The following is a 68,144-nucleotide window of genomic DNA, read 5'->3' on the forward strand; positions in this document are numbered from 1 at the left end:
TTGCTGGGGGATGGGTGTGTGGGACTGGTAGATGCTGGAGGATGGGGTGGTGGGAATGGATTTGCTGGGGGAGGGTGTGTGGGACTGGTAGATGCTGGAGGATGGGGTGTGTGGGGCTCGGTGTGGGGGATGCTAGGGTTGGGACTGGATTTGCTGGGGGATGGGTGTGTGGGACTGGTAGATGCTGGAGGATGGGGTGGTGGGAATGGATTTGCTGGGGGAGGGTGTGTGGGACTGGTAGATGCTGGAGGATGGGGTGTGTGGGACTGGGGTGGTGGAAATGGATTTGCTGGGGGATGGGTGTGTGGGACTGGTAGATGCTAGAGGATGGGGTGTGTGGGTGTAGCAGTGGGGTGTGCTGGGGGATGGGGTGTGTGGGGCTGGCAGAAAGGACATACTAGGGGAAAGGGTGTGGGGGTGGGCTGGAAGTGGGGGAAGGGGCGTGTGGGAAAGGGCATGGGGGAGATATTGGGACTTGGGCTGGGAGATGCTTGAAGAAGGGGCTGCCCGCGGTGCATGCCGGGAGAGGCGGCAGGGCGCGGTGCATGCCGGGACGCGAGCCTCCGCTTTAGCTTCCCAAGATGGTCTCTAGGCTCCTGTCCCCGCCCTCCCTCCTGCACATGCGCAGTGAGTGCGGCGGGCCGAGCTGCTCCCTCCCTCCCTCCCTCCCTCCTGGCGGCCGGGGCGCTACTGACAGACCGAGGAGCCGGAGCGGCGGCGGCGAGAGCGGGTCGGAGCCTGCCGAGACCCCCCCCTCTCCTCCCCCGCACCCCCACCGGCCCCTGTAGCGCCACCCCCACCCACTCCACAGGGTTCGGCGCCGGTGAATGGGAGCGACGGGCGGCACCGGCCTCAGGGACCGAGGAGAAGCGGCGGCGGCGGCGCGGGTAAGGCCGTGTCCGGGGGAGAGCCCCTCTCCGCCCCCAGCAGTACCCCCCCCCCATCCCGGAGCGCCGGTGCGAGCCAGGCCCTGCGGTCCGTGCGCCTCTCTCCTCCCCTGCCCCCTCCCTCCTTCTCTCCAGCTCGGCTCTCAAAATGGCTGCCGCGCCCGTTGGTGGTGAGGAGGGAGGGGGGGCAGGGCGAAGTGGGAGGACAAGGGGGGAGCTCCCATCCCCTTCTCCGCAGCACTGGGGGTGTGGGGGGGGGCAGACCCCCCCTTCACTGGGTCTCAGCTTCCCCCTCCCGCGGGGATTTAACAGGAAAATAGGCCAAGGCGGGGGTGGGCCAGGCAAGGGGATGGGAGAGAGATGTGCCCCTTCTCGGTGGGCTCCAGCCCCCTCTCTCTGGGTCTTTTGCCCCCCACCCCGCCCTTTCAGGCCTCTAGTTCTCCCCTTCCCCTAATGACCTAGCAAGAAACCAGCGAGGAGAAGACGGAGCTGATGGGCCGGACAGGAGACTGATAATAATAATAATAATAAAAAAATTGAGGTTGAAGAGGGTGGTGTGTGTTGTGTAAACTCCCCCCCTCCCAAATCCCTTAGAGGATCTAGTTTTGTTTTTTCCTTCTCTTGTCCCCTTTGAGATTTGTTAGGAGGTGGCCCAGATCTTCGGAACCAGCTGCAGCACTAACAACAAAACCAGGATTGCTACTAGAGAGGAGAGGTCTAGTCTTTATTTTGAGTCAGTTTCCCACCTGCCTCTACCTCCTTATAGTGATTTAGTAAGAAAAAAAAAAAAAACATTGCTAGGAGGTGGGTCAGACCTTCAGAACCAGCTGCAGCAGAAATGGGGGAGGAAGGTCTAATCTCTCCAAATTTTTTTGGGGGGGAGGGGGGGTCAAGCCCCTGCCTGGTACTTGGCATTAGAAATGGCTTTTAGGACAAAAATAGGTGAATGGGAGAGAGGATGGAAATCTAAGTAGGAATCTTTCCTGCTGCTATTGGCTTTGTGCAGGATGAAGTCTATATGCAGGCAGTTTTTTTTGGGTGTGGGGGGGTGAGAGTGGTGTCTTCTCTCTTACCTTAAAAAGTTGGGGTGGCTCAGTTTTCTGGCTGTAAAATTTATGCACGTAGGGTGAAGGAGATGGTGTACTTGGCCTTTGATACAACAATAATGTGGCACCCCCACCTCCTTTGCCATAGTAGCTGTGGTAAAATTTCTCTGCTGATAATGCTGCAGCAGGGCTTGGTTGTTGCAGGTCAAATCAATTCATAATGAATTACCTAGCCAGGGTGGTGGTAGGTTACTGAAGCTATATTAAAAGCCTTCATTGAACTGTTTGACTGCAAAATAATCATAAGTGATATGTTTAGATTTATTAACCAGATTGAATCCTCTCTCTGTGTGTGTGTGTGTGTGGGGGGGGTGTGTGGGGTGGGTCAGGGAGTATATTATGGCAAAATGTTACTTATACATTTTAGTTTTGAGGTGGGGAGAAGAATCTGTTCACAATGATTTGTTGTTTGCTGCACAATCGTTTCATATTCAACTGGCTTTCAGAAGAGGGAGGGTCTCCTACCAAAATGTAGCATTTGCCTTTAAAGTGTCTCTGAAAAACAGGAAAATATACTAAGGAGCTAAACAAAGAAAATATGTATTTATCAAAAGGTTTTGTTGCTGATATCTGGTTTGTTTTCAGGGCTATTGTTTTTGTGTTTTCTTTTGATTTGACCATGTTTATGGATGCTGGGTGCAGCCATTGAGCAGAGAAGAGACTGGGTGGAGTAAGGAGGCAGAAGCTGCGAAATGGCTAGATTACCCTTTCATAGCATTTTTTTTTCTTTGCTTGCATTTTGCTGGGGTGCGGGAATGCTAAATGCTGTAACAATGAAGTCTCTTCTTTAGGGAAGAGTCTAGTGGTGCAGGAACCTTCTGAAATGAAAGGAATCTAGTATTCTGTTTTGTGGTTTATTTTTCTGCAGGGTGGGTATCGATTAGTCTGGCAGTAAAAAGTGACCAGTCACTGTTGCAAAGCAAGGATTATGTTGTATGATTATCCTTTTCATATGTTGACTTTGATTTTTCAGTTGTTGACTTAATTTCATTTAAATAAATATATACTAAGGATTATCATCATATTTAAGGGAGATTGTTTACACTGATGAATTGAAAAAATGCATTCTGAATTCTTATATTGTGGTTTGGTGCTGTTTGTTCATTCATATAACTTAATGTTTTCCCTACACCTCCAGTGCCCTAGCAGGGTAATTTTATAAGCTGTAGGGAATGCAGGACTTGAAGGTGGGTGATGCAGTTATGTGAAGTGATGTGTAAAGATTTTTAAAGCTCTTGTACAAAGGTGTTGCTTTGTGTAGCATTCTCATACAACTAAAACCTTCAGTACCATGGGTAATATTGGTGCTTAGGTTTAAAGATGAATAGAAAAAGCTTTAGAACAAAGAGGTTTGAGGAACATCATAGGGATTAACTGGTAGACATCTAGGAAGGGCTTCTTATTCTCTCTAGAAGTACTCTCCTCTAATGAGGGGAAGCAGTGTTCCCACTCACATCCAGTCTTGACCATAGAAAGTATAACATTGAACTTAAGATGAATCTCTGATAATTTGTCTGAATCATTTTTTGTATGGTGCTTGTATCTTTTTCATTTTGGGGTTTAGTCTCTGGTATTAGGTGAGTATAGACTAAACTTATTTGCAAAATTAACATACAATTAAATATCTATTACAGGGCAGTTGTTTTTAAAAGATAATTTTTGATTTATTAGAGAAACTGGTGTTACGGATCAGGAAAGGTTTATGATTACTAACAAAACATCTGTCCTGTAAGATGTCTCCAGAATAGGAAGAAAGCTAAATCTAGCAGAATACTTTCCTCCTTGTAACTTTGGAAAGATGAAATACATCTTCTTAAGTGCCTTTAGTACAGGAATAACCTGTTCATTTTCTATTCTCTGAAGGAAGTAGCAGCTAATAGTCACTTGTATAGCTCTATGCAAGGTTCTCCTGCCTACAAATCTGACATCATTTCTTCCTACACTGCTTCCTATACTCCACCCAATCTTCTTTTGAAAAATTTCAGTCTTTATCACCTACTCTCAACTTTGTGCCTTCTTCCATGTTACCTTTTACACCTAAAACAGCCATTCAATCAATATTTGCTGAGTGTCGTGCCTCACTTTCAAAACTATCTTTTCCTCAAGGCCTATGCACTCTAACTTGCATCCAGCTGTACTATACATTTGTATTTTTTGAACTCAGGGCCTTGTCTTGTTTGTCAAAACAAAAATGGTTATTTTTACTATTGTTAAATGTTATGCATGTGAATGGTCCTTGAATACATTTATGTAAGTTAATAGCAAAAAGTTGAATATTTAAATTCTTATTTGAGAAGTTATTATTAGACATGAACTGCAGTTGTCTGAATTATTGTTGGGAGAAGTAATAGCCTTTGCATAGTAGAAGCTGGTTGCAAATTTAATACAATGCACTTAACTTCTGTTTGGAAAACTGGTTGGGCCCAAAGACAAAGGAAAATTTTAGAAAACTCATCCACCTTCCAGGAAACAAATTGTTTGGATCAGGGGAGACACAAACGTATCCTGATTTGAAAGTTTGGTTCCCTTAAATTAAAAACAGCTTGTTATTGCCTGTTCGAACTTTCCATGTAGTTAAATCTCCTTAATCTATTAATGATTTTTGTTGTAGATATTTTGAAGTCCAATCCTGCTTCTAACAAGTGCGCTTTATTGGCTCATTGCATAGCATCTTAGAATATATTGGTATTTCCATAGGTTCCAGTTAAGAGATACTCCTTTTTCAAATGTTAGAGGCCTGTGTGTTGGAAGAACAGTATCTGGTTCTGGCATTAAGTGTTAGGATGAAGCATTGGCCTCTATATAGTTAAGTTTGCAACCACAGTTTTAATAAAAGGCTAATTTTCAGCTCCATTGTAACTCCCCTCCCTATCTTGTTTTAGAATGAAGTATGATAATAGAAAGCTTTCTAATTTTCAGAAGACAAATACTTCTTGTGATTAAAATACTTTAAAGTAGCTCTTGGAATAGTAATTAAAAGTATTTTCCAGCACAGTGGGGATCCTAGTCCCAATTGGGGCCTTTGGGTGTTATGATGATATATACTGGTAAATATTTATAATGTTGCTTTAAGTTCTTCTGTCTGCCCAACAGTCATATTGCATCTCAAATATTAAATAGGTAAACTTTGACACTGACTCTTGGAAGGCACAGGAGTAGTAAAATGTTCAAGAATCTGCCGTTACCTGTAAATTAGACATGATCTGAAGGAGCCAAGTCATTGAAATTGACAGAGGAAAAACATGGTGTCGGAACACTTTGAGTCTGAGCTGACCAAGGCTATTCTTCAAAGAAAAATACTCCTCCTCCTGCATTCTCCACCAAAATATTCCCTTGATTTAGGGGGAATATGTACAGGGTCATCTTCCAGATGGAAGTATGTGTTTATAGTTCAGAACAGAACCTTGATTTTTTTTTTAAAGTGGTAGACACATAACACATCCACTAGACCACACAGCCTCTCTGACCAGGATGAGTCCAATTTCTGTGCTAAAGTCAAGTGTAATGAGGATAATGCCTTTGATAAAGTGTGTTTGGGCCTGCTGATGACTACTGTATAATAATAAAGTACTTTTAGCAGCCACATCTTTCACCTAGGGCGAGTAGGAGGCACTGATTCAATGATTTGTCTAAGATGACATAGTGTAGTAAGTTATACGTTGGATGTGGAACAGTTTTGGGATCTAAACTTCAGTCTGGCATACAACTTGTTGTAATCTGTACTGCATATGCCATGAGTGTCTAATTTAGCTGTGTAGTAGGAAAGGGATTTTTCAACACTATCAACACTTATCAGATGCAGGAAGGATTCTATTGGAACCATTGCTGTATTGATCACTGGTACCTCTCTAACTTAACCTAGTGAATTATCCATCCTGTGTCACTTGTAAAATATATATATTTTTTTTTAAGGAAAAAAATGGAATGATGCTGTGGGTTTTTTGGTGTCTTGTCCTTTAAACTGTTAAAGTTACTAGTTAACAATGATATGTAGTTCACCTATCCCATCACTTACAAAACCCAAGTGTATAAAAGCAAAGAAGGACTAGTAAGGGATATATAATAAATCTTGTGCTAATGGAGTCGTAAACACTTAATTTTAAAATATAAAGAGCATATTTCATGGCAAGAAACCTTAGTTCTGACCCAAGCAAAAATGCTATTTCAGCAGCACTCAAAATATAAACACAACACAATCTTGAAAAATAATTACATATGTACATTGTCACACTAAGCAGTGTCAAGGGCAATACCTCACATGTAATTTTACTAAAAATCCATATTATGCATTCATTTAAAGAATTCCAAGTACTTCACTGCAAATTGTCAGTTGACAAATATTTTAAGTTTCCCACTTAATAGAATTGCTTCTAAAAAATAGTTTATTTACAAAGATCAAGATAACCAAAAAACAATTATTGGCTCAGTTAAGGGTTATTGTGATTAAGTATGTATTTATTTGATTCTTGTATGGCTATTGTCCTTGCTTTTAAGTTCTTGGACTTGGTGAATGACTATAATTACTAGTCTGTTACCACCTTAAAAAAAAAAAAAAAATCAATTAAGTCTTTTGTTTCTGGAATGGAGTTAGACCCAATTGTTTTACATGTCCAGATCTTTGTGGCTTCCTATCGATGTGTCTGCAGTCACATCAATCTTCAGCTGCAGTTTCATCAGATTTTCTATGCGAAATAGCGCTGTGCCTGATCAGTTCTTGGATAGACCTTCAGGAATAAAAAGATGTCATAGGAAGGGTTGTTGGTGATTGAGATGGCATGTCTCCTTTTCAGTCATTGATTAAAGGTTTTTTATAGTAGCATGGGATAGAGTGTTTTCTCTGGGACATAAAACAAAGACCTTTACAACATTCAGTTTTTAATACTGATGACTAGGGCCCTATCAAATTCACAGCCATGAAAAACGTGTCACGGACCGTGAAATCTGGTCTTTTGTGTGCTTTTACTCTAGACTATGCAGATTTCACATGGGAGATGAGCGTTTCTCAAATTGGGGGTCCTGACCCAAAAGGGAGTTACAGGGGAGTCGCAAGTTATTTTAAGGGGATCATAGTATTGCCACCCTTCTCCAGTGCTTTCACAGTTGGGTGGCTGGAGAGTGGCGGCTACTCCGCAGGCAGCAGTGCAGAAGTAAGGGTGACAATACTATACCATGCCATCCTTACTTCTGCACTGCTGCTGGCGGCGCTCTCCCTTCAGAGCTGGGCTCCCTGCCAGCAGCCACTCAGTCGCCCAGCACTGCCAGCAGCAGCAGAGCAGAAGTATGGGTAGCAGTACCGCAACCCCCCCTACAATAACCTTGCGATCTCCCCACAACTCCTTTTTGGTCAGGACCCCTACAATTACAACACCCTGAAATTTCAGATTTAAATAACTGCAATCATGAAATTTACAATCTTAAAAAATCCTAGTACCATGAAATTGACCAAAATGGACCATGAATTTGGTAGGACCCTACTGATGACGGTTGTGAGAGAAAGGATATTAGCTCCTATTATGCTGGGCAAAACTAAATTGACTAATTTTAACTGGATAAGTCATTTTTTACTCCCCAAGGCTGCTGCCTTTTCTCCTCAAAGGTAGCTCGATTTTAGGTATTAAATGTAAGATAGGATGGTAAAGAAGTTTAACACAGTAAACAAAATCAGTTAATTTACACATCTTACCATGGATTCAAGCTTTCATCTGGCGATATACCACTCTTTTTAAAGTAACTAGGTAGTGTTTGAACTTGCCCTACTTATGTGTTACACTTGGTCCACCTGCCTTTTAAGTGGAAGAGAAATCAATTCTTCTTAATTGACTTGTTTTTTTAGATGCCTGAATGCTTGCATACAGTTAGGAATAGTATGGTTTCATTAATTTAGGCATGACTTTCTAAAAGCAGAAGGTGCATTTATTAACAGTAGAATATTTTTTCCTAATTGATCTAGATTAGAGGCATAACGCTGTATAGAGCGGGGGGGTGGGTGGGGAGGATGACTATCAGAAATGAACTGGATATTTTGATCCAGTGTGCTATCTCCTTGGAAAATGAAGATGCTAGAATAAAAATTTGAGAGAGCAGTTATACACTGACCTTTGTAATGAATAAAATAACAATTAGAGTACTATAGTGTTGGCTGGCACTATTCCTTACAAAATTTGACATCTGTCATTATGCATAATGTTTCTCACATTAATAGTAATTAGAGATACTTGTCTCTTGCCCAATGACTGGGAAATAGCTTTGATTGTTTTCTTTTTATTCTCTCCTTTATCTTTCCCACCCATTTCAATGATATTAAATATGGTTCATATGTTTGAAGCCAGGGCATGGTTGGGGAGCACTACTGTACTATGTTCTAATCAGAGCGGGGGGGGGGGGGGGAACAAGCTCGTCCCCCTTCTTAAAAAAAAAAAAAAAAAAAAAAAAAGTCTGGCCCTGTGAAGTGTTGCCCAGGGTTTTTCATGTTTTGATTTCTATTATTTCTGATGCATTAAGATAAACACATTTCAATATGTGAGTGTCTGTGCTGGAAATAGGCAATGACTTCACTCTGAACTGCAAAGAACATTTAAAAGATCTAGAAGATGACAAATTGAACTTTATCAAGTTCAAACTTAATTTTACGCTAACGTAGATTCATAGACTTAAAGCCAGAAGGGACCATCCATGATCATCTCTCACCTCTTGTACATCGCAAGCCATAGAACTTCACCCACCCACTCCTGTAGTAGATCCATGACTTCAGTAACTCAGCCTGAAGTTCTCAAATCTTAATTTAAAGGCATTAAGTTATAGAGAATCCACCATTTATTCTAGTTCAATCCAGCAAGTGACCTGTACCTGATACAGCAGAGGAGGGCAAAAAAAACCCCAAGGTCTCTGCCAGTGAGACCTGGGGAAAAATTCCTTTCTGATACAAATATGGCAATCAGACCCTGAACATGTGGGCAAGATTCACCAGCTGGACACCTCGGAAAGAATTCTCTGTAGTAACTCAGAGTCCTCCCCGCCTAGTGTCCCATCTCCAGCTGTTGGATATTTTTGCTAATAACAGTTGCAGATGATCTATATGCCACTGTAGGCAATCTCATCATACCATCCCATCGTAAACATATCAAGCTCAGTCTTAAAACAAGTTGGGCTTCTTGCTCCTTCTACTCCCCTTGGAAGGCTGTTCCAGAACTTCACTTCTTTGGTGATTAGAACGCTTTGTCTAATTTCAAGCCTAAGCTTGTTGATGGCTAGTTTATATCCATATGGTCTTGTGCCAGCATTGGCCTTTAACTTAAATAATTCCTCTGCTGCCTCTGATGTATTTTATAGGGAGCAATCTCCTCTCCTCTCCTTCTTTATTTTGTTAGTCTAAACAAATCAGGCTCCTTAAGTTTCCTTTCATAAAGTAGGTTCTCCATTCCTCTGATCATCTGTGTAGACCATTCCTGAACCAGTTTCAGTTTGAATTAATTTTTCTTAAACATAGAAGATCAGAATTGCACACAGTATTCCAGATGAGGTCTCATGAGTGCCTTGTATAATGGTAATAACACTTCTCTGTCTCTACTAGAAATACTTCACCTGATGCAAGCTAGGGGATTGTATTAGTGTTTTTCATGGCCACATCACCGTCAGAGTAATACACAACAGTCAGTTTAAGGAAACAATTTCAGTACTTCACTCTGGATATAGTCCTACAGACAAATTTAAAGTTACAGATCCACTACTGGATGCTGCAAGAGAAATAGAGAAAAACTTACAGTAAAAAAAATCAACATAAAAATCCAATGCAAGATGCCTGGCCAAACATAAGGTATGGCCCAATAATTGCTCCACAGAGGAAAAGGTTGTTTGTCGATGCTGTTAACTCTTTAAAAAGAAAACTGTGAAATGTGTTCAAGGTCCTGAAGATGCGGTATGATAAGGAAGCCTTTGCCATTTGGTTGGACAACAAAAACTAAGTATAAAAAGACAAGAAATTCTTGAGTGGAGTCGTCTTAAATGTCTGAGTAGTTGAGGGACACTACTTTAAACAATCTCAGAGCTGATTGTGGAAGATGAAAACTTCCCAATACGTAGTGGAATTCATAAAGATTGATAAAGATATAAAGACAATCAAAAATGTTAGTTTTAATTTGTAACTATTGTCAGGAGGAGTTTGATGAAAACATAGCACATGCTTTATACAAAGGACTCTACAGGGGGGCATTGAGCTTAAAATTGTTGTAGATATTGGAGGGGCTTGACAGGTTGCAGGCTGATGCTATAGTTGCAGTTGGAGAAATCTCTCTTGGTCTAATAAACAGAGAACCACATGGGCAAAACTGGAAAACTCTACAGAAAAGCTGTCTCCTTTCCATCGATGTTCAACAAAACGAATCATAAATTGCAAGGTTATTCACTGAGTCTAGAGCAGGAAGAAGCCAAAATATATTTAATGGAATATAATCAGGAGATTGTTCCTTTTCAAGTATTTAAAACTAAAGATCCAGGTTTCTGATTTCAAATCTGTTTCTGAAGGAAGCTGTCAAACTTTGTTCCATCAAAATTGGTGGAAAGCTGAGGAGCAAAAACAATGGAATATAGAAGTGAATTCAGAGTCTTGTCAAAATTTGATACCTACTTTTGCGCCAGCAAGTCCTTTTTTGTAGCATGTTTGGTTTGGTCAAAACTTCATAATAGGCTCGGTGCTGAAAAGGCAAATATATTTGCAATATTGCATTGGTGTCGAGGCCTTGATCATATGTGAGAGGCACCTGAATGTTGGTTATAAATCTGAATTTCCCAGTCAGCTTTTTCTAAAGTAGACTGTTATGGAATTTGTTTTGTAATTTTTGACATTGTGCACTTCTTTATTGTTCAAAGAGCATACCTTACAAAATGAATGGTACAACATGTTTTTTTTTTTTTCATTTTTTAAAACCTTAGTAGGCGCTTGCTTTCTAAAAACTGTTTATCTCCAACCTGGGGGGGGTGGGTGGGTGGGGGGGAGTTTTAATTCCTTGTATGAATAGTGGCACTGGTCTAACATCATCCAATTTCTCTTCTTTTTGGGCCAATAAAACATGCATGAGTGCAATGTGAAATTGTATTTTTTACTAAATAAACTGGGTTGTAAATATGGTCTGAAAATAAAATTTGGTATCTTTGTCCCTTTGTTTGATCAATTAAGTATTTCTTACTATTAAACCCTATGTGTAATAGGTTACATTGATATTTTGCTTTAAATTGTTCATTTGGGTCATATTTTAAAGGTGAGTCTGACTTATGTTTCAGCCTAATCATCTGAGGTTAGTATGGACACCTCTTTAATTTTTTTTTTAAATAATGTGGGAGGATTTGTAAATGTTTTTTCTCTAACTTCTTAACCAATTGTGTATCAACATAGGTTGAATAGAAAAAAGGTTAGTCCGCCTCATAAGTGAGTTCCCACTTTGCACTGTTAGTTTCATCCCTGCATGCTTAGCAGGTAGTAAGCCTAAAATATCTTCCAGGGTAGGACCTATGTACTGGGCCACGTCTAATTTGTAGATAATGCTATGATCAAAATACTGATGTAGCAAAGTAGAGGGGAGGGAACTAAAAATGTTCTTAATCATGTTCTTGAACTATACTACAACTATGGACTTACAGGGCTGTAATATGATTTAGAAATACTATTAAAATATAGCTCAGTTTCTGTCTCTACTTGAAGATTCAATGGTATTTTAACCAAATTTCCTGGCATGGTCACTTTTTTGCAGGATGGATAAAACCTTAGTATGATGACTGCTTTGTTCACTAGCTTATTTTATGACATAAATTATAACAAAAGGATAAGGAGGTTTATATTTTATCCCCCTTATAATTTACCTTGCAGTTTCTTCCCAGCAGATGGAGACAAATGTCTTTAAACTTCTTTTTGAGATATGGATGTTAATTCACTGTTTTTTTTGGACCAGTTCCATGGCTAGCTGGTCGTCTTCCTTCCTTGAATGGTGTGCTCTCTTCATAGTCTTCTCCTTCTCTCTCTTCCCCCCCCGCCCCCCAATTCATTCTAGAGAGATTGGATCTATTTTGTGGTTATACCCTTAGAGTTCACTGGTTCAGAGCAGCTTTTTGTTCATATATGTTAGAACAAAATTAAGCCATTGAAATGAGGCTAGATCCACTGAAATGCCTTTGACACACTTTTCCCATAATACATTTGAGAATTATATCTCTGAAGCTGGCAGGGAATGACCATTTTCTTAATGTATTTTGAAAGAGTCATTAAGCCCCAAGTACCCTGTATGTATATGTAATTCACCAGCAGTGCAGCTCTACATATAACAGTAGTTTAGCCTTTGGTAGTGCTTAAAGGGATGCTATTGGCTCATATCTACTGAATAGATTTCAAGTTTCGTCTACTCAATCCCTTTGCCAGTGCTTGTGGCTTAACAGTTTTTTTAAGTCACTTTCCTCTCGGTGAGTTTGAAAACTTGTGTGAAGAGAGAAGGTTGACTAGACATATAGCTCTGTCAAATGTAGAAACAGAAAAAAAATAAAAATATTAGGGAATTCTTCTAGCCTTAGGTGTGCTTGTAAATAAGTCTTCAAACAGAAATGACTTAAATTATGTCCCTTTGATATATTCATCTATTTTTTTAATTTTGAAAGACAACTCCGTCTTACACATAATTACACTGGTCATTGGATCCTAAATTAGTTGCTAGTTGCAATTTAAACTCAAAACTACATTTAAGCAATTCCCATGTCTATAATTTTCTTTTGATTCTTCAGTGTAACTCTCTCCTACCCATACTATGTTCTTCATAATGTTACACAGATTTGTATAACCCTGTTTCTGAAAAAAATCCTTCTAATTGAAGAGTTGGGACTAAAAGTTCCTATCTACTGCTAATTGCTGGTCCCTCAGTTTCCAGGGCACATATGGAATGTCTGGTACATGAGTGTTTGTTTTTTTGTACCTGACAATGGACAACTCTTTGCCCTTTAAAGTAACGCTGGGTTTTGACTACTGAAATCCCCTGTCGATTTTAGTTTTACCTCTTCACCCCCATCTGATTTTTGTTAAAATACTGCAAGAAGATAAGGTGGCATAATAGATCTAGTAACAAATTAATCCCCTAGGCCAGGTTTACATATGGTCTATGAATATTAAATAGGGATTAACCCTTCAGCTTGTATGCCACTATATTGAGAACTGCAGTTGAATGTTTTGGAAGCGATTGTATTCTTCAAATGTATAATTTGTGTTAGACTAATCATTAAGATGAAACAGAACTTTTGAGAACTGTATTTTTTTTCCTTAAATATTTTAGGACAAATTAACTTTAAAATCTGGATTTGAATACTTTCTTTTTTTTAAGGCTATAACTATGTTCCTTCACAGCTAAACCTGTACCTTCATGGAATATTCCTGAGCTTAATTTAGGACCTGTTTTTAAAAGTGAAACGTTACTGATGCCATTTACAATTGTTGTCTTCAGACTTTCTTAAGTTGTACAGCAATACAGTAAAAAGTATTGGATAACTTCTTTCCACTGTATTGAAAACTGAGAAACTTTTTATTTAAAAACACGTAAGTACAAAATCATTTCAGAACTTCATTTACCTTAGCTTTAAAGTAGTAGTATGTTAAAAGCTTTTAAAAAAAAAAAAAAAGTGATAGAGCAAAGATGTTACTGCATGTAAAACTTGTTACCGTCTCCTTTAAATTACCAAAGTTATGAATGACTGGGGTCTAATAGACTCTAGATCAGTGGTTCCCAAACTGGGGTTCACGAAATGTTACAGGGGGTTCTTGAGGAAAAAATTCCCTAATGGTGGACAGAGCTGTCCATAGGGACCCCATAGGGCCAGCAGCCCAGAGCCCCTGGACTTCCAAGAGCTAAGCAGATCAAAGCAAGCATATCTATCACACTGAGATTTAAACTTCAAGACTCCTTATAAGAAATGGAAAGGGAAGTAGATATTTTTTGCTGTTTTTAAAATTAAATAGGCAGCTAGTGTTCTTCATAATAATTTTAAAAACAATAAGTTTAAGCTTTGTTGTAACATGCGTTGTTTGCCTGGACAGCTCAAGACCTGAATGCTTGTGTAGGAGGAACTCTTCAAGTTGTCTTCTTAAATACTTTCATGCTGTTTCACATCTGATACTCCTTGATGAAACATAGGAGCCTTGTCTTATAACAGGCTTATTCAAAATGATACAAGCTATGAAAGGAAAGTGAGATCTTGGAAGAGTGTTGCCGTTTTTATAATGTAATAAAATACTGTAATGATTAATAATAAATAGTGTGTAATAAGCATGTCATAAAAACAAATTTTATATTTCCAAGATCACTACTTTTATAATTTATACTCCGGTAAAGGAGAAAATCCCTGGATATATTCATTTTTAGGAGGGGGTTCGTGAGACTTGACATTTTAGTGAAAGGGGTTCACAGTTTGTTAAAGTTTGGGAACCACTGCTCTAGATCATACATACTTGTAAATGTACAGAAAAACTTACTTAACAGATTCTCTTTTTGGTCTTCATGTAAGTTATCACGGCAGGGAACTCATAAAACCACCTGCCAATTTTGAGTGGGGGAAACTTGCGTGGGGAGCCTAAGCCATCAGTTTCTGTAGAACTCAACTTTAAAAGAAACAAAGAAAAAAACCTCCCCCAAAACCATAGCCCTGTGATTGCAAAGAGTATGCTGAATATAAACAGATGTTAATAGTGTTTTCCAGAGTCTGTGGATAGATCCATCAATTAGCAGCTGCTTTTAGATTTCTCAAGCATCTGTAGGGTAAAATTAAGAGCCTCTGAAACAGACCTGAATCGTCATAATTTTCAGTTTAACTTCTTCATTCATAACACTGTGGGCTGCAGTGAAGTTGATCAGACTTGTTAGTTTAACTATGCCAGGAAATCTAGGATACCTAGGATTATTGGGAGGCTCACAAGAGAGGATGATCAAAAATGCTGTTTTGGGGTTTACAAAGAGTTAGTGATAAAGGAATGGGCATTGGTTTCTCATAGCAGACAGTAAGCTGCTGCTTCCAGAAAGTGGAATGAATAAGGGGACTTCTTGTTTGTCAGGGTGACAAAGATGTCACCCATTAGCTGGATCTTGGAATAGAATTCTAGCAGATGTCACTGGCTTCTACCATGATGCTGTTGGGGACTTCCTCGATGTTGATGGGGACTCCTCCTCTTATAACAACTTTGAACCACTGAGCTTTTTCTTTTGACTAGTACCCTGTTTCCCCGAAAATAAGACATCCTCCGAAAATAAGGCCTACTTACAGTTTTGCCTCTCGTTGTAATATAAGGCATCCCCCCGATAATAAGACCTCCCCGATAATAAGGCATCCACCGATAATAAGGCATTTTTCATTTCTGAAAAATAAGACATCCCCTGAAAATAAGACCTAGCGCATCTTTGGGAGCAAAAATTAATATAAGACACTGTCTTATTTTCGGGGAAACAGGGTAGGTGTTTGCCACTGCAGGAGAAGCTGGTAAGACTTAGTTTTTAATAATTGTAAAAGAATGCTAATGTACTTTATATATAATTAAATTCTTTTTTGCATTGGGATGCTTCCCCATGACACTCCAAAAATGTCTGCTTAATACACTACATATATGCACTTTGGCCTTCATTACAGCTTTTTACTGTCATTTTTATATCCAGTTAGGTCACCTTAATTGGTTATAAGTAATATAGGTTGTCCACACAGCAGCTTTTGTTATCTCAACTGTGCATGTGTCAGTACTTGCTGTTTGTAGCAATGCATTTTAGGAAAATCTAGGCAGCCTTAGCCAGGAAAAGAGTTACAAGCAGGACGTATACACAGAATTGTATTGCTGATATGTATGGTAATGTGCTCTGGGGTGTCACAGTACATAGGGTGTTGTAAAGAAGGAAGGCCAGTTAAATTGGTTATGCATATATGATTATAGGATCCTGTCCATGCTGTAGGAAAGTGTTGAACTTGTTATAGGAAGGCAACCAGCTAGCAGGAATGAAATGCTGTTAACTGTCACAGGTAGTAACAGCCTCTAACTGTGTGGTATGTGTACATGACCTATGCTTGGATCCAATTGTGCTAGGAGCTAATTACAAATTTAAGTTGTAGCATACTTAGGGGCTTAGGCTAGAGTGGAAGATGCTGGGCATACTCAGTTAATTTAAGTTGGGCTCTTTGTCTTAACATCAATAAATTATGGGCTCCTGCCCCAAATATAGTAATTCAGGGTTCCCATAGTGCCCATTAATTAGCAAGGCCTCTGTTCTTCTTTTCTCCCTATTAAATGGATTCTTGGCTCTTCCCCGTAATATAAATATGGGACCTGCCCTGCTACCTACCTGTTGCAGGGCTCCAAGGTACACAAGAGGCCCTTTGCCACCCAATAACTCCTTCTCAACATATGCTGCTCTGCTACTGTTTTTCTCTGTTGGAAAAACAGGGGCTTCATGCTCCTCCCTCCCCTTCTCTTAAAGGAGAAGGGATGCCTGTACTAATATTTCTCTGCTTGCTTACTTCCCATGGGAAAAGAACTTTCTTTCTTCCCATCATCTCCTAGAAAAAGAACAAGAGGCTCCAGGGCCATTCTGCTTTCTCCTTTTCCCTACAGGAAAGGCTCTAACAGGTCTCCACCTTTCCTCAGCCTGGTTGACTATCCTCCATATTTAGCCTGTCTAAATGCACCCTGAGTCTGCTGTAATGAGAACCTCACTAGTCTGTTTCTTGACACTGCTTTTGAAAGAGAAATGTTTGGACGAGTCTTTAAAGTTTTTAATGTAAGATGCACCCTCTGGTAATATGAAGAGTAGATATGTCAGAGGAATCTCATGTTGAAGTTAGCCTTCTCAGGGCAGCAATGATATCTAAATTGTGTGCCACCTGCTCTCTCTCACTCAGGTCTAGCCTGTGCTTAAAATATAGGTCGATATAGCTATGGCAACCTAACCCCTGGTGTAGACGCAGCTAGGTTGATGGAAGAATGTATCCTTCAGCCTAGCTGCCATCGCTTGGGGCATTGGTTCCTACAGAGACTGAAATACCCCTTCTGTCGCTTTGGATTGCATCTGTACTATAGGATTATGCTGGCATAGCTAGCGATCATAGCTACAGTCCCAATTGTGTAGACATGGCCTCAGTCTCATTGTCCTCATTGGCCTTCTAGTTGAGCTGCTGTAGGAGTGTTTGGAGAAGTTTTTGTGCTTGAAGTTATCCTTCTTATTGGAGATCTCTTCCTTCAGAAGATTGAACATATCTTCAGAGCAAGGCATTATTAGCAGGGAAGCAGTTAATTAAGAGCAAGTCTGTCACATTTTATTCTTTGGTTTCCATTCAGTTTCATGGAGTAGGAAGTAGAGAAGCTTCGCTCTATTGCATCTGTGCCCTGTTAGTCTGTGGGAGTCATATCAGTTATTGCTAACCATTCGATATCTGGAAATTAAAATCTGTTCTTGAAGTACATCTGTTTACTTCACAGAACTGCCATCTTAAACTGAGAAAGTGGTACTGTGGTTAAGGACAGACAATAGGAGAAACAAACAATATCTCATTTTGGGGTGAGGGAAGAATGTTTTGTGTGTGTGTGTGTATGTGTTTTTTTTTTTTTTTTTTAAGGAGGCTCGTCTGATCTATTAACTCTTAAATTGATCAGCAAGTACAGTGTTGTAGATCTTATCTCTGTAAGAAAATTGTTCATAGGATTTTCCAGCTAACACCAAAAATCATATTCCTGCATTTTAAACCTCTCACCCCCCCGCCCCAAAACCTAAACATAACCAAAACCCTCATCATTCTAGGATCATCTCCAGCAACATCTATTAAAACATGTTTTTTTAGTTACACTGGGATGAGACCAGTTCTATTTGGTCAAGGAGATGGAAAATACCTTTGGCTCTTAAAGCAAGTATCCATTAGGATATTTGCTTTAAATTGTATCAAATGGCCAGATGGACTGTATGTGACTGCATTCTTTGCTGCCTTTGGTACGTGTGTTCTATGGTATTCCACACCGAAATAGTTTGAGTAGTAGAACATTTTTGTAAACTGTTAGTGCTCTGAGCTGATACAGGAAAAATGTTTTTTCTTTAAAAAAACCCCACATATCTGTAACTTGAGTCTTGGTTCAGTTGTCAGTACACTAAACCCTGATTTAACAATCCAACAACTTTTTACCCAGAAAACTTTAAGGAATGAGTAATATTTAGCCTGTATTTTCAATTTTTACAGCTAAAATGTAAAACTCTTAAAACATTAGCATCACTAGATATAAAGAAATAAGTTACAGTGGTTCCTACCTTTTGTAGGTTAATTATATTTATCTCAAAGCAAGACTTTCTCTCTAGTGGAACAGGTTCACGGGAATTTAACTTGTAATATCTGAACATGGCAACCTCTATACCTTAGTCTACAGACCTGACAAAGTGAGGAAAATAACAACTATACTTCATCATACAAGCAACTAATTTAGCTACATATTTTTCTAGAAAGTAGTAACACTATCTTGGATCTGTTATAGGATTTCTCCTAAAAACCTTAAGGGATTTATTGGCTCACAATACTGACCCTTTCTGAGTTGTCTGTATTAATGACTTTAGCAAAAAAGAGAAACTCCATACCACGTGGTACATTAACACTCTTCCTGGTGTGTTTTCAAACCTGAAATCTTTGTTTTGCTTACATCTTTGTCTTGTAAGATGACAAGCTTAAAGGTTTGTCTGCCTGTGAAGTTGTCTCATTAGCTTTATTGATATGGAACGGTCTATTCATAGGCAAGATACTAGCAGATGGCTACCCAAAAATGCTACCCAAAGTAATGTCATTTTAAATGACTACCTTGCTTAACCTTTTGTTACAGATAGACCAAGAGGAAAATAATTTAACTATTTTTTTAAGTCAACAAAAGGGCACCTAACTTCACTGGATAAAGTAGTGCTATTAGCATGATAAATTATTTGCTTGTTAATCTTAATTTTAAATATTTGGGCGAAGGCAAGAGCAAAGCTGTTTGTGCTCTGGGAGATGCACTGGAAAAGGACACTTTTTTGTTTTTTAACCAGGCAAAATAAGACTGCTTATAATAAACTGACCAGGAATTTGCTTTTTAGCTGAATTTAAAAAAAAAAAAAAAGATTACTGGGGAGGCAGTGTAGTCTTAAATTAATCCATGAATTGAAAATACTGGGTTCTAGGCCTGCAATTGACTTGCTGTGTGACCTTTGACTTGTCGGTTAGTCCTCGTCAGTTTAAACATTTGTAAAGGGAGTACAGTCTACCTCATGCTGGTGTGTAGAGGCATGTAGCTTTCTTATAAACTGAGTTGAGGATATTTTGCAAAACTAACTTATTTCTATCTCCAAAATACCATAGAATTCTCCAGCAAGTATCCTGCTGAACCAATGGTAGTGCTCAGACTTACTAGTGAAAAGTGACAGGTTTCAGAGTAGCAGCCGTGTTAGTCTGTATCCGCAAAAAGAACAGGAGTACTTGTGGTGAGTAACTCAAGGTATATCTTCACTAGCAACGTTAAAGCACTGCAGCGCTTTAACGTGGCTGTGTAGTCACAGCACCAGCGCTGGGAGAGCTCTCCCACACTGTAAAAAAACCCATCCCCACGAGGGGAGTAGCTGAAACTTTCAGCACTCAGGTAGGTGTTTTTCACACCTCTGAGCGAGAAAGTTGCAGCTCTGTAAAGTGCAGTGTAGACAAGGCCTTAATTAGGTACACCAGGGGTAGGTAACCTATGGCATGGGTGCTGAAGGCGGCACGCGAGCTGATTTTCAGTGGCACGCACACTGCTCGGGTCCTGGCCACCGGTCCGGGGGCTCTGCGTTTTAATTTAATTTTTTAATGAAGCTTCTTAAACATTTTTAAAACCTTATTTACTTTACATACAACAACAGTTTAGTTATATATTATAGACTTCTAGAAAGAGACCTTCTAAAAATGTTCAAATGTATGACTGGCACGTGAAACCTTAAACGAGAGTGAATAAATGAAGACTCGGCACCCCACTTCTGAAAGGTTGCCGACCCCTGAGCTACACAGTTGACCTCTTCGATATACAATTACAATAAATAAATCATTAGTTTTCACTGGTTTGTGATATGCTACTTCCAGAGGAAAAGCCTCTGTTTTAAGCCATGCCAGCAGTGCGTGACCATGTTGACCTGCTCACACGCTTACAGCCATTCATATATGTATATTCAGGAAAATTCTGGGCAGCTATCCCACTGCTTCAGTTGCTTGTACCAGAAGTAAAGGAAAGGACTGTGTATTTGTTTCACAGCTATGCTGTATTGAGATGCACAAGACCTGGGAGGTAGCACTTGTTAAGACCATTTAACTATGTGTAATTATGTTATCTAAACAGCAAAGAAATATTGGAAGCATGTGTAGCCTCATAATATTGCTCTGTTCATGAGTTGGGCATGTGGACATCATCAATATGAAGTCAACCATTTCTTTAATCAGGTTTGAAGCTAAAATATTCTATAGCATAGACAGCTCCATGAGTGGCTAGGGCTGTCTCAGTTTTAGTATTTAAATAGCTGCTAATACTTAGTGGATAACTCAATTTATTTAGAAAAAATCCTGATTGTTTATTTGTTCTTTATAGAAAATGAAGAAAAACGTAGATTTGCATGAAAAAGAATCTTCTATTTGCAAGATATTATCTGAGTAAGCTGTTGACATTAACAGAATTGTATTCAGATAAGGAATAAACAGGTGAATTTTATAAGATCCTGTTCATGAGCATGATCTTAGTAATGAGGAAAGAGGAACATATTTCAGTTTTCATAAGGTGCTTGCAGCCCTTTAGTGAAGTGGGAAGAATTAGCTATTAGCCAGGATGGACAGAGACGGTGTCCGTAGCCTCTGTTTGCCAGAAGCTGGGAATGGGTGATAGGGCATGGATCACTTGATGATTCCCTGTTCTGTTAATTCCCCCTGGGGCACCCGGCATTGACCATTGTCAGAAGACAGGATACTGGGCTAGATGGACCTTTGGTCTGACCCAGTATGGCTGTTCTTATGTTCTTAATGTGTTAGCCTTGCTTGAGTTTTCTCAGCTGTTTGAATGTCAAATTTGATAGAGCCTTCATTCATTTGTGAGAAATGGCACTGTTTGCACAGCATAGTACTTAATATCTGCACTTTCTGTAATAACACCTAAAACAGAAATAAGAGGAAGTCAAAACCACTCTTTTACCAGGAACTTATCTTACTACTCAGTAAATTAAGCTTTACCTCTTGCATATGTGGTTTCACTGTTTGTATGTATCTGGCATTTGCATATGTAAAATGGCATGGGCTCCAGTTTCTTTACATAAAGAACCCCAGAATCTGTTAGCAAAGGCCCATACCAGAGATGTGAGGACTCGGTGATCCTTGCAGGCAGTACCATGGTGAAAAAACCAGTTTGCACTATCCCTGCTAATAGAACATTGTTTCATTCTAATGCACTAGGGATTTTAGGTATCTGGGTTGGGTGATCAAATTAATGAAAAATCTGAAACTGTTGAAAAAGCATTGGCACCATGATGCTATTTGGCATAGATAAAACGGGCGTAGAAGTCCCAATGTCTTGAACACTAAGTACGATTATTGGGCTCTGACAGTATCCTGTTCCCAGTGAGAAGGAGTTTCAGCTTATTGATACTTCCATTTGCCTAGACTGAGTTATTAAAACAGAGTTCTGGATTCTTAAATCCTGCAAGATGTCTAAACAGATTAAGTAGACAATTAATAAGATGAATGTGTAAAACCTGTTGGTTGGAATGAATTATGTCCTTAAACACACTTTTACCCCCCGGCCAGCTGTGAAACTCATTTTGGTGGAAGCAATCTGTGACTTTATGCCTACTGCATTATGTCAGCAGCACCTCACTGTTAAGCATACGGTAGGGCTGAGCTGTCTCCAGTTTGACTCGATGATGATATTGACTGTAACTTGTGGCTGGAACATTATCTTATTTCTTGTGTAGTATAATATCTTTGGAATTGACTTTCACAACTAAGGTTTTTACACATTTTACTTAAAATTAAACAACTTGGTATAAATGCCACTCGGCTGAATACTATTTAACTGCAGTATGAAGATATTTGAGTCTTTTAGCTCAGTTCAACCCATCTAAATAAGACTTAATCTCAGACAGAACAAAACTAGCCATCTGCTGAAAGGACTCAGATTGTCTGAATCAAAAGACAAATCAAGGAGAACGAATGTAATTTACTATAAACCTTCACCAAGACATGCATACAAACAGTTAAAGCAGTGGTGTTGACAGGAACTGATAGTTCTGGTTGGTTAATAATAGCTTTCCACTTCTAGGTCACAGTTCAAATCTAGCCTGTCTGTAGTGACTGAAAACAGTTATCTAATGGGATCTGGTTCTTAGTGGACTGTTGTCACATTACAAAAACCACCATCCTAATCTTCCTTGCTAGCTTTGTACACTAGGGATGGAGAGGGTCTGGAGATCAGACTATGCTTCCCCTGTAGATGGTCCCTTCAAGGCAAGTGGGGGGGAAAACTATACTGCTATCTATTCATTTTTAGAAGGTACACACTATATTTAAGTGATTTATTTTGAAAACTTTTCAGATTAGTTTGACAGCTGTATCAGAAAATGAATGATTGGTTATTTCATTTACCAAAGGTAATTGAAGCAGATATTTATGAAGTCATTGGGAGGTGACCTATCTCCAATTCAACAGGTTAATCATTAATATTTGAAGGATTTTCTTGCCATGTTGTATTAGGAGGAGAAAATCACCAGATAGACTAAATCAGCGTTGTGTAGTCTGGATTTTTTTCTTCAACAGCAAACATATAATATTTTAACAAAACAAGCATATGAATTGTTGAATTTAGTTTTTTCTTTGTTGCACTGTTTGCATTTTACACACATGCCTGTCTTACCCACAGGTAGAGGAACTTCATTAAGATATTCCCAAACTGGGTCTTTTAAAGCCTGCTGCCATTATAGGTTTTCCCTCCTAATGAGAGAATGGTATGGTAGATCTCAAATCACTCAGAAAGACCTCAAGACTCCTGGAATATTCTGCTCAAACAGTTTCACTTTTGTTTCTACTGCCTGTTCCTCCCTTCTCACATTTATCTATAGACTACTACTCCTTGTCCAGATCTATTCTGCCCCCAACAATCTTCTATTCATTGAACTTTTTGAAACTTTGCACTTTTAGAGAGAGGTGAGGGATTGACTCTGTGTCCACAAATTTATAGAGGGACAATATGGTTGAGGCATGTTATTTCTCACCTCCGGATATTTATTTATTTATTTTAAAACATTTTTTGCTGTTAACAAGCATGTTATCTCTGGAGACACAAATCCACAGTTTGAGAACTGCAAAACTAAGCATCTCTGATGGTATCTTCTAGACTGAGCACTGAGTCCCATTGGGTAGATAGAAAGATTAAATAAATAATCTATACAGAAGCCCCTGGAACCCCATAAGATTGGGTCACTAATCCATGAACTATTGGAATTCATTTACAAAACTTTTCTTAAACATTACATGAATATATTCTCATACTATAGAATTAGAATTTATAATCCTTATTCCATGATGAGATATCTTTAAGCTATAATGTATCTTAATTAAAGCTATCTTTAGATAAAATGTTTTTTGAGGAAAACTCCGATTTAAATGAAAAATCTGATTTTTTTTTTTTAAACATTGATTTTTATCCACCCTGTTCTTCCCCCTTAGCCTTCACAGTTGTAGAGCACCTATAGCTCACATTTTCCATTGATCGAGAAGAAATCAACATTTCAGAAAATCAAGCTCCTTGTTCTAGTTAAAGGTTTTGATAATATGAAGGCTGTTTCATTTGACTCTTCATTCAGTTTTTTGCTAAATTTCCAGAGATGAAACATAACTTATTTCCAAACTACATGAAAATTTGGTATGATGGTTCAAGATCTATATGTAAATGAATATATTCAGGGGAAGTACTAGTAGGTTTCAAAGCTGATATCAAGAGATTAGAGTTCTTGTATATGGGAGTAGTGCTTGTTCCTTATATGTGAAGTAACTTCCAGTTTAGAAACAACAATCTCTTTATGAATTTTTCAGGATGTGTATGCACTGCCCACAGGACCATTTTGGTCAGACAGCCTACTGATCTAAAGCCCTGGCTATACATTTCCATTCAACCACAGTTTAATGTGATTTGGCTCAGCCTTTGTAGAAATACAAGGTTTTGCAACTGGATTCAAATCCATGGTCTTGTCCAGGTAAACCTAGATGCTGTCTGTTTCAGTATAGAGAGGACCTAACTTAATAGTCAGCTAGTTGGTCGAGAGTTGCATAAGGCATTTGGAGTCCATGACATGGGCAGAATGATCATGTCCTCATGCATGATGTCTGACTTTCGCAAAGCAGAATGGAAAGTGGTAAGAAATGGACCAGAACTTTCAGGAATTGCCCATCATTTCATAGCTCTTACCACAACACACTGGTAGGAGGTGTGTGCAGGAGGAAAGGAGGAGAGGCAGTGTTATCAGAGCTACAAAAATCACACACCTTTGATATTCCATTAAACATGTATGGTAGAACTGCGTCAAAAGAAGCTTCCTAAAACGCAAATTTCATAATTGTCACTGTTTCAATAAAAAAGTGTGTGTATATATAGCATATTTCACTACTTTTTTGTTTAAAAGTAACCTAATTCTTTACTTTTCGTATTAATGGCACTAGCTCCAATTTGTTTGCTTTCCTTTTGTTTTTGTTTTTGACTTGCTGTTACTGAGTTTTACAAGCAAATCAAATGCTGACTTTGAAGGACACCCTTCTTCTTTGCTGTGCAGTTCCCTTCTGAAAAATTGAGAATCATGGCCTGCTAACCGCTTCCTCTCTAAACAGTGAATCACATCAACTAGTGTCACAGAAAAACAGGCCTGTGGTTCCTAGATGTAAAATTGTCTGACAAAATATTGGGTCATGACTTTATTGTTCGAGTTACAGTATTTGTGTAGTATTCTGAAATATCTGCTATGAATATAGGGACTACTTATTGCATTTTATTTATATTAATCCAGAATCTAGGGTTTACATTAAAATTGTAGGTGTAGATGGAGAAAACCTTTTGTAGTATAGACTCTGCATGTATCTGGAATGCTGAATTTAAATAAGTCTGCATCAGGTAGCCTTAATTTTTTTGCTAGGTTGAGTGAGTGTTAGAAGTTCATATTTTCTTAATATATGATCTAGTATCTAAAGTTTAATGCTGCAGACAGTGTTGGTATCCCATTACTTGAAGTTTAGGTGGTGGAGCTTCTTGGCAGCCAGCTGTGGAGTCTGATTTCTGTAGCCGGTTGAATGGGTGGATCATCAGCTTGTCAGGAATATTTGTCTGCCTTTATTCCTACTCTTACCTATAGGACTAGTGTATTTCAGAAACAAGTGGATTCTTTCATTGTGAACAATGCTTGTATTTGTATTTAGAATACTTTGTTTTGCAGTTTTCAACTAGAGTGCTATAAACTAGATAAGTATCTAGACCGTTACTCTTAAACCCAAAGAGCCATTGCAAGGCTAAGTGGTGGTTTGGAATGCCCAAAGGTCTGGCAGCATTGCCCGCTAGAGGGCACCTTTTCTAATCAATTCAAGGGACAATGGTTTTGTAATACATATTCTCTCTTCTCCCCCTCCCTCCCCCCTTAACTTGAATACCACTTCTTCCCTGTACTGCAAAAGGTCAGTCTTCAAGGGCTACATTGTAACTGCATAGAATCATAGAACTGGAAGGGACCTCAAGAGGTCATCTAGTCTAGTCCAGTCTCCTGCACTCAAGGCAGGATTAAGTATTATCTAGACCATCCCTGACAGGTGTTTGTCCAACCTGCTCTTAAAAAGCCCCAATGATGGAGATTCCACAACCTGCTTAGGCAATTTATTCCAGTGCTTAACCACTGTGACAGTTAGGAAGTTTTTCCTAATGTCCAACCTAAACCGCCCTTGCTGCAATTTAAGCCCATTGCTTCTTGTCCTATCCTCCAGAGGTTAAGGAGAACAATTTCTCTCTCTCCTCCTTGTAACAACCCATATCACGAAGCAAGGCATAGGCGCAAGACTAAGATAAGAAGTAGTCATCTTTGCTGTCTCTTGCTGATGGCATGGAGGCCATACGGTCAGCTCCTACAGCACTGTTTCTGTTAATTCATGAAAAACACTGTTTGACTGGTATTGTGGATGGGGTCAAGCAAACTAAATTGTCAATCTTGTTGAGATTGTAAGCTTTTTGGGGCAGGGATAGTTAATACTGTGTATACAATGCCTAGTATAGAGGAGCTGAGAGCAGAGCACCTAGGCTCTACCATAATACAAATAACTTATAGCCTAGATTTAACTTCAAAGCACATCTTCCCCATGTCCACAATGGATAGCCAAATGGTGTTAGCATATGATAACAGCTAAATATTTTTTTAAGCACTATTCCTAAATCTAGCTTTTGAGGATGTGGACTAAAGTATGTGTACGAAAGCATTGAGTTTAGGGTATAAAAGAACACGGTCTGCTTTGAACAGGCTTCTTACCAAAATTCTGGATTAAACTGTTTTTATTAAAAATAAATATTCCAAATGCAAGGTAAACTGAGCACAGAAGTACTGTAACATTTTTATTTTCACATTTTACTCTATATTCCTAAAAATCACTCACTCGTTTGGTCAGTCTGCTTTGTTCTTCAGAGGACTGAGCAAATGATGTGGTACAGAGACACTTGTCAAGTGCGTGCAAAAAATAGGCAATGATGCAGGATCCTGGCTTGCTCATAATGATATTGCTGATTGCACAACAGAACCTAGAGCATGGAAGATCGCTGGAACTGCAGGGGAAGCTGTGTTAAAGTGATTCAAATGACAGCTCCTGGTCCAAATCTGATCATAACCATCCAGTAAAAGTAGTCTACACACTAAGGATATTAAAATGCCAGTAATGCATAGGATAAGGTTAAGTGGTGAAAAGCAAAACTTATGCCATGACTCATCCTACCACTGTAAAGATTTAGATTTTGAAGATAATGTTGAGAATGAATTTGAAAATCTGTCATAAGTGGCTGGTTACTGTTTGCAAGACCCACCTCAGTACAGTTAAAGCAACAAGCTTCAAGGTAACCCAGAACACCAAGAATTATACTACCTGGTCAGATTTTAAAAATCTATTTTAAAACTTAATGGCTGGGTGAAGACTTAGTACTAATATTTACTTTTTTAAAGGTATGTTTAGCAGATGATTAGTCCACGTTACAGTGGAAATTCTAGTGTACTTTTTTTGGATGGTGTGATGACAGGCTTAAAAATCTCATATTAGTACTGCTTTTTCATGTTGTAGGCTGTGGCATAAATGCTTGAGTACACTCAATAGCTTTGTAGCTTTAATTCAGAGGCACTTTGCCTTAAAGTCCATCCTTGAATTTGGGAGAAACTAGCAGTACCAAAATGGTTCAGATCATTAGCGATCCTCTGTGCTGGGTGTTGCAAACTGAAATGGGCTAAAATAATTGGGAAATCTTCACTTCACAATGTGGTGTGGAGATGTAGATCGTTAGAGTTATGGAGACTGCTGTGAGGAAAGCAACTAAAGATTGAAGGAGACAGCTGTAGCCTATCCAGACCTCTCTTCTGAGAGGTGGAACTTGCAAGGGTGCAAGACGGAAAAATTAACGTGGGAAGAATGCAGTAATTTGCACACATACGTGTCCATTTTCACTATTCCAACCTGGGTATGTAGATGTTCATGTGACTCCAAAACAGCTTCAAATGGCTTCATAATCCTTTTGAAAAGCAAAATGTATTTTTTTTCCCCCTTCTAGATGGAATGAACCTTCCCTGTTGAATGCCTCCAGATTTCCTGTTGGATTTCACGTGTGGAGAAACATTTTCCTTTTTGTTGAAGCTGCTCTGTGGCAGACTGAATTTTGGATCCAGGATTCACAAGGTTTTTTAATCTTGAAGAGGCAGCCACAGCTGAATCACGTTAGCCTGACATCACAGCCACCATGGTGCTGTCACAGAGGCAACGAGACGAACTGTAAGTATTTTTTTACAGTATTTATTTAAAATAGCAAAAGTAACCTTTGCTTACACTTGGTTCTTATTTCATCAGCCTTCCAAAGAAACACTGATCTTTCTCTTCCAGTTTGATTCCAATGAAATGGCTCTTCACGTATTTGTTCTACTTCAGTTAAGTTTCTGTGAATTACCTTTTAATGATCTCTCTACATCTGTACTTTGGTTATACTAGCAAAGAACTTGCTGGTATAAACTTGAGTGTTTAAGGATAGGAGTTCAGGAATGGTAGACTGGAGGAGGGAAAACGTAACCAATTATTTGAAACAGTCTTTTAAAACTTTTATACTGTGAGGTCGAAGCTGGAAGTTTTGGTTTTTGGCATAGGAATGATTTGTTGAAAATTAGATGTAGTTTGTTCAAAGTACATAAGAATAAAATATTGAAGTTTAGAGTTTTAAAATATTTGCTCTGTGTTCTGTTTGTGATGCCTAGCAAGCGCACACAAGTTCTGCAGGACCAATGTAAATAGAGTCAAAACAATATGCAGGTGTGTGGAATGAGAAATATATGTCCAATGCAAGTAAAATGATGATAAAGGTACAGTGTTGCTAAGTCTCTAGTTTCCAGACATAAAATAAATGATCCCCTTCTTGCAATCTGTCCGTGACCCACTCTGCTTCATTATTGGAGTTCACAATAAATAACCTACTTTCCAATTTCCATTGTCACCCTTAGCCTCTCTTCCCCCATCAATGAAAGAGAGGGGTGTTAGTCATGAAGAAATTAATACAAAATGAGTCCAGAAGTCTCTCCAAGTTCCTTGTTTTAATGGGGGGAAATAAAAGGGAAGGAAGATGGTGTCTTGGGCAGATGCTGGTGCATCTCCTGCCACGCTACCACCATTCTGGCCTGGTATGGATCTAGTCAGCAGGGTTCCTATGTGCCCAGAGGCACAGGACTCTGGGACTACTGGAGCAGCTTACTCCCGCCTCCCTACATCCTCTTCTAGAATGAAAGTTCAGCTTAAGAAGACGAGACAAATGTGGTGTCAGTTCAATTTGGGAGCTAGGCAATTGTCACATGATAAACTATGAATGGTCTTCTGTGCATATACTCTTCTGCATGTGTGCTTTTGCAGAAAACTACGATGGGATGTTTTAAATGGTGGTTGCATACAGGAGTTGGTTTGGTTTAGCACAATGCCCCAATTGTTGATGGACAACAGCCTAAAGTGCTTAAATGGCTCATGAATGCATGGACTGAACTATCCCCCTGTTATAAAAAGGGAAGGGAAAAGTTGGAGGAATTTTACCTTGTTAAAAATAAAATAATAAAATGCTTGGTAAAAGAACTAAAACAGATTGGGAGTCAGGAATCCTAGCATTCTTATCCAGGCTCTTTTGGTGTCTTGCTGTCTGATCTTGGGCAAGTCACTTCACCTCTCTGCTTCAGTTTCACCCTCATAGGTATCTCCTCCGTGTCAGTACATCCCCTTAATATAAACATAAATAGTATTCACATGCCATTTCTTCCAGGTTTTATTGTATTAAAGTAATTTTAAGTGAGGCAAAACCCTGATGTACTAAAACGGCATGTGAACTATTACATTTTTTTCATGAAGGGTTATGTGGGTATTTATAGCCTTGTTTATGAAAGGGCTGGGGATAAGTGAGGCAGGAAAGGCTTCCTGAACACCTCTAGAATTAAAATATTGTCTTTTGGTTGCTAGACGCCAGAACTTCAAGGAACAAATATATGAACAGGAAGGTGGGGATAATGAGACATTCTGCATGGATAATTAGGAGTTGACAATGCACTTGGGGCTCCTTTAGAGGAGGGATGGCCTGAAAAGATAGTAGAGAGGTCAGAGATCCATTCATTCTGCATATGGAGAGTAGGAAATACTGGGAGGGAGTTGATGGTTCTCTCTGAATACAGACAGTGGGTTCAAGTATCAGGGGGTAGCCGTGTTAGTCTGTATCTACAAAAACAACAAGGAGTCTGGTGGCACCTTAAAGACTAACAGACAGTGGGTTGATGTCTAGAATGAATGCATAAGGGAAGAGGAATGTATAACAGGAAGAGGGGGATGTGATGAAGATCCTAGAGAATGAGCAGGGATGTGGAATGCCGAGGAACTGGGGAAAGCTAACTGGGTAGAGGTTGGGGAGGGACTTGGAGATGTCTACTGGTCCAGTAGTTTATAAGGGAAGGAAGTTAAAAGAAATTTTGGTACATGCCTTATTGTGTTGGGGACAAATGTGTGCGTGAGAGCAGGAGAGAGAGGATTCCATTGATTCTTTTTAAAAGCTTGTCCTCCATGGTGATATTTTAGGTGAAAACCTTGTATGAAGTATTTTGGGGGCCCATCTTTGTTTTTTGGAAGAATCTTGTTTAGGCCTGTTAATAGGTGTGAGGGGTAAAACATTTGTATTTTTAGAGGTTGCTGCTTCACTTTAAGGAATTAATATTTAGTGCTTAAAGAGCACTTTGAAATAAACTATTATCCACATGTTAAAGAAGACTTAATGATGTGAAATGTTTTTGAAAGTGCTTTAATTCAGCTCAAGGAATTAGTACCAGACACTTGTCCTTCGAAAGTTTTTTGTGAAGACTTGTTACTGGATAAGTGCAGTCCTCCAATTTTTTTTTACTTTTGTGAGAAATGAATGTTGGTACACAGCATAATGATAGTAAAACTTAATTACAAAGATTCCTGTATTCCCAAAATAAATTGAGCTTGCTACTGTTGGTGGCACTTAGTGATGCACTGTGGAGTGTAACATATTCCACTCCCAGTTCATTCAGTACATCATCCTATAGCATTCGATTATTGCAGCTTCTCTGTTATTAGCCTACCCCAATGAGACCATATTGATGATGTCAGTAACTTGCCTTAGTGGAGAGTCAAGAGCCAGTATATCATTGAGCAAAAGGAGATCTTAATCTTCATGGGAACAATGACTGTTGTCAGTCAGTGCTGGGCTTCTGATTTACAAACTACTGATAATTTTTTTGTAGGGTCTTAACTGTCTGACTCTTCTAAACGTAACCAAGCAGTCCTTTATTGTTCAAATAATCCTAAAGTTGGCACCTTATTACTGGATACGTGTTTCATTTGTATCTTCAGAAGTGTATTTGCTCAGGTTTTTTCACTGCTCAGGTGACTGGAAAACACAGCCTGGTTGTCTGATAATACAAGGGTGAGCTCTGTAGTAGTGCTGGCACTTAGCAGGAATTTTTTTTGTAAAATGCTTAGATTATTATTGCTGGTCAAAATGTTTAATTACCCTCTTGACGAATAAGTCATTTTGTAAAGTAGTGCTAGTTGAAAGGAGTAAAACTTCCACTGTGTTGTCCCGTGCACGTGATTATAGTTTGTCTGGTTTCATATCAATGATGGACTCTGCACAACATGTCTCTAGTAAGCTGTAAAGCAGGATGCTATGAGAGATATATATTTTGGATTATCCATAGAATTGCCAGGTTTATCTCTGGCCCTGAACTTCTTTGAGAAGAAGTGGTAGGATGAGGAGAGGTTGAGATTGCAAGTGGCTTCTTATTTAAGATTTTTAAAGTTAAATGAGGTGAGATTTGTGGTTTTACCATTTAAAAAAAACTGGAATTGGTCTAAAGCCTTGGAATATTTTAAGTGCTTTTTAGTTATTCAGTGAACAAAAAGATGCTATCTGAAGTATAAGCTGCTTTACAGTAACACATTGGTATGCACCCAAGGAAACGGAGTTCCTAATAGTGGGAGACAAACTGAGGACGTGGACATTCTATTCTTGCTTGAGTTACTACACGTACTGGATTAGACTTTTTGAATATTAGCCCATACCTGGGAAAGGTGGGTTTTTTTGAAGTGTGGGACTACTCAGAAAAGTGACTATGTAAAAATGGAACTGCTTTACTGTGTAGATCTGTTTTTCTCCGACATTACCAATTAAAAACTTAGTTTTACAGAATAATACAATGTATTCTAAAACTTGGGACATGTTCACTTGAGAGAATTGCACTGTTTAATCTAAGATATGAATTTAAACCAACCTAGTTAAACCAGTGCAAATCCCTGTGTGCACGGTTATTTAGGTTTGTCTTAAAATTGCTCCCCAAAAATCTACTTGAGCTAAATCAAAAGCTGCTCTTAAACCACTGCGGCTTTTATGTACTTAACCTGCGTTTTCATCCTTACTTAAAGGGATAATGAGTATTAAAATAGTGAGCAAGAGCTGCCTTTATCATCATCATTTATCTATTAAATACTGAATTTTTTAATCACAGCAAGTTTGCTAGAATTTAAAACTACATACTAAATGTGCATTTTTGTTTTACTGGTCATATTTTGACATGACAACTTCATATGCCATGTTTGCTTTTAAAGTTGGTTTGAAGGTTTTAGTCATGTTAGCTGATGCTGTCTTAATACAATGAAGAACAAGGTTTACCTTATTGGTTACAATTTGAAAATCTGTACGCATGCATTCTGTATTTTGTTTTTCAGTACTGTTCAGAACTGTGGCTAAGATAAGAATGTCTTACTGTTAAATCTTTTTTTCTTTGTCTAGAAATCGAGCAATAGCAGATTACCTTCGATCCAATGGTTATGAAGAGGCTTATTCAGTTTTTAAAAAGGAAGCTGAGTTAGATGTGGTGAGTTGAAACACAAGATTCTTCATAAAGCTCGTTTGTTCTGTAAACCATTATACAAGTTCTGTGGAGTGCACTACTTCTGCTAAAACAGTCCTGTTAGCCCTTACAATGTGGAAATCAATACATCATACTCACACTTAATGCAATAATCGCTTTAAGACACAGTAAATGTTCTCTCTATATTGTGATGGTCTCAACTCTGTAACATGAAGTTTCTTGGGCAAAATTCGTCCCCCTTTACTCCCCTATTCCTGACACTGGTGTATTGTTCTTTAGGCCTGTTTTCCACCTGCCTGTCACCCATCACTCCAGAGCATCCTGCTTTTCTGTGGTATTGTAGGGATCCAGTTCCTAAAGGGCTCTGAGTTCCTCCAGGATGAAAGGTGCTATAGCAATATAAAATAAACTTTTTCTTGATACCAAAAAAGTAAATGTTCAGGAGAATGCATTTCATTTTCTGGGACACACAATATTATTCCTTGAGTGTTCTGATCATGGTGATCATCTGAACCTGGCTGTATTAGTTTAACTCTGCTGGAAAATTAATCCATTTCCTTGGTTACTCAATTCTTCTACTGAACTTTCTCCAGATATAGGATGAATCAGAGCCCCTCCTAAAATGCTTAAGGGTCCCAGCTGGAGAAAGGAGTACAAATTATTCAGTTTTCCAATTTAGTATTATGGAAACAGACTGTTAGTTTCAACCTTAACAGTGGTAAGACTGATTCACTTTTGACCCCTCTAGCTTTGTTAAAACTAACCCTGTCCATATCAGGTTTGGCAGGAAGTTTGAAGCCAAGGGGAAACCTTTTGGAATGCATGAAGTAAATAGGATGAATTGTTTGTGCCATAAGGGGAAAATGTGGGGATTGTCATACTTCCAGAAATATCCTTTTGTATTCACTCTAAAAATGCTGTAAGGGGTTTTAATCTTTTGGCCTCTACTCTTCTGTACTGGGAAGGGGTTTGTGGACCCCGCAACTAAGGCAGAGACAGGAAGAGAGCTGGAGCAGTACTGGGCCAGGAATGCTCTGACCCTCCGGCACTGTTGAGCATGCTCCTGGGGAAAAGACCAGTATAAAGAGATCTCCAGCAGTCCAGCGGAGTGGAGGAGAGAAGGCATTTCCTGGAGGAGCATGGCTCTTCAGTAGTAGAAGAAGCCGCCCCTAATAAGGAGGTCTATGTATGAATCCCCTCCCCAGCCATCCTTCGAAGGAAGGAGAACCACACAGTAGCACCAGAGGGTCTCCTGTATCAGCCCCAGGCTGTGGGGGGTTTGAAACAAGGGACTCTAATCCAATAGCAGCCACACCTCAAACGGAGGCATCATGTGTGGTAGGAAGTGGCCCAGGGGAAGGTGAGCAGGAGGTGGGCCTAATCCTGGCTATTCCACGCTTTTCCTACCCAGCCCAGATTCCCCTGTTCCTAACCCTGGGATGAACAGGACCATGGGTTACCGACAAGGAAGCTGACCCAGCTGGGACTCGGTCCAGGACACATTGGGTTGAAAGAGACTGGAGGCAGAAGGCCAGACCACTAGGCCTGCTGACTGAACAGACAACACTGCTACATGTACTTATATGCATATATTCTAACCTTTTAAAATTTTCTGGCTTTCTGATGTCTATTTAACTGCTAGAAAGTCCCCTCTCTTACTCCCAAATTTAATTTTTTACTGGGAATTATACAGAAGCAGAGAACTAAAGGAGGCTTTTGTAGTCTAGAGCATTTATCTAACCAACTACTATTAAGTGACTTATGAATTCTGGGCCTCCTGTTTTGAAACCTTAGTCAGCACCACCTATATAGGATTAATGTGCTAGTGCAACATGTTTTGTGTAGTGGATATACTAATTGCTGAACTAAAGTGAAGAAATCAGGTGTCTGCTCCAGTTGTAAGTACCTTCCAGATGTGGCTGAAACAGTTTGGTGCCTCTCTCACACTATCATTGATTGTATTCCGTATAGTCATGGGAGGCAGGGGGTAGAGGGATGTGTAATAAGTAGTAGGGCGTGTTGACTGAAAGTGCTCATGTCACCTTTAATCCCGTAAATACTAGCCTCTAAAATTGAGTCAGTTATTACAGATTGAGAATACCTTGCATGTCAGTAAAATTACTAATATTTGACATCTTGAACTCGATGGCCGCAAAGACTTATTTTTAAAAAATAAATCATTTAAAACTCAAGTGAAAGCATCTCTTGAACAGTTGAACATATGCCATTTGTTTAAAAATTGCTCTTTGATTTTTTCCTAGTATTGATTTTTTGGAAAGACATTAAGCACATTCTGACCCAAATACTTCATCTATCAACCTTTTTTTGAAGGTCCATTTAAACTTTTATTAAAACTACCATTTCTATAAAATAACAGATCTGCAATCATATTATTCTCATGTTATCCACATACCTTGCTTTTTTACTCCATAATCTAAGATTTCATAGAGGAATAAGTTATGAAGGTCCTTTTGAAACTGGAAAGGCTAATAACATTGCACGGTTTGCATCTGCAGAGACTGTCAATAACAGTTAATGTTCTATGAGCAGTAAAGCCTGTACCATGTTAGTCACATTTTCAATGTTCATCATACTGAGAGTATCCAGAAAATGTTCCTGTTATGTCCTGGGTTGGACTCATAAAGCTACTTCAGTACCTGAAACTGCTAGAAGTCAGTTGGTGGTAATGTAGAAGGAAGAAAAGTTTTAGTAGTGTTAACTTAGTTACTCAGAAATCCTGCCAAACAATTTATTTTGACAGAATAGCCAGTTTACTGCTTATTAGAAATAGTGGGCCAAACTTATTGTCATCGTAATTCCATTGATGGATTCACAGCGCAGGTGAATTTAACCCTGTCTTTCATTTTTGTTTCATTTGTATGGTACTTGTCTCCATAACAACTGGTCAGTGGAACTTGAAAACTGGATTATATTCAAATTCAAAAACTTCTTTTGCATATGTGCAATGTGTTTTGACCAAACACTTGCCAGTTTTCTCACTTCCAAATCATATGAAGAAAATCCCTGATCTTTGTTTTACTGACTCTAAAATGGACAAATCCCTTGTTTTGGATTGAAAATCTGTAGTGAAATTAATATTATGTTCATATATGTAAGATTAATCAGGAGAAGTTTTGAGTTGACTATGAGCAGGTTACATTTGTGATTGTGCTTTCCACCTATTTCTGAAAATAACCCTCAGGACTAGCAAACAAACTATGTAAATTAGCATTTCTCTTAAAATTTGGATTGTTCATCCTATTTTCCAAAATATTCAGTTGAGGTTTTACTTGATTTTCCCTAAACTGCACTCAGTGTTCTAAGTAACAAATCAGCAGAAAGGTTTAATTGGGATATCCTACATTTTATAATTGAAAACCATAAAAACATTCACTTATCAAACTTATCCATCAACCTAATTAAGTGTTCCCTCCCCATCCCCCCAAGGTTAAAAGACCTAAATATGGTAGGCAATCTGGTTATTTGATAGTCTTAAGGGAGGTACAAGAAAATCAAGTTAGTTAAAATTGCACATAGGAATTTTCTCATAGGAAAATGTGAATTAGATGGGACTACTTTAAAACAGCTAAAAAGGACTAACAATAGTGGGTTCAGTGAGTGGTAAGGAGTTAAGCAGAGCCCTATCTGGGGATTGATTCTGGTTCCAATACTGATAAATGCTGCAAATAAATCAAGTTCTCCCAAACATTGCTGGAGTAATAGGCTGCTCCACCATGGAGCCTGACCCAGATAACGCATTTGTCTAGAAACTTTCTGTGACAGGTTGCCCCCTCTCTGGGGTACCACCTGATGTACTGGGGTACCACTGAACCTGCTGGTTCTACCAGTTTGTGTTCCCTTGCACTGCCCTGCTGAGCCAGGCCCTCAAGCCTCCTCCAGCACACATACATGTAGAGCCACACCCAGGTGCAGAAAGACAGACACTGAGATCAGCTCTGTGTAGGAAGACTTAGCTTGGGTATTGTCCAGCACTCAAATGCACACCCCCTTTGGAGTGTAAACCCAAAATTATATAGTCTTGCACTGCACAGAAATCTGTACAGTGTAAGCTCATTAAATCTGCCCCCTCCCTCAATATGGAGGAAGATATACACAGCTTTTTGAGCAAGAGAGAGTCCTGTGGCACCTTTAAGACTAACAGATGTATTGGATTCATAAGCTTTCGTGGGTGAATGCATTCACCCACGAAAGCTTATGCTCCAATACATCTGTTAGTCTTAAAGGTGCCACAGGACTCTGTTGCTTTTTACAGATCCAGACTAACACGGCTACCCCTCTGATACTTGACAGTTTTTTGAACCCTTTTCCCTCTCCCCCCAGCTAATGAATTCCACATACTGGCTTCAGAATAAGCAAAAACAAGTTTAACTACACAAGATGGATTTTAAGGGATTAAGGGGTAGCAAAAAGATCAAAGCAGGTTACCTTAGTAAGTAAACAAAAACCTCAAACTGAGTTTAATAGTCTAGATAGGTAGGATATAAATTAGCAAATTCCCATTCTGAGTGATAACAGGCTGGCAGCCTCGGACCATCACTTTCCACAGTTGAGTCCTTACCCCTCAGGTGTTTCCCAGTGTGTTGTTGCAAGGAGAATGAGGTCTCCTCATGATGTCATTGTTCCTCTTTTATATTTTCTTCCCACTTGCTGGAAAGCTCTTTTGCTGTGACCAGGGTCAAACAGTTCCCATTGTGTAGTGCTATCTTTGAGAGGTTTCTATTGTACATAGTTCCTGGGGTAATCCTTATACTTGTGTGCATTTCCTCAATAAACCATTAACATTGTTTGGCCTTTTTACTGTTGTACCTGAAAGGCTGCTTGTGGGTGTTTTCAACCTCTCACATATTTCAGTTACACATACATAGCCAAACTTCATAACTTCACATACGACAATAGCACATACAATCCAAAAAGATATTAATGTCTAGCAGATCAAGACTTTTAGAAAGATACTTCACAAGGCATACTTTACACAGAACATATGCTAATTACTTGACAGTGGTGAATATCAGGGTGTCAAGGTGTTGCACTCTGAAGACTTGCTTCTCCCCCACCTTTGTCCACAGTCTATTCTTCCTCCAGCTCCAGGTAACTCAAGACCCAGAGACAGAAGCTACATAACCTGTCACGTAGGCAGGATGCCCTTGTCTGGTTGCCTTTTTTGCCCCTCCTTGAAGCAGAGTTCTTGCTCTTGCTCTTCTCCTCTCCCACAGAGGGAGGATTAGGATTCAGTGCGTTTGCCTCCTTTCCTCATATTCTTGGTGTTTACTAGGGAAGATTGTTATCCCCCTGTAGTGGTGGGGTCAGTTGCTCATTGTTGGAGCTTCTTGACTGAGCCCCTGATCCTTAAAAGGGAGAAAAATGCTTGGGGGAAAAATCCTCAACCATCCAAGCTTTGTTATAGTTATTGCTTCTAGAGCTTCAACCTTCTGTTCCCCTCCCATGCCCCAGGCCTTGTTCATCAAAGCATATGTAGTAAGCACCTATTCCCCACCTGCATCTTGACTTCATTAAGTGAACAACCTAATGGAGTCTGTCTCTGAAAACTTAGGGGAAAAAAGGGGATTCTTGGTACTTCTGGCTGCTAGTGAAGCTTCAAAGAGCTAACTGGTCAGAGTTATCCAGTTTGTCAGGAGAGGAGAAGGAATTATCTGATGGCATGGCCCTTCTGCACCCAAAAAACAATTCCACACAGATTCCTTTAAACTTTGGTTACCTTATTTTCTCATAATCTAATAGTAAAGAATCCTGGGGTTTTAGAATAAGATTGGACACAGGATATTAATTTATTATGTCTTCATCTTGATATTGAATGAAATAAGAGTTTATGGAAATATCAGGACTCCAGAACTGCTCAACCCAAAAGGCATGTACAGATGAAAAAAGCTCTTCAGGGACTGTCATGATTTATGGGAGATGCTCTTAAGATTGATCCTGTGTATCACTCCACTTAAGAGCTTTGCCATCCAGGCAGTGCCCCAGTATCTAAGACTTGTGATAATTTCAAAAAGAACTATAACCTGGTACCAAATGATGAAGTCAGGTTTGTCAAAACATACTGCTCTGATGCACCTTCTGGAGCTAGAATGGAATATTTGTAGAGAATCCTCCAAGTCTAAACTGTTTTGTTTATCCATGGCTTGATTCATCAAATGACTTCTGTTTTGGGTAACTTTTTTGTCTCCTAACAAATATCTTTGCAAGTTACAGGATGCCTTGGCTTCTGGCATAGAAATCTTGATTTCTATAGTGTATTACTGTAACTTTCTATAACTGAAATAAGTTCCTGTGAGGAGACCAAGACTTCGGAGGAACATTACCTCACCTATATATAGCAGACTTTGCTCCTCCTTTCCTTCTTCCTGATGTAGATACCAGCAAGGATATAGAAAATATGGCTGACTTCAGGTTTCCATCTGTAGGTCTTGCAGCTCTAAGGGATCAAGTTAAAACTCATCCTGTGGCAAACTGAACAGATGAGATTTTGACCTGGTACCCAGTCTTCATTGGAGTTTTTAAAAGGGGGAAGGCTTGTTAGCTTTCATCAGTTTCAACAAACTGCATTTTCCACCTTCAACTAGTTATTGTGTGTAATTAGATTCTCTTTCCCCACCCCTCTGGGAACATTTCTTCCATTAGAAGAAGACTTATCTGATAGCAGCTGGTCAGCTCATCAGTATCGGAGCAGTCCACAAAACTCCTCCAGATTCTGCAGCATATTTGCTGCTGCATTTTCCTAATGTTAGGGAACATGTATTTAGATTTGAACTTTCATCGCTTAGGGCTGGCCTACACTGGGGAGGAAGTGGGGGGGAATCGATCTAAGATACGCAACTTCAGCTACGGGAATAGCGTAGCTGAAGTCGAAGTATCTTAGATCGATTTACCTCGGGTCCTCACGGCGCAGGATCGACGGCCGCAGCTCCCCCGTCCACTCTGCTACTGCCTCTCGCTCTAGAGGAGTTCCGGAGTGAACGGGGAGCGTGTTCGGGGATCGATTACTACCCACTGATCCGGCGGGTATTGAAGACATACCCTTACAAACTATAAGATGGCAAGCATTAACTCCATAATTGGAGCAGTGGAACCTAGAAACTTCTATGAATGTCTGCATAGTTAAAGTACATATCTCCACACTCGTGTTTCCTGTCAAGTTTCTCCCTAGTTTACTTTTGTTCCCATCCTTCCCCTCCCCCCTTCGGGCTGACATCTGCTCTCTTCCAAAGGTCTTGTATTAGTAGGTAGCCTGTCATAAGTTCTCCCTCTTCTGTTTGGACAACTGGCTTGTCTGACCCCCATCCCTTGCATCTAGAAAAACAGTACCTAATTCTTAGCGATTCTTAATTAGTTACAGCAAGCTAACTTCAGCTCAGCAACAGCTCCATCACTGACCCTTTGTTCAGCACCCAGTTCTGTCTCTGTATCGATAGCCATTTTTGTGGCCTGTCAAGTCACTGTCCCAGAATACTCAAGTTGAGGTTAGCACTTCAGCGTCTGCAGCTTGACTACACAGAACTAATGCACTGGGCAAGAACACACTCTCTAGACATCAAACGCAAAAGCTATTGGAATTCCAAGGGTTTGAGTGTCGTCATCAACCTTCATAAGATTGTTCCAGAGATGATAGGAGTCTCTAGTTGTCATCTTGTAGGGATAGCCTTTGCAAACTCCCCAAGGTCAAACCATCACTACAGCTGTCAGGCTGCATGATGGGATATGATACCTGTCTTCCTAGATACATCCAGATGAAATAGAGCCTTAAGATCAGTTCACCAGCAAGTGAGACAAACCCTTCCCCATTAGGATGGACGCTCTGGCAACTGTGTATTTGCATTTCCAAAAGAAAGGAAAAAGGAGTATGTGTCTTGCCAGAAGCTGGATTTCTCATAGTGGGCAAAGCTTTCAGGGATCAAACTGTAGTGGCCTCTGGAAGCATGATTTGAGACCGGAAGCTGTTATCCTTTCTGAACTTATTGGGTAAGGTCAAAGATTTAGAAAACTCAGCATCTGGGATACTACAGGAAATGTGAGGGCTTTTCATCTAGGTGCAGTAGACATAATGAAACTTCACACTTCAATCTCAGATTTTTTTCTCTGAGGAGAGGTTGGAGAAGGGTTCACTGTGCAGGGAAAAGCCTAGAGTTGGAGAAAAGAAATGGGAAGAGGAAAGGTCCATTTCTGAGCCCAGTAGTTATCCGTGGGGTTTTCTTTTGTTTTGTGTTTGTTTTTTAGAGAGTAAGGTAGAATCCCCCAAATGAACAGGGCAAGAAGTAATCTGCTTAAATTGCAGCAAGGGAGATTTAAGTTACACAATAGAGAACTTACTAACTGTAAAGGTAGCTAGGAACTGGAACAAATGACTTGGAGACATTGTGGAATCTGCCATTGGAGGTTTTAAGAATAGGCTAGACAAACACTTGTCAGGGATGGTCTAAACTCTAGATAACACTTAGTCCTGCCTCAGTACAGAGGACTGAACTGGATGACCTGTCAGTCCCTTCCTGACCTACATGTCTATGAGCACATCCAGCCCTTGGGATGAATCTCAAGGAGGCCTCAGATGTAGCAGTGTTCTTGCACTACTAAGATCTTTAGAAACCTTTAAATCAGTGTTACCAGTGTATTCCTGTTTTGAGAGAAGGAACACTTATGAGCCACTGTGAACACTACAAAGACTTAAAATTGCCTTTAAAGGGCCTTGAAATACCTTTTTAGACATAGTGAAATAGAGGATTTAAATCTTTATTTCTGCTTTAGCCATATAGTTTGAGAGATTATTGAAATGCCTAAAATTATTCCCATCACTGTTTGGATTGAACCCCATGATTGGTATGATGTGAAGGCCTTTCAACAAAGATGGGGTTGTATTCATCAGCTAAAAATAAGAAAAAACCACCATAGCCTATGTATGCAAGCCTGCTTTCTGTCAACTGCTTGTAAATTTTTAAGCAGTGCAGCAGATGTCTTAAGTTAGCTGATTATGCGTGCAAACATAATGGTAGCATATTTCCTTGGTTGTTGTACCTACAGGTCCGTCAGTTTTTGATTGATCAAAAGGTTAGGTAACTACAAAAACCTAATTATCGCCAGGTCACACTTACTCTCCAGTCCACACAATCAACACATCCCTTCCTATCTTGCCTTTTCTAATTTATGGGGGTTGGTGGGAAAGATAATCAGACAAATTGCAAGTAGGGTTTTCTCAGCTATTCATCCATCATCTGCAGGGAAGCAAAAAAATCTGCGGGGAACATGAATTCGGTGCGCACTCAGTGGTACAGAATTCCCCCAGTAGTAATACTCATGTGAGAGGCTCTCATGAGTCCTAGAAATAGCGGGGGGTTTTAATGGCCAGAATAAAATAATGTGGATGACTGAGACTTTGGGTTTGTGGATTTGATTCACAGAAAATCTTTGGCTAAACATCACTGTTACTTTGTAACCAAAGTAGATCGCCAAAGTATTTATGTTGTTAGTCTTTAAAAATAAATAAATTAATTAAAAATCAAGATGTCCATATGGTGACTGAATTAAGTTGATTAAAAATCAACTGATTCCTCTTCTTTCCTCCCACAAATTACTTAATTTGAATGTTTAGACATTCTTGAAAACATTATGGCTTGTTTTGGCTTGTCTCTTAACAAGTACATTATAACAACTTCTTGAATTACTGTTTCAGAATGAAGAGCTAGATAAGAAGTATGCTGGACTTTTGGAGAAAAAATGGACATCCGTTATAAGATTACAAAAGAAGGTAAAGGGGGGGATTTGAGTTTTTCATATTATACAATTTTACAATGAGTAATCAGCTTTTAAAGCAAATTATTAACGGTATTCGGTGGACTGAAATTGAAGAGAAACTGTTATATGCATTCAAAGGAAGTGTGGGCTTATTAAATGTTCTCCTAAAAGTATTTTTGGAGGCAGAACAGGGAAGGTAACAGTATCCAACAAGCAGAATATTTAGCCTTGAAATGTGTTTTCTACTATCCACTTCATCTCCAGCAAAAATATTAACTCTTCTTCTATAGTGGCTTCTCTGATATGACTCTTTGCTTCATCTCATGGATTTCTGTTGCACTTTGTGAAGATGGTGAGAGGGAAAGAGTGCCCCAAGGCTTTTTGGAAATGCAAAGGCTGAGTAGTTGTCCCCAAAAAGCTTCCTTAGCAGGGAAGAAAGCAAAAGCTCTGCTGCTAGTCCTCTTTATCTCTTCCTTTGCAGTGAAGCCTTTAGTTCTGATGCATTAGAGTAAGTGGCTCTTACTCTAATACAAACACACAATACAAAACTGTATGTGCTTAATAGAGCATCCATAGGTATATAGTGTATTAAAAGTATCAAAAATCATAGCATGTTAACAGCAGAGGCTACCAAATGTAGTGGTAAACGTTGCAGGATTTTACTGAGCTTTTAATATTTTTTTGCCCTTGGATATTCTGTATACACACTTGATATGTAAATCCCAAAATTGTCTTTGACCAGGGTCCTGGGGGTGTGTAAGCATTTTTAGTAGTAAAATTACCTCTGACAAAATTACCTTTTGCCAAAAGACTGTTCACAAAATTCAGTAACTGGAAAAGTTATTTTCAACCAGTTTGAAGTAGTGAACTTTCCAGTATGGTAGATCTAAATGACTTTGCATATTAGTCCCCTTGTCACATAAAAGCTCTGGGGAAAATGTTGTGTTCAAATCAAGTGTTACTCAGACTCTTTTACAAGGAAACTTGTTCCATTGTATTTTAGGGATGGTCAGAGCTATTGGAGGTCAGTAACTTGCTCTCCACCTAAGAGAGAAGCAAAATATTCTAGATCCAAAGTCATCCGGAAAATTTAGCTTTGTTAATAACCAGGGCAGATTAGCTAAATCTTGCTGTAGAAGATTGTAGAAACAATTGATCTTTTTTTAAACTCCATAACTCTCAGGTGATGGAATTAGAATCTAAGCTAAATGAAGCAAAGGAAGAATTCACATCAGGTGGACCTCTTGGTCAGAAACGAGACCCTAAAGAATGGATCCCTCGTCCTCCAGAGAAGTATGCATTGAGTGGACATAGGAGTCCTGTCACACGAGTAATTTTCCACCCAGTTTTCAGTGTTATGGTCTCTGCTTCAGAGGATGCCACAATAAAGGTAAATGCTTCTATAGACAGTTATACGATGGGCTAAGCAAATCAGTTTGAGATAATGAGGGATGTATGCCACCTAGACACATGCAATCCTGATCCAAGATTTACCTACTTTCATAGTCCCCTTATAATTTAAGAAATTGATCATAGTCTGTTGTGTGGTGGTATTCAGCAGATTTTAGGCTGATGCCTTCAAGTCATCTTTGGGGGTTTCTCTTGGGTCAGAAGAAATATTTGAAAGCTGTTGAGACCACAAGTATGGATTTAGGGACCGGGCAGAAGATTAAAGGATAAACACTCTTGTGGCAGGAGAGTAGCCAAAGATTAAGGCAGTTGATGTGGAATATAGAAGTGTTTGATTGGGTTAAGAGTAATGAGATGTTGAGAGAGAGAGAGAGAGAAAAGACTATTTCAGAAGATTCATCAAATAATGACTTCTTTGCAGGCTAAAATTTTAAATAAACACCAAACTTTAATGTTTCCTCTCTCCCTCCCCCACTACTTTTTAGTGTAAAGGATTGATATCTTCTACTTATGTAATACTCAGCCACCAGTTGATGCTGGTTTTCAAAATAGTCTCCTTAAAACATTCTTGGGAAGTGTGTGTGTGGGGTGTGGGTGGGTGTGTGTGTAAACAGGTTTAGTCTTCCAGTACTTCTAATATGATTTTTATTAAGATCTTTGTAGCCCTTGTTGCAGATGTTAATCCACCCATAGGGGACTCTTGTGGTAGCCATGTACTTTGTCCATTTAGTGTCCTAATTATAAAGAAATATTTGTGTAACTGATTTATTCATGGAATGAAAACGAGTACTTCCACTTGGCTACAGTCCATGAGGACCTTCTCCTTGAGCATTTGCTTGGGGATTAATTCAAATTTATGCTTGCATGAAAACTACCATGGAGCTGATGCTGCTTTGGAAATGATTGTATGTGTCATACTGACTTCAAGAGATTGGGTAACAAATATTAAAAGGAAATATTGAGCAACCAGTCATAATGGAGGATACAACGAAGATTAAATTGAAATCATTTTGCATCAACTTTTAACCAATTATAATGTCATTCTTCGAGTTATTGCATGTGTAGATTTCTACTTATGGTGTCCATTTGCCCAGCACAAGAGTTTAGAACATTTTCACCAGCAGTGTCTGCAGGAGTTGTATATGCACCCTGCATGCCCTCACGACACTCCTCCCCCCGAGCATAAAGTGCACAACGACTCCCAACTGCCACTCGGTTCCTTTGAACCACCTTAGGCAGTGAGTCAGAACAGCATAGTGTCTGTCCCTCTGTAATAATTAATTAGTCTGGTAGATACGTAGTGGTAGGTGTACTTGTTACTGTTTCATTTAGCTTATTACCACTCTATCAGCGCATTCTCCTCCTCCCTCCTTCCCCCCCCCCCCCCCCCCACACACACAAGGTCCCGTCTTCTAGCAGAGCCTACAATTCCAGGCTCTAAGGCATGCCGTTCCTGCGGGGGGAGGGAATTATTTCTCTAACAAGGTCAGCTAAAACTGTTTAGTGACATTCTTACATGCCTTTGTTAAATGTTACTGGAAACTTTTTTTCATAAACTCTTCTGTATCCTTCACTCTCTTCTATTAGAAGAAATTTCTCTGGTGGGTGCTGTTCTTTAATTCAAACTATTTAGTACCATCTGTCATTTTTCTAAACAGGCATTATCACTTATTAACACATCGAGTAATGCTGAAGTGATGGTGGAGAGCTAGACAGATTATAAACCATACATTTTGTAGGTCCAGCATAAACCATGGCTATTTTAATTATGCGTTGCCACCTTAGAAACCAGATCACATCAGAAATGAATCCTTACAATAGCTGTGACCAGAATCACCTCTCATTTTATTTGCAGTATTAAATAAGGCTAAAGATTTTAGAATCACAGATGTTTTCATGCTTCTAAATGTTATAAAGTGAAACTCTTAATTTAGTTAATCCTCAGTTGGATTGTGATGAGGCCAATGGCATTAAAGAAATTAACATCTGTAGTAGCTTGTTTCTTTTAGAGTGAAGCAGGTTTATGTTCATGGTTAATTATTAGAGTATTGGCAAGTAATAGTGTGAATACTTCATTTTCACCTCTTAATTAGCTCCATATTTACCACAAATATGTTTCATATTTCTATTGACTAGTGTCCTGGCTGATGCAAGAGTCTGTTTACTTAATATTAAATTTTGGAAGTGACCTCAGATCTTCTTCCCTAACCTGACCGAAATGCTGCATATTGCAGAGTTCATACACTATTTTCCAGTAGGGAGTGCTGATCATATGGCCCCTTAGCATCACATAATTACTAGCGGCACACTGATGCTTAGAAAGGGGTAGGGTGTAAGGGAAGAACACTGGAAAGGGTTTGTGGAAGTGGGTGGGAAACAGGTGGAAGAGAAGAGGACTCTGCATGCATATATATGTACACACACACACTCTTCTACCTAATTAAAATTTTACTCACTTGCGTGATCTTTTTCTTTCTTTTTTTTTTTTTTAAAGGTAAATTGTATCAAGACTTTTCAGGGATGCAGCAAACTCTTTTCCTATTCACATTGTAGAGGAGACTATTTACATTAATTTATTTTGAAATCTGGGAAGTGCACCTATTCTCTAAATATAATTAACTTAAAAGTAACTAAACCATATAAATATAGCACATCTTATTTTCCTCCACTGCTTGGCTTTTCTAGGACAGTTTTCCTTTGTCTCCTGCTCAAGTTAATTATCGAACAAGGTGCCAGACTAGCCTGTGGGGTGCAAATGTAAAGCTGAAGAACATGAAGAGTGATAAGCTGGTGTTAACGAATTTTCTGTTCACTTGTCAGGTGTGGGATTATGAGACAGGCGATTTTGAACGAACCCTTAAGGGACATACAGACTCTGTGCAGGATATATCTTTTGACCACAGTGGCAAACTCTTGGCCTCCTGTTCTGCTGATATGACCATTAAGCTATGGGATTTCCAGGGCTTTGATTGCATCAGAACCATGCATGGTAAGGAGACTGACTTAGTGATCTATAAGATGAAGAGAAATCAATTTTTTATTTTGTTGATCCAGAAAACTGCTGGTGTGAGAACGGATATATAATCAGAATACCAAAAAGAGTTCTCTTTAACCTTTGGAGTGCCTTGTACATAACTGTGTATTATGTCCCATCGCTAATTGAAAATGCAACTCTAATCTGCTGTGTGAGAGATGTACTGGAAATAAAATATCTGTAGTGGTGGTTTCAGTGAAACAGCAGATGGATGGCTTTAGTACTTGCTGTGTCCAGAGTTCAATAGAAAATGGGACCATCCCACAAGAGAATGGGGGTATAAAAAATAGCGAGGTACATGTGGGAAGAATAAAAGTGGTTTTTACTATTTTGCTTGGTATATTGAATCTACCTTTTATGGGAATCTCTTGTTCCACATTTTCTTGTTTTGAATTAACATGCTTCCCGCTCTTGGTCTATAAATTGTGTATGTAAATTGTGGGTTCCTTGTACAATGGTGGATGAACACATTCCCAATCGGTCAGAATTTCAGGAGCCATAGCATGGCTCAGAAGGGACCATCATGATCCTCCTGCACACTGCAGGCCACAGAACCTCACCCACCCACTCCTGTAATAGATCCCTAAGCTAAGTTACTGAAGTCCTGAAATCATGATTTAAAGACTTCCAGTTACAGAGAATTCACTCTTTACATATGGGTTTACACTAAGTGATCTGTGCCCCGTGGTGCAGAGGAAAGTGAAAAACCTCCAGGCTCACTGAATTCAAGGTTACAAAGGCACATGGTGGAGGTGATGGGTTGTGGGTGTGGGATGGAGAATATGAAGGCCACCCTTGCAGTCTTCAGAAAGTTCTGAACAAAAGTATTCATATGCCGCTGCATCATCTCAGGATAATTGTTTTGTGATATAGTTAATTTGTATTAGAAATGAGTGATCAGCAGGATTTGATAATCTTTTTTTAAAGAAACAAAGTTTGTATTGAAAAGTCTACTAAATAACAAGAGGAGAGAGAATTAACTGCCCACCTGCTGTCTTTAAAAAGGGCTCCAGAGGTGATCCCGGCAATTACAGGCCGGTAAGCCTGACTTCAGTACAGAGCAAACTGGTTGAAACTATAGTAAAGAACAAAATTCAGACACACAGATGACCATAATTAGGGGAAGAGTCAACATGGTTTTTGTAAAGGGAAATCGTGCCTCACCAATCTACTAGAATTCTTTGAGGGGGCCAACAAGCATGTGGAGTGGACAAGGGGGATCCAGTGGATATAACTTATTTAGATTTTCAGAAAGCCTTTGACAAGGTCCCTCACCAAAGGTTCTTAAGTAAACAGTCATGGGATAAGAGGGAAGGTCCTCTCATGGATTGGTAACTGGTTAAAAGATAGGAAACAAAGGTTAGGAATAAATGATCAGTTTTCAGAATGGAGAGGTAAATAGTGGTGTCCCCCCAGGGGTCTATATTGGGCCCAGTCCTATTTAACATATTCATAAATGATCTGGAAAAAGGGGTAAACAGTGAGGTGGCAAAATTTGCAGATATACAAAACTACTCAAGATAGTTAAGTCCCAGGCAGATTGCCAAGAGCTACAAAGGATCTCTCAAATCTGAGAGATGGTAACAAAATGATAGATTAAATTCAATGTTGATAAATGCAAAGTAATGAACATTGGAAAACATAATCCCAACTGGACATATAAAATGATGGGGTCTATTAGCTGTTACCATTCAAGAAAGAGATGTTGGAGTCATTGTAGATAGTTCTCTGAAAACATCTACTCAGTGTGCAGCGGCAGTCAAAAAAACGAACAGGATGTTGGGAATCATTAAGAAAGGGATAGATAATACGAAAAAATATCCTATTGCCTCTATATAAATCCGTGGTACGCCCACATCTTGAATACTGTGTGCAGATGTGGTGGCCCCATCTCAAAAACGATGTATTGGAATTGGAAAAGGTTCAGAAAAGGGCAACAAAAATGATTAGGGGCATGGAACGGCTGCCATGTGAGGAGAGATTAATAAGACTGGGACTTTTCAGCTTGGAAAAAAGACGAGTAAGGAGGGATATGATAGAGGTCTATAAAATCATGACTGGTGTGGAGAAAGTAAATGAGGAAGTGTCATTTACTCCTCATAACAAGAACTAGGGGTCACCAAATTAAATTAATAGGCAACAAGTTTAAAACAAACTGAAGTATTTTTTTCACACAACATAGTCAACCTGTGGAACTCCTTGCCAGAGGATGTTGTGAAGGCCAAGACTATAACTAAAAAAGAACTAAAGTTCATGGAGGGTCCATCATTGACTATTAGGCAGGAATGTTTTCCCTAGCCTCTGTTTGCCAGAAGCTGGGAATGGGCGATGGAGGATGGATCACTTGATGATTACCTGTTCTGTTCATTCCCTCTGGGGCACCTGGCATTGGCCACTGTTGGAAGACCGCATACTGGGCTAGATGAACCTTTGGTCTGACCCAGTATGACCGTTCTTATGTTCTCGTGCCCAGAGTCTTCAGTGAAGCATCTGCTGCTCTTTAAGCATCACTGAGTCATTTAGCAGTAGGTGAATGGGGGCTGTATTCACCTTAAGTGTGCCACAGAAAGTACATGTCATCTGTGGTGGTGCCTCTCTTTTTTTTTTTTTTTTTTTTTTTTTCCCTTGCTATGCTAATGATCCTTGGTTACTGCAGTATTTCAGAACCTCTGTACATATGTCCAGCATATAGGGTATTTGTTTTTTGTAAACCATGTTTTTTCAGTTAACATGGGTATGGGCGAAATGGCTTCACTCCATACTTCATAATTTCATTGTTTTGAACTTTTTTCCTTTTTTCCTTTTTTAAAATGACCATTGAAATGGATATCACTTTGATGGAGCAGTATGAAGTACAGAAAATCTGCTAAAAACTAGCATTCCTCTGACTCTTTTGATATCTACTGAAATGGTTAACTTTTTTTTTTAGTGGGAGTTTAAATTCTGCAAGATTTACTTTTTTCAGTGAGTCTTCCTGTTTATGCATTTACCAGATACCTATGAATAAATGTCTTGCATACCACTAAAACCTCCTTGTTAGTAACCTAATTTTGGGGGAATACTAGAATTTCATATTTACACAGGAGGTTGCTTAAATTAATACTCTTAAACTGTTGCCCTGAGATTATTCAAATCATTGTACCCAAAGCTTTAGAAATATTAACTTCTGCCCCAACATCTTAACTGGAGGCAGTATTTTTTTAAGTTATTTTGCATTATCTTAAATGTTTAAGAACCTCTACATGAGTGGACAAATATAATTGTTGATATGGTCAAAAAAAAATTTATTGGACTTGTCAAAACAATACACACACTTTTTCTAGAGGAGATTTGTTAAAATTATTTCAGCAAAATTTACTAATGCTTTCCATTCATTAACGCTTTTATTCAGATGTTTGAAATATTATCTCTTGACCCAAAACACATTCATTAATCCTCAACACCCGTGGGATGGATGGTAGTATCCTCTCTTTTATAGATGGGGATAAATGAAGCCAAGTGGTGAAACTACATATCCAAGGTCACCGTGAATCTGGAAGAGCAAGGACCAGAACTGATTTTTTTCTGACCCATCCTGATCCCATTCCTTAAGTCACTAGATAATAGGAGGAGAGATCATCAGTTATGTTGCTCTCAATGTTGCAGTTATTGTACTATAACTAATGCCTACAGTAAGGCACTCTTGAAATGTTTAATCTTTAAAATTGTGTTAAGCCCCTGAATGAGGATTTTCATTTAGGTCTTGTTCTTGCCCACTTGGTGAAAACCTGAGTTATTTTCCTTCAAAGTTTTCTTTCCAAGAAACATGGTGTTGCTGTGTCATATTTGCAGAATTTATTGTAAACAGTGGTTACCCTGTAATGCACACCATGTATGTAAAAGTAATTGCAAAAGGGAGTGAGGCTAATATTTTAATGCCCAAACATTGCCACACAGAAACACTTGACATGCTAGTGCAGATGCATTGAAATATTACTTAGCTCATAAAATACCCCCATAAGCTTCTGTATTAAGATTCTCCCATAAAATGTGTAGTACATCGTAGTTTAATTTCTCCAGAGAATTGAACATTGGATTGCTTATGCATTGTAATAGTGTGTGTCAGAGCACCACTTAATACAAGCTTGATTTGTTTTTAGGTCATGATCATAATGTTTCTTCAGTAGCCATCATGCCCAATGGAGATCACATAGTCTCTGCCTCAAGGGATAAAACCATCAAAATGTGGGAAGTTCAAACAGGGTAAGTATAGTTCTGGTTAAAAAGCATCCATACCGAAAGGAAACACTGTGTACCCTTTGTAAGAAGTGTACCATATATAGCTTGAATATCATCACAACATACCCTTTGGCTTCTGTGCCTTGAGACTGGCTGCTAAAGGATTTTTCCTAAGTGACCGGGCCCCAAAGATCCAGTAACCACATATTGATTCCCCTCCTTGTGAGCTTTGGTCTACTACAGAAATATAATCAATAGATTATTCTGGCTCAATATAGTTTTGAGCCACAATTACTGAACCTTTATAACTACCAGAGAGGTGTGCCATTCTTGGTGTGGACAAAAGCCTCTTCCCATCTTTGTACTGTCATTCCTCAGTATGTAACACCCTCCCATAAAGCTTCACTTCTCCCTTCTCTTCCCCCCCACTGTATGCTCTGAACACACAAATAAGTATTTCTGTATTGTCTCTAGATCTCCCCAGATGTCTTTTTAAAAAGCCTCGTTTTTTACCCAGATTAATTTTCTCAGCGCTAGTTTTTCTCTAGGCCTGCTGTTTTACTACTTTCATATTTCCTTCCTTCCCTATCTGCTTATTTTAGCTGTCTTTTCTTTCTAATCTAGTGACCTTTCTGTCCGTGAATTTTAACTCTTCTAGAGCCTTTTCCATCTTGCTTAGCCAGCATGTTGATGATTCAGTTCATGAGTAGACCACCTTATAGTCATAGCCACTTCAACAATAGCCCCCGTGTCCCTAAACCATAAAGCTGCCTACACCAGATTTTTATAGCAACATGCTTGGACTGATTCATTACTTGCCTTTATGTTTGGTAGTTATTGTGTGAAGACTTTCACGGGGCACAGAGAATGGGTGCGCATGGTGCGACCTAATCAGGATGGCACCCTGATTGCCAGCTGTTCTAATGACCAGACAGTGCGTGTTTGGGTGGTAGCAACAAAGGAATGCAAAGCTGAGCTTCGAGAACATGAGCATGTGGTAGAATGCATTTCTTGGGCTCCTGAGAGCTCCTACTCCACCATATCAGAAGCTACAGGATCCGAGGTAAGCATAAATACAGTACAGCTCTTTCCTTCCTGTTCAATGCAGATATGGTACAAAGACATCTGTAAAGGTTTTGGAGTATTAAAAGTAAATGCCCAATCATTAAACGTTTTTTATAATATTTGGATGCAAGGGGTATATGACAATACATTTGGGGTATTGTTCCTATAAGCATCCCTTCCTGAGCTCCCAGGTTCTAGTGCCCTTTCTATTGACCTTTTTGTGTAAATTCAGGAGCTACCTGTGCACTTACTATCAGGAGGTCGGGGTGGGGAGGGGGGAGGCAGGAGTGGCAAGTTTCTTCTGCTTTTGGGGAGAAGGGTGAGATGCTCTGATTTTAAGAAGCCCCATTTCTCAACCTGCATGGAACATGAAAAGAGATGGTACGTTTTTGTCATTAGTTCAGTTCCTTTAATCACCTAAAGGGCATTTGAGAAGTGGTAGGGAAAACTATTCTGGAATGAAGAGGCAGGCTGCCTACTAAAGGATTTGTGGGGACTTCATTTGAGTTGAGCTTTGATTTGAATGTCCTAGTACACAAGAGATTCACACTCTCTATCTTTCCCTCCCCTCCTCTCCCCCCCACCCATATGCCCAAAGTCTTTAGAGGTAAATCATGAGTAAGAGGTTTGTTCAGAGTTTGTGCAAATCACTTTTAAGGGTGATATAAAATGTGACTACTGCTGCGTGGACAGCGGCTGTTGGAAGTTCCTTTTTATTTAGGTGAAATAAAAGAAGCAATAGACCAATGTAAACTATAGAGTAACTTGTCAGAATGACAGGTTTTGGACAAATGTCAGTTGAGATGATTTTATTCACTTTTTAAAAACACTTAATGTACTTATAATTTTTGAAGTAATTTCCAAATGTTAACTACCATGGCAAGAGGAAATTAGTTACCAAAGTAATGCTCTCTCCTGCCCTCTTCTGGTTTCATTAACCAAATACATTCTGTTAGCAGTCTAGTTTGAAAAAGAAGCAAGCGGGTGTATTAGGATTGAAATCTTTCAGCTGTGCAGCCAACAACCGACTATTGCATTGATATTTGGGATTGGGGCTAATGGAAACAAATTCACACAGAGTAAGGGTTTCCAAATAATCAGTTAATTGAGAGAGTAATACCCTTCCTGTATTCCGAATCTTCACATAGTATGTCTTGATAGTCTAATGTTCCCATTGAACATGTTTGGATTCCCTTTTTGCTATTTAATTATTGGACTGCTTCTGGAATTTGATCCGAATTTATCCACTAGCATGTTAAATGAGAAGGCTCAATCTTACTAAGTTGAGAAGGGCACCATTATTAAGTCTCCTAAATGAAAACTTAGTTTGAGTCGTTTGGGGGTGGGTGGGTGGGGACTTTGTTATATTTCTTGCTGCTGCATTCATATAATAGTTCAATGCTCGTACTTTTCTTTGTTAACAAAGTTCATCAGGATTTTTATTTTAGTTTGGTAGTATGTGCTTAGTAGGCTTAACCTTGTCAGTTTCCACTTACTGGTAATTAGAAATATCACTCAAATTAGGGGTGTCATTTGAAAGGTGTCTGCATATTTTTCTTCCATGGAAAATACCATAATCTAAAAGTCTGCTTGTTTCCATAGACTAAGAAGAGTGGTAAGCCTGGGCCTTTCCTGCTGTCTGGATCCAGAGACAAGACCATTAAGATGTGGGATATTAGCACTGGCATGTGCCTTATGACACTTGTAAGGTTTTTTCTGTACTGCAGACATAATATTACTTTAGTCAGTAACAGAATGAATGATCTTAAATGTGAATTTGAAACTTAAAGGCCACCTCTCCTCCTTTAGAAGTATCTAGCATTGCAGAAGCTAACAAAATAAAACACATTAAAACAAAATATACAACATAATAGCATCAGTATTTGGTTTTTGTTAGGATCATTAAGAAATAAAATACAATGCTCTTCTTGGTGAAAGCAGCATAGGTTCTGGAGTACTATTGTGCGGTTGTATAACATTGGGTATCTTGATGCACCTTCTGAAACTGTAAGTTTACAGTTTTGTCTAAATTCTGCCCTACATAAATGTGTCTTGAGACCCAGCAAATTCAAAAGTGTGTTGCTGTGTTTGGGCTGCTGTTACAACACTTGTTATCAAGGCTGGGATGAAAATTGATGTAAATATCCAACCCTGAAGACACTAGGGCTGTTGTTGTTTTGTAGGACAGACAAGGAATGTTGGATGGGTTTTAAGAAAATAGACTAGCATTCTGTGATGAAGAAATAGCTTTATTCCATATTGACACCTTGCTAATGAGAGACCTTTGAAATACTTTAAGCAGATCTGGAGAGAATGTAAGAACTTTCTTATGTCTGCTTGTTCATTAGGTGGGCCATGATAACTGGGTACGTGGCGTCCTGTTCCATTCTGGAGGAAAATTTATTTTGAGCTGTGCCGATGACAAGACCCTCCGTGTCTGGGACTACAAGAACAAACGATGTATGAAAACCCTTAATGCGCATGAACACTTTGTTACCTCTTTGGGTACGTATTGTTCTACAATGCTTACTGCAGAACACTGAACCAAAACTACCAACTTTCTGCACTTCTACTCCTTGCATTGTAGGCCAGAAATATCCACCCTGAAGACTGTAAATACAGTACTCAAAGGAATAACAGTAATAAAGTGGGCTTAAATGCAAGTTCATGCACTGTTCACTAAGCAGTGTTGCCATCAAAGATGCACAAAATCTGTTCCAAAAGACTGTTTAATTTTAAGGTACATGAGCAATACAGTATTACAGGGAGAAAATCTGGTAGAAAAAACTTGTGCTATTCAAGACTTTTGTAAGGTTAATCAACCACTTGTATTTGATGGCATTAACTTACGTATTCTCAAACCAGTTTTTAGTGGATGATTGCATCTAAAACCTCCACCTGCATGATTGAGTTTCAGCACACAGGCCAGAGACGTGTACATATTCTGGTCTCCAAGCCACTTAGGTTCCCTTCAAATCAGGGTTGAAGCAGGCTGGTGAAGTGGATGAAAAGCTTTAACTTTTCAATGTTGTCAGTCCGAAACATTTTACCAGTACATGTGGATGGGGATTGTGGGTACAGTATATTAAAAATAGCTGTCCCTTTAAATACTTTACTTTGTGTTCATGTGCGCTCGTGTGTGCTAATTAGCTTTATTAACTTTTCAGTCTTTCTTTCCAAAAAGTTTAAAATACTACCCAGACAAGAACAATGCTGGATTTATCGGAGTCTCTTATCTCTAGTTGTGGTAGTTTTTCTGTAGTCTTTAGAATTTTTTAGTTTCTTCTAAACCCTCTGTGTGAAGGTAGTGATAGGCCTGAAACTTCGGCCATTAAGTATTTGTGTTTATCACAATTAGCACTTGAGTCAGGCTTTCTGTATGCCCTGGGATATTACTGCTAAAAGGAGTAAAGTCAATAGGGAAGTAAAGAACAGATGAGGGTTAGATAACATCAAGTTGTTCATGTTAGATATAATTGAAATTTTATAGCACCCGCTTTTTAAAGATTGATGTTTCTTAATTTTTCAATGATGAAGTCTTCACTTAGCCCCCCCAAAACATATTGTCCACCAATTGACCTGATCAGAAGTTGATTACAGGGTTTATAATGCCTCTCAGATCCTCCTGAAAAGCAGTCTCCTTTTAAAGCCTGTGAAATACACACGCATCTATTCCTGTACTAAATCTGTCTGCTCCAGGAATAAAAACATGGTATATGCGGATGTCCAAAGTCGAACACTTTGATCTGTATGAAGTTACTTAACGGTGTTTTCAATTTGTAGCCAGAGGATGCAAGATCTGAGCCTACTTCCATTTGATAGCAATCTAACTACTTAAGGTGTACTAAGTTATGCTACAAATTTCATACGACCATACATTTACACAACGCTTTCTAAAAAATAGAGCAAGACTTTTTTTTCCCCTACCCCACAGAGCTTATGATTTAAATGTTAATAAGATCCAAACATTTCAGTATGAAAGGGGAGAGTTTTTCCTTGAGGGAACTGAGAACACCAGCGTTCTTCTAGCTGAACAGTCACTGGGGAGGGAGTGCTCATCTTATTGGGGACCTCTGTGGCTCAGATTCAGAACATAGTTCCCTGTAGCAGAACTCCAGAGAAAAGCTGAGATTTGCACCCTTTTTAGAGTATTTGGAGTATGCTTTTTGTTGAAATTTTGTTGCAAGGTCTTTTAACTTCACCCTTCCAATAGCATCCTGGGCTGGGGAGTTTTAACACTTTCATTGGTAATTCTGACTACCATCAATACTCTAGGGAACACTTCTTAGACTTATTATGGTTTTCTGTTGCAATAGTGTTTAGGAGCCCCAGTCATGGGTCCTGACTCTGTTTGTACAGTGCCTAGCACAACAAAAGATGATCCCTGCCCCAAAGACCTTATCCTTGACTTTTATAGCATTGTTGTACTCTTTTGGGGGGAATAGAGATTTTTGATGGGGAGGGGGAATGCTATAAATTGTTGCATTCATTTAATATGAGTTTCTTTTTCTCACAGATTTCCACAAGACAGCACCATATGTGGTTACTGGCAGTGTAGATCAAACAGTAAAAGTGTGGGAGTGCCGTTGATTGAAGTCACATTTGACCCCCTTTTCCTCTGGATGCACTCAGATACCATGGTTATCCATTGAGCTCTGTTTAAATAAATATTGTCCTTTCATGTAAATTATTCTGGATGTAGATTGAGCTTATTAAATGTTACACACAAAGTATTCATGCATGGTGAATCCAAATTGTATACTGTAAATTTACATACGTTGTCTAGAAGTACCATAGGTTTAAGAACATGGGCTGGCATTGGTCACATCAGACCTAAGAAGGCAGAAGTTGGATAACTGAAATAGGGCACTTAACTGAATAGCTGACGGTGTCGTTCTATGTTGTATAATTATACCTGTTTTTCTTTCTGCTGTCTGTTGGTGCCTGAATTGGTGACCTCATTTGGGAAAAGTTTTGTAGGGCTCTTTCAGAAATGTGTATCTATATAACATCACTTAAGTGTGCTTAATAAATCTTCTCTAAGGATACTAGATAATAAGGCTGCAATTCAGAATCTTCTGAACCTTATATGTAATTAATGGGAATTAATTAAACTTGGGGATTTTTGTCATGACACATTTGCCAAATCAATAGAATACGTTTGTTTTGGCCTCCTGTCTCGCAAAGGGTGGTGTATTTATATAAACAAATTAACTTGTAAATCTGAAATAAGAGAACACATCTTAGTAGCAGCTGATGTGATATATTTATTTTATTTGGTCATTCAGTGGTTAAGCTATATGTAAAACTTTAAGCTTAATGCTTTTCTTGTTAGACATACTTCCAAGAGGAGTCGTCCTTCCTAGTAGAACTTAATGATCTGATTTCCATCTAGAGCTTAATCTCTACAGTGACTACGTTGTGGTAGCAGTTTACTGTTTGGTTCTGACATGGTTTGTGTGCAATCCTGTTACCCAATATCAAAGGACACTCTCCCTGTATTCTGTGTGGGAAGCAGGGGAATACAGGGGTTCGTCAGTGCCCCCGCAAAGCCTTCTGAAATGTGAGGTAATATAAAACATAAGTTTTAATGTAGCTTGCATCAAAATTTACCATAGTCTGTGTAAGAAAAAGATCTTAAGGTACAGTATTCAAATTCTTTCAATAAAGCACTAAAATGGATCTGATTGTAGAGTGATGGACTCCATTACAGATTTTGATACAAGCTTCTAAAAATAATTTTCACATTTATAGCCTTATAATGAGCCGCCCAAGTGTGGGAATGAAACTATCAAGTAAAAGTTAAAAACCAAACAAAATCTTAGTCTGATTTGGTAATTCGTAACCCATTTCTGGTAGAAGTTTTAATTTGCATATCCCTAAAGTTACATATTTTGATCCGAAGTGAATGAAAATATCAAATGAATATTTTAATCAGCATTTTTGTGACAAATTCCATTGTAGATAATTAAGAAATCCATTTCTTATCTAACCAGGTCTTTTTAAAAATCCACTTTAAAATTTGCAATATAATGAAGTTACCAGTCTGACATTTTAATAGGTGAATTTATTCTGTGCATTGTTTTATTAATTTTGTTTACATGGCTTTTAAAACTGTCCCTTTTTAAAGAAATGATTCAATGGAAAGCATTGGATTGGAGGGTATACACACACTAAGGAAAAAATGGTGAGTGGTAAGATTGTTAGTTTCCTACAGTCACATACAAAAAGGGTCCATAAAATGACCAGAAGGAACTGGATTCTGTTATTGGTTCCTTGCATAAATATGCCTCTGGTGTAGGGGAGGAAACTGAGCGTTTAATGTATTTTGAAAGCAGATGAAGATGGAGGCTAATTCCTTAGATCTAGTGGTTTATATCATTCAGGATAATGTTTTCCACAGTAAAACATACACAAATTTGAAGTCTTTGTTTTTGCTTAATCTGTTTCAACTGGAATAACTTGCTGCTATTTATTTGTCCTATTTTGAGAATTCCAAATACACAGATGGTGCATTTTAAAATTTCTTTATACATCTGCAACTGTTAAGTAGTACTGCATTTTAATTCCTGATAGGATCTAGCAACTTCAGTTATTTAAGGGTAAAGTAAACCCCACACGTGTACATAATTCATAAACATGAATGAGAAACTTAAAGGTACCTATTATGTGGAAATTGTGCACTGCATTTTTTCCCCTGTAGCATGCAATGATTTACAGGGACAAAGAGGAACTAAAGTTTTGTAAGCAGCATTTTATTTGATTGAGAAAGTGAAACACCCTGCTGAGTATTTAAACTTGCAACAACTCAATTTGCAATCTTCTCCTTTAATAAGCAGTGAATAATCTCAGGGATGGTCCTAAAATGGATCAAAAGTTAAAGCCCTGTTTTTAGACAAAAAGTGAAGGCTACAACACAGGAGTTGGGTTTATGAGTTGATATTACGCTGTTGATCTTTTTCACTGTTTTCAATGTTTTCTGTCAGCTGTCTAATCCTGTGCCTTTCCTGTGATAAGTACAATGATAAGGTTACTGGTTTGGATTGTAAAAGGAATTTATTGGAGGGTTTAGAGGTTCACTGCTGCTTTGTCACTTTCCTTACTAAAATTGGCATTTTTAAAAGAAAACACACAGTACTACATTCCCAGACAAATAGGAATTTTGTTAAAATGAATGAGAACAGACAGACATTCCAGTGCCACGCTAACTTAACGTGCCCAGGAAATCTTAGATGCATTCTTGAAAGTGCAAAATTTATTGTGGTTTAGACATAATCTGAAAATTGATGTTTTATAGCATCTTGCACTTTAGAAGATTAAAAAGCCGTCCTGCTTTTGTGTATGGTGTGACCAATGATGTGCCCAGGGCACTAAATAAAAAGAAAACAAAGCAAAGCAAAACTAGTTGCTAGCAAGTTCTCCAAGGGCTGTGGAGCACTGTAGTGGTTTGAAAGCTTCGGCTATAGACTCACCAAGCCCAGTCTACTTATACTGTCCGTACCCTGCTTCTCCGTTTGCCTCCTTCTGTTTTTGTGAACTGCCTGGTAATATCACTCTTAAATAGCTTTTATGAGGAACAAAAGCTATTTAAAAGAAAAAAAATATATCCTTTTTTTGTTGACCGTGGTGGCTTGATAATCCTTTAACAATTTGAAGATTAAAAATTGCTGAATTGAATGAAGGAAAAAGGCACTTAGACTGCTCATTCTCTATCCAGCTGTACATAAAGTCCAGTGTGTTACAAAGAAACCTAGTTACTACAAAGAATAATCTCCATTAGTGGAGAAAAACTACATGGAAAAAAAATGGTAGGGAAGAACACTTGGGAGATGGGGGAAGTGAGCTGGATTTACAAGTCACGACTGGATTTAACTGGCCTTTTTATCTTTCCACTGTGTCATGTAAGTAGCTGCTTTCTTGTCCGACCTATCCTTCAGGCTTCCCCCAGTTCATTCTGAAGATAAGTTAGTGAAATCTTCAAGTTTAGAATTTGATCCTGACATTGACATGAAGGCAAACATCAACTTTTTTCATAAGAACGATGTAGAGATTGCAGTTGGAGAAAACAGTTCCCCAACTGTAGGAGTTAACTGAAGATATGACACAATAATAATAAAATCAGTAAAGGAATGTATATAATACTGCTCTGTGTTTTACAGTAAGATTTGTTGCTCAGACTGTGTAAAACAAAATTTATTCATGTTTTCTGCATATTAAAAAAATCTTATTGTACCAATTGGTAAACTATTAAATGCATATAAAACTAGATGTGGTTTTTGTTTCCTTGGATGCAGGAAGTAAAACTATTTTGATAAAAGCTTCTGTAGGTTCACCCTTCAGATTTCACTCCACACTTAAACCCATTCCAACCAGGAAGTGTGGAAATAGTTCAAGTTGATTAGTTAGCTCTAATATTATAAGAGTAGTAACTGAATTACAGAAATGAGACTCTTGGGTTTAAAGGATGCAAATTGAAAATTTGACTGACTAGTTCAAGGGAGACAAGGTGTGTGAGGTAATGTTTCATAGGACCAACTTCTGTTGGTGAGAGAGAAGCTGGTCCAATGAAATGTTACTTCACTCACCTCTTTAATATCCTGGGGCTGACACAGATGCAACACTGCAAAGTTCAAAGGAAGCTAACTCTTTATTTCCCATTATTTTTAGGTTTCAGAGTTCTTTACCTCCTAATTTTGTCCTTTTCTATTAAACAAGCATCCGTTGATATAATGCTTTTAATAGAGCACGTCCTTATTTGTCTTCAGTCTTTTTGATGGTGTCAGCACAGCATGGGGATTTAGGTTTATTGAACTGTCCTTCACAATAGCTTTGTAGCAATAGTTCAGAGATACTGCAGTGGCATCTCTGCAGTGCTTGCTTGTTTGAGGTCAATTTTTGTCTAAGACTTACCTTATCTAGAGGACGGTTCCCTTCCACAGTTGTCAGTTTCAAGAGTAGAAAATTTTGAGCCTAAGCTACATATGCAGCACTCAACCTGGGTTAGAAAGCTCTGAGAAACAATTATGGTAGAGGGGACCCAGTGTGAAGGGCATTTTGCAGAGCAGGAAAACCACAATGGTTTTGACATACACGAAATGAGTAAGACCCCATCAGTGAAGGAGAAGCACCTATGAACCTTTTCAGCTTGATATATGCTACCTGGCAAACAGCGAAGGCTATTTGTACCAAATCCAGTCTTCTGCATCGGGAAGAGGCTTTGCTTGATACCCTACATTATCAACTGTATGTTGTTTGCAATGGAGATGATCAATATCTTGTGACTGCATGAAGAGGACCTATCAATGGCTCTAGTTGATTATCAAATCACATCCATGTTTGTGTAGGTAAAGAAATGGGCTTTGTCTTTGTGCTAGAGTGAAATGAGTCATACGGAAGGCCACAGGATTTGTACCTTAATAGCAACTGCTGAACTTTGTTATAATGAAAGGAAAAGCTTCAGTTTAGCAGAGGGAGTGGGAAGATACAATTGGGCTTTGGCAACCTACTGGCAAGGTCTATCCATGCAATACATTTAGTGGATACTGTACTACAGTGAGCAATCACTTAAAGGCTTATAGAACTTAGCAATTGCCATACCAGAGTTGCCAGCTATCATGACATTTGGTGTTTTTTCTTGAAGGCCCAGCTCCTGGAATCATGTATTGCAGGAGCAACGTTGAGCTTTGATGTTAGAAGTGTCTAGCCCTTGTGGGAAAGGCTCAAACAGAAGGCCAAGAAAAAACTCAGAACTTTATTTTTAGAAATCTTTTGCCAGTCTGACTAATGATTTAAGTTAGATATCAGGACATTTTCCCTAACTCTAAGGATAGTTAAGCACAGGAACAGGTAACCTAGGGAGATCTGGAATCCCAGTTTCTGTAAGAACAGGTTAGACAAACACCTGTCAGGGATGATCTAGATGACCTCTTGAAGTCCCATCCACCCCTACTTTTGTGTCCCCATTGCTCTAAAACACCCCAATCTGTTCAGTGGGAAGTCTCTCCCCATCCCTTGCTGTCTAATGTCTTAGCGGTAGATAACAAGGGAGTGAATTTGACACTGATAAAAGACATTGTTTCTATTTTTTAGTTCTCAGAATAAACCAGTACAGCCTGGACTGTATTAGAAAAAGATGATTTGCCAGCCCGGTTTGGAAGGGGTGTCCAGCAATGTGCAGCATGCTGTAACTTCTGGATCTTTAGCTGCCTTTGACAAAATTCAGCAGAGTGAGTCAGATTTCTTTTTCTTCATGTTTCACTGATGCTCTCCTTGCCAGGCTGTACTAAGACTGTAGACTGAGCCGGGGATGGAACAGATTTCTGTGTGAGATACAGGAGGATGTGAACATTCATTCTGCTGAGGTCTCCTGACTTAGCAGCCATCCTGGGCAGCAGGTTAAACAAGAAAAGGCCTTCTGTAACTTTAAACATGTCAATAATTCCGTCCAGGGTGTGAGAGACAGGCAGCAGAAAGTGTGTCAACCTCCCCCACATGCACACTCGTAAGTTTGAAATCCATATATTTGACTTTCCATCTCCCCCATTCGTGGTGGATAGCTTAGCTCTACTTTTGAGTGCCTTATTGAGAGAAGTTTGACAAATACCGAAGACCATTTCCCAGGACAATTTTCTGTTAAAGCTGAGGGGTAAATGGTCAGGATGTCTGAATATTCCAGTGTTTGGGAGGTTTTCAGAATTCATTTTCATGTGTAGTGGGTGGAAGAGTAATTCTCTGCTTTGGGATTTAGGGTTGGAGTCAGAATAGCCCATTCTTCATTCAGCTGAATGGGAGGGTGGCTGGATTCCACTCTAAACACAGTAGGGGTTGAAATGGTGGCATTTCTGCTCTACTAAAATGTAGAGTTGCAGCTAATTATGCATCATTGCAGAATATTTGACATGAACTCAAATCCTGGAAATTCCTCTGGGAAAGGAAGCAGTGATGATAAAAATAGGTATTTATTTTTTCATACTCATCAGGAATAATTTTTCTCCTCCTGCTTTTGCCAGTTTTCTCTGATGTAGTTCTATTCCCCCCCACTGGTTCCAACTGACTATATGAAAAGTGACATTCAGTTGTCCCCTTGCCAGCCTGATTAGTGAGGGATGAAGTTTGTATCTTATTAGTGGGACCATAAAACCAATGTATGTACCACTGCCAGGTGGGCCTGAAGTGGGTGACAGTCTGGATTTGGGTTAATCAGAATTGATAGAGCAACATTCTCAGGGATAGGTTGCTCATTCTTTAAGTGACTTGCACCACTAAAAGTAGTTGACAAACATGGAGAGGAAGGATGGTCCTGGTTAGGATGTTAGCCTGGGAGTTTTGACCCCTGGGTTCAGCACCTGGCCCTGGGACAAGTCAAAAAGGGCTGGTCTTCCCTGCAGTGTTGACTGTTCAAGTTAACCAAGCCTGGCTGAGAGCAGTGGTATTGCAGAATGTTTGAACAGTGGAGTTCTCTGGGCTTTAGTCCCCAATCTGTAAAATGGGGGTAATAATTTCCCAGCACACAGGGGCTTGTGAGGCGGGAAAGCATGAGTGGGAGGTGCTGATATGACATGGTGACAAGATCATGTTTGTTAAAAGTAGCTTTTCCTTGCTAGAAAGTGCAGATAATACCAAGCTGGGAGGGGTTGCAAGTGCTTTGGAGGATAGGATTAAAATTCAGAATGATCTGGACATCGTGTGGCATAAATAGGATGAAATGTAATAAGAACAAATGCAAGGTACTCCCATTAGGAAAGAACCATCAGTTGCACACCTACAAAATGGGAAATGACTGCCTAGGAAAGAGTACTGCAGAAAGGGATCTGGGGGTCATAGTGGATCACAAGCTAAATATGAATCAACAGTGTTACACTGTTGCAAAAAGAGCAAACATCATTCGGGCATGTATTAGCAGGAGTGTTGTAAGCAAGACATGAGAAGTAATTCTTCCACTCTGCTCTGATTAGGTCTCAACTGGAGTAGTGTGTTGAGTTTTGCGTGCCAGATTTCAGGAAGGATGTGTACAAATAGAGCATCCAGAAAAGGGCAACAAAAAATGATGAAAGGTCTAGAAAACATGACTTATGAGGGATGATTGAAAAAAAATTGTGGTTTTTGTCTGGAAAAGAGAAGACTGAGAGGGGACATAAGTTTTCAAGTATGTTAAAAGATTGTTACAAGGAGGAGGAAGAAAAATTGTTTTTCTTAACCTCTGAGGATAGGACAAGAAGCAATAAGGGCGGTTTAGGTTGGACATTAGGAAAATCTTCCTGTCAGGGTTGTTAAGCAGTGGAATAAATTGTCCAGGGAGGTTGTGGAATCTCCATCATTGGAGATTTTTAACAGCAGGTTGGACAAACACCTGTCGGGGATGGTCTAGATAATTAGTCCACCAGGAGCGCAGGGGACTGGACTAGATGACATTTCAAGGTCCCTTCCAGTTGTATGATTACGGGAAGGAAAATGCTTTAGCAAAGCCTGCAGGAAATTGAGATCTCCTAAAACCTCAACTACCACTAGGCAGGCAACTGGAGAGGTTGGCAGTACCCAAATGGCTGTTTTGAAGCAACATTAACATGGGCTGTTGTATTTCAATCAAGATGCTTGTGAAAATCATGACAAGCAGTAGCTCATCAACACCTTTTGATAGATCCATGGTGCTGCTTGAGTGCAAGGTTCCATCAATAAATTAATCTGATGTTTACAGAGGGAGGCCCAGATTTCATATAATTCCCCAAGAGTGAGCTGTCCATTTTGCTCTAGCCCATTCACTTTTGAGCAGTTAAGTTCCATATTAGGCACTGATTGCAAAGGTGGTTCCTTCTGTGCATGTCCCCTCACTCCAAGAACAAACAAACCACTTGCTACCATGCTCAAGGTGTGGCTTACTTTAGAGGTGGAATTTGGAATTGAAAAATTTCTTAATGCTTTAACTGTTGAGGGGGGAGAAGAACTTTGATTGTGGTAGCTTAATATTATGGATCAATGTGTGCAGCTCTTTCCTACAGTGTAAGAATAAAAGGAGTGAGATTCTCTGCTGTTAAACCTACAGTTCCCTTTGGAGTGCTGTGTTTTTTTTTTTTTTTTTTTTGGCTCATTTCTTCCACCTCTCTCCAATAAACTTATCTCTAATAGCCCCCCAAAATGAGCAATGTTGTTTAACCCTAGGCAGCACTAACACAGGTGCTGCAATTAGACTGGATTCTTCTATTTGAACTCCATCAAAACCCCTTGAGATTTGGTGTCTCATAGTACAGAACCAGACTTACTGTACTGGCCAAGGCTACATTCTTATCTGTGTGGTATGAGGTAACCACCTAAACATCAGCTGGTTGCTCCTGATTGTTTCTTGAAGGCTAGACTCAAATGATGTCAGAGACACTTAAGTTTACACCCATTCTTTTCCAATTCCTAGTTGAAATACTTTGTGCATTGTCCTGAGGAAATGCCAAATGCCTGAAGTGGGTCCTGCTCCTTGGCCACTGCATTTGTTTTAAAAGAAAATATTGACTGTTGTAGCTTAGGCTGAGGAATTAAGTTAAAAAACAAACCCAGGCAGCATTTAGCCAGCAAGTGATGCAATGATTCTAATGTATTTCATTTTCTGCCTTGCTTCAGCAGGTACCTTTATCACACCTGGTTGCTAAGTGTGAAAGAGCAGGGTCCTGTTCCCACTCCAGAAGGGGAGATCAGAGGTGGGAAGTTGGCTTTTTGGCTTACACAAGTTTTGCACTTTTCCTGAACAGAGGCTGGAGCTGGTCTGAAAACTGAACTGACCCAAAAGAAGAGCTCAGAGTCTAAAGTCTGAGTCACAAATTTGTAGTAAGAAGTGGAGCCTTTCCACTGACAGGAAAAAAGCTGAAGGAGTCACTTTTTGAAAGTGATGGGGAGGAAAAGCCAACACCCTATTGGAGAATCAGAACAAGATTATTTTGAAAAACTGATCAGTTCAAAGCCCCTCTCTTCCCTGTAAACTGCTCTAGTGTAAGCTACTCCTGGAGCTGGGTAGAGCATAATTATACCAAGCAGGAAGGAAAATTAACTACTCTTAATGGTTAGGAACAGGGCTTGAGCATTAATTTTCTTTAGTGTTGTGAGACAGATGGCTAGCCCCTAGCACTGCATTGTGGAAGTAGGAGTGGAGTTGAGGTTACTTGTTGCTATTTCATCTATTTTTAATTAGCTTAAAAAAAATCCAGTTCCTTCTGTCCTTGGTATTACCAAAATGTGGAAATCAGACTAGAGAACAAAACAAGCAGGAGGGGGTGGTGGTAATGATTCAGCTTCTGTATCTGTCTCATCTGTCCTCACCCCTCATGGTGTGTGGTAGGAAATCAATTTAGACTAATCCTCCACTGCTTCTGTGGCTAATTCATTTTCCCCACCTACTTGTGAGTGACTCTGCCTGTGAAGAATTAATCTGTGGAGAGAAGTTTCACTCCTGAAGCAGTGTGTACCTTACTGAAAGAACTGTGATGAGGAATAGGGGGTAGTGCACCATTGTGTGGCAAAGGAGAGCAGAACCTCCTGTTCCAAACCCAGGCCTCTGCTTCACTGTCTCATGTGCAAGCTCCCATGCTGCAAATTGCAGGGAAAGACCAGTGAACTGATGCTGTAGCAGACTGACTAGCCTACTCCTTCCTGTGTAGCCTATGAAGATGAACAGTTGACAGCCCATGGGTGTTGAATTCCACCCAAGCAAAGCATAAAGTAGTAAGACTGTTTAAGGGCTTGTCTAAACAGTGGCACAACTTTAAAAATAAAATCAAAGCTTGCTGTGAGTGTATAGACCAGGCCTAACTTGCAAATATTGACTGTTACACAATTGTGGACACTCTACTAAACAGGAACAGACAGTGTCTGACAGACCTGTGGGTGGCTATTTTATAACAGAAAAACTTCAAAAACAGACTCCAACAAGAGACTGCTGAGCTGGAATTGATATGCAAACTAGATACAATCAACCCAGGATTGAATAAGGACTGGGAATGGCTGAGCCATTACAAACATTGAATCTTTCTCACACTTCTTAGCAAACTGTCTGTACTGGGCTATCTTGATTATCACTTCAAAAGTGTGTTTTCTCTCTTAATTGGCCTCTCAGAGTTGGTAAGACAACTCCCACGTGTGTGTGTATATATATATATATATATATCTATATCTATCTCTATGTATGCTCCATTCTACGTGCATCCGAAGAAGTGGGCTGTAGCCCACAAAAGCTTATGCTCCAATAAATGTGTTAGTCTCTAAGGTGCCACACATACTCCTGTTCTTTTTGTCTCAATCAATTATTTCCTCAGTCTCTAGGCTACCACCACCTCCCCTGTGCCAAGAACTGGAGTCTTGGGTGTTATGCAGCTGGTTAAAAGGAACACAGAGGATTAGTGCTTGGTCGAGTTCCTAGTCTGCTCTACTTTACCTCTTTCCAAAGAGAGTGGGTGGGTAGAATCCAAACAACTGACACTTCATCCCAACTGTTTGGATCTCTTCCTTGCTGTTCATGTCCTACCTGTACAGCCAGGGGCAGTATAGACTACAGTGCTGGTGTTCACTTATTGTGAAATCATTAGACTGCACTGCGAAAAAGAACACATTGAAGAGGGATGAGAAAAGCAGTGGGTTACCTACCTTGAGAGACAGCTCCATGCGTTCATTAGGCTATAGTTACACACCGGTGTAGGACGCACTTCATACTTATTACTAAGTACCCTCAACAGTAGCTAAGCAGTCAAAACTCATGTGGATCCTACCAAATTACATGAAGTATTTTAAAGCACTGAAGTTACTCGCTTCATAGCTGTTGCCATGTTTTACAGAGGCAGAACGTCTGTCATTTTGTTAGACCAAGAGTAGGGTCACGTCAGTTACCTTCTGTACAAGTGATGTGGTTTTAGACAGGGTGCAAGAAGGTGGAGCATGGATGCATTTTTAGTAATGGCCACTGCTCGTGGTATTACTTTTTCAAAGGCATAAAGGGAGGAGAGAT

General features: G+C 39.3%; 1 protein-coding gene across 2 annotated transcripts; it reads left to right on the plus strand.

Moving 5' to 3' along the window:
* The first annotated feature begins 675 nt into the window (after nt 1-675).
* On the plus strand, nt 676-60,434 carry PAFAH1B1 (platelet activating factor acetylhydrolase 1b regulatory subunit 1). 2 transcript variants are annotated; one of them, XM_054008788.1, is made up of 11 exons: nt 676-887; nt 27,831-28,048; nt 32,598-32,682; nt 42,380-42,454; nt 43,625-43,831; nt 46,672-46,840; nt 51,025-51,127; nt 51,938-52,166; nt 53,771-53,872; nt 54,517-54,673; nt 56,685-60,434. In XM_054008788.1, the coding sequence occupies exons 2-11, from the start codon at nt 28,017-28,019 to the stop codon at nt 56,756-56,758; spliced, it is 1,233 nt and encodes a 410-aa protein (XP_053864763.1). In that variant the 5' UTR covers nt 676-887; nt 27,831-28,016; the 3' UTR covers nt 56,759-60,434. The 2 variants fall into 2 exon arrangements, with proteins under 2 accessions (XP_053864763.1, XP_053864764.1); XM_054008789.1 differs by lacking the exon at nt 676-887 and adding an exon at nt 1,039-1,057.
* The last annotated feature ends 7,710 nt before the right edge of the window (nt 60,435-68,144 follow it).

This window comes from Malaclemys terrapin, chromosome 18, assembly GCF_027887155.1.
Source record: "Malaclemys terrapin pileata isolate rMalTer1 chromosome 18, rMalTer1.hap1, whole genome shotgun sequence".
Lineage (NCBI taxonomy): Eukaryota > Metazoa > Chordata > Testudines > Emydidae > Malaclemys > Malaclemys terrapin.

What these genes read in the sequence shown, in the direction of transcription:
- PAFAH1B1 (XM_054008788.1), top strand. Translation starts at nt 28,017, where the DNA reads ATGGTGCTGTCACAGAGGCAACGAGACGAACT. An exon ending in AGGAAGCTGAGTTAGATGTG is followed by an intron (nt 32,683 to 42,379) that starts GTGAGTTGAAAC and finishes TTACTGTTTCAG; the next exon opens with AATGAAGAGCTAGATAAGAA. An exon ending in ACACTTTGTTACCTCTTTGG is followed by an intron (nt 54,674 to 56,684) that starts GTACGTATTGTT and finishes TTTTTCTCACAG; the next exon opens with ATTTCCACAAGACAGCACCA.